The 51,695-nt window shown below is 40.9% G+C and overlaps 2 protein-coding genes across 2 annotated transcripts; one reads left to right on the top strand and one right to left on the bottom strand.

Moving 5' to 3' along the window:
- Positions 1-17,853: 17,853 nt before the first annotated feature.
- On the bottom strand, positions 17,854-26,654 carry stxbp3 (syntaxin binding protein 3). Its single transcript, XM_079157290.1, has 19 exons — positions 26,564-26,654; positions 25,745-25,794; positions 25,533-25,614; positions 25,370-25,446; positions 25,203-25,275; positions 24,956-25,056; positions 24,487-24,632; positions 23,906-23,999; positions 23,606-23,730; positions 23,357-23,455; positions 23,201-23,258; positions 23,046-23,111; positions 22,684-22,764; positions 22,410-22,545; positions 21,805-21,911; positions 21,495-21,593; positions 20,066-20,151; positions 18,654-18,802; positions 17,854-18,482 (listed from the first exon to the last, which is right to left on the bottom strand). Exons 1-19 carry the CDS (start codon positions 26,607-26,609, stop codon positions 18,379-18,381), a joined length of 1,779 nt encoding a protein of 592 aa, XP_079013416.1. The 5' UTR covers positions 26,610-26,654; the 3' UTR covers positions 17,854-18,378.
- Positions 26,655-27,910: 1,256 nt separating this feature from the next.
- Positions 27,911-37,157, top strand: LOC306694796 (fibronectin type III domain-containing protein 7-like; the record flags this gene model as incomplete). Its single annotated transcript, XM_079157810.1, has 13 exons — positions 27,911-27,964; positions 28,322-28,598; positions 29,167-29,427; positions 30,331-30,588; positions 31,596-31,859; positions 32,841-33,095; positions 33,215-33,472; positions 33,930-34,184; positions 34,977-35,231; positions 36,111-36,371; positions 36,645-36,674; positions 36,828-36,865; positions 37,056-37,157. The coding sequence occupies 12 exons, from the start codon at positions 27,911-27,913 to the stop codon at positions 36,857-36,859; spliced, it is 2,460 nt and encodes an 819-aa protein (XP_079013936.1). The 3' UTR covers positions 36,860-36,865; positions 37,056-37,157.
- Positions 37,158-51,695: the final 14,538 nt, after the last annotated feature.

Below are 51,695 nucleotides of genomic sequence, written 5' to 3' on the forward strand. Positions count from 1 at the left end.
AACGTCACATTGCAATGATTTCTGGGTAATTCCCTTAGGCAAAGTCTATGCTGACTTACGGAAAGGGTTCATAAAGGGCTCAAAATGTCTGCGAGAGAGGCCTCAAACACACGATGATTCGACAGTGGGGCAGAACTAAACCCTCACGGACTTCGTGGGACCTCGCCTCAAAATCTTTATTTTATTCATCTATTTAGTTTTATTGTATTGTATTTTATAAAAAAAAAAACATTGTTAAACCTGAATTGGATACCAATCAAACAGCAAACAAGTGAAAATACACATCAAGGGAGAGGAGACCACCATCCGTGGGGAAAGAGCTCTATCCATTCAGCTGAATTGTTATTAGTGTCTGTTAAATAAATATGTTTTTATATTTTAAGAGGTTTCTCATCTTGATTAGTTCTCACCGGGAGGTTGAAAAGATTATTTTCCACCACAGGGTCCATGTAGGCAGCATATTCAGGAAGGTTCTTCAGGCTAAAGCCCTCTTATACAGAGGTACAGAGCCTTAGCAGGCACCCCCCGAGCCACAGACCAACATCCTTACGCCCATCTGGATAACCAGCCACACCTGGACCAAACCTCTTGTCAGCATGGTACAAACAAACCCTGAGAGGAGGGGAGAGCTTGATTGCTTGATGATATTTAAAAAAAATGTTTTTAAAAACTATCCAAAGCTTAAAGTCATTCATCTATTTTACCTGAAAGGTGGCACACTTTACTTTTGCGGTAAATGTCTTCGCCCGAGTTAATATTAATATGCGTAAAGAATAAATAATAATCTGTATGTATAAATAAAAGGCCATATCAATAATTAACATTTACAGCAATCTAATAATAGCCTTATTCGTGGCTAATATTCAACAAGCATTTAAAACAAAGCTGACAGTTTTTACACAAACATTTATTAACAATCAAACAGAGGAATCTTAATATTTACAGATATGAAATAATAGCCTTAATTTTATGATACAGTTAAAACATTTGAATATAACGGAACACATAACTAATAAACAAACACATGAACTCATTAGAATTAATTAAATAACAACAGCTTGTAACATTTGAATAAACAACATTAGTAAAAAACAACAACAAGTTTACTCCTCTATGGCTTCTATTTTAACGATGTTTTCTCCAGCCACCATGATTTGTACCCTGATGGGTGGACAATTCATGACGGCCTCAATCGGCCCCCACTTGTCCTCCCGTATCTGCAGGGTGCTGTTGTCCTCTGGCAGCAGTTGTAGGACACCTGGAGTCCCCTCGACGTCCACGACCCCCATGGCCCCGACAACCCGAACGAGCGTTGAGGTTAGCACCCGACGGACAGGTGCCATATTGTCAAAAGCAGGATTCAATATAACTGCATATATATTTGCCCACGATATAATCTCTGGTGCAGCCACTTGCTTTGTAAATTTTTTGTATTGATTGTTAAATTGATCAATTATCGTCATCCTCATTATTTTCCCGTATATTTTGACAGAGCACTTCTAAAATCCGCATTGGCTTTGAAAACTGCCAATACACACACAGGGAGCAACGAAAGAAAATCACATAAAGCACATAAATCAGGCTCCTGAGAGGTCAAAAATGGTTCAAAATGATGCCAAACTGCTGTATTAGATAGATTGAACACTATTAGTGATACAACAAGTGAAATATATAGTTATATAGTATATAAAATTAGCATGGGAGAGCTGGAGCACAAGGGCGTAGGTTTGCATATGGTCCATAGGGACTAGTCACGACCAAAGTTTGGGAAAGAATTGTCCCCACCAATATTTTGTTAATTTGAATTGCCTGTTAGAAAAAAATATTTTGCACAATATATTTGCAAACTCATTCGTATTATTATTAGTGCTGGGCAAGTCAATCATTAATTAACGCCGACAATCATTTATAGCGCGTTTCTTTTTATTTTGAAAGTCCGTTGCTCGCTGGCAGCGGTGGAGGAATGGAGACTACTGGACATCGCTGCGGTAAAGCCAGCAGACACTCAGATTTCCGTGCTTAACTCAGCAGGCACATGTTAGTGCACCTATATGCTGAAATTCACGGTAAACGCATTCAAACGGCACAGATCGGGAGCGAGCGAAGGACAGACGGAGAAAACGTCTCAAAGTCTGTGAAGTTTTGCTTCTCGTCGTGTGGACAGCTCACTTTTGGCAGCTGCTCGTAGCAGCTAGCTGACAGATAACCACTTTACCACAGCGGCAGAAAGCTAACGAGGAGCTAACTCCTGCCTGCCGCTCTCCGGACCCAACCACTCGACAAGATGGCAAGAGCGAAGTGCATCCTGGGTATTGAGGTCAAACTAGTTTTCTGTAAATATATACAAATCAACAAAGCCACAGAAGAGTGTCTTATGGTCCGCCCATGACGTTGTAGCGGCTGTATTTAATTTTAAAATAACTTAGTTAGTATTACGTGAATACATTTTCTCTAAACTATCGCTGTCGTAACGTCACTTCCGGTTAACGTCCCACCCGGTAGAAGCAGGAAAGAGTTCGCCAGCAGTCGGCAGATGTTAGTTATTGGCTGATGTAGGTTTTATAATTTGGAGATTATACATTCAGATAACCTCATTAATTAAAAATACAGTTTAACAAGTATGCATTTGTATTTACTGTTGCTTATGATCCAGTCATAATCTGAAACAATTTATATTTAAATGGACCATAGAACGTCTGATCTCGCCTGACAGAAGCAACTTTGCGTTTTTTGGAAACATCTTTTTTTAACTGATCTATGTTGCCCGGGATTAAAGTCTGACAATTTTTTCAATCAACTAAGTCATAATCCTAATGCTTACTAGGCATACTTTTGCTTAACGAAGGTGACATTCATAAATGCACTATTTACAGGTGTGCGTGTGTGTGACTGTGAGATTAATAATAGTGTGTGTATGCTATCATTTTGGTCACTGTGCACATGTGTATATGTTACACAAAACAAACAACATACAGACACTCAAGAAGGTAGATAAGAATTAAAACGAAAAACATACATTATAATAAACTGAACTGAGAATGAAACTGAACCAAACTAAAACTAAAATAATGCACCAAATCATATGAAATAGAGGAAATCATCTCGTGTTGCCATTGCTGGAAGAAAGTCTGATGTATAAACTTGTCAAGGCATGAAAATGAATCATTTATTAGCCATAGCAAAGCAGTCTCAACTCACTCCTCTTGTGTGAAAGTCAATTTTCAACTGATTGTTAGACACCAGCACACCTCTCGCTCTTTCAATATAAAGATGATCTGAAAAGACTGAAACAACAAAAGAGTTGATCACATGTAAATTCAAGATTTTTAAAACATTGGTTCATTGGTACATTGCTATATCGAACCAGTTATTAATATAGACAGGAAGTATTTTTCTGTTTGCCGGTGTTCATATCCAGTCATGTCAAGCAGGAAATGCCACTATGGTGACCCCTAAGGGTAAAGCACAAAACAAAACACATTCAATCATCAAATGGAATACACTGTTTGATATTTTCAGCATTTATTAATCATTTGGACAGTCTTGTCCTCCAGTTTTAACAAAGATTATTGCATGTGTTATCTCATTAGACATAGACATAGATATTAAATATGTTCCTAAAATACAAATTTGTTCTTTAGAAACAGTTATGATCTACAGTTCCATACACCTCCATTTATCTGCTTTGACTCGGTCCGAAGACTGAAGCTAGTCTTACTTTGGAAGAATAAAAAACAAGATTTACCATCACACTATATTTATATTTTTCCAGATCCTGAAGGAACAATTATCAACATGTAAAACTAAGGCCCGAACTGCAGCACACACACTAAAGCAGGACAGAACTATTCACAATTTGGACAGAAATGACAGATGTTTGAAATAAGGAGGTTTGGGCCCGTAAAACACCTCTTATTAGGATATTGTAATGTGTCCTTAACTGACAGATACTCACAGAGGAACATAAGATCACCAAAGAAATCATATTTCCCTTTGGGAAACTACCAGTGAATACGCCTAGGTCATCTGGCAAGTAAGACAGATGAGAAGTTGTGATCGTGCTGTCAAGATGTGAATCATTTCTGATACAGCTGCTTGTGTAACATGCATTCCTTCTAAGTGCCTTCAAAGACAGGCTCATACATTTAACTTTATTACATTACATGTCGGCATCACAAGGGAAACTGGTAAGAAGGAAAAGGAGTGGAGCTGTTGAAAGTAGAAAAGTAAAGGCATTTAATGGCACAAAGAACATAGAAATGGCTTGTGCAGCTACTCTAAAGTTTGATGCTCTTCCTCAGAGAGAGAGTTTTAAGTTGCTACCGAGCTAAGTACACTGAAAGCTGAAATGGTCAACAATACAGGCCCAACGTCTTATCATAAGAGCAACAACAACATTGCTGTACAATTAGAATGTGTTTAAGTTCCCTAATCACCAAATATCACAAGCTACCAAAAAAACAAGGAGTACAAAGTTCAGGGACTTGGAGTCTTAAAAGCCTTACAACACAAGAAATAATGCCAATTACCCTGAAAACCGAGGTAAAATAAGCACAGAGAGAGTGAAATAACATTCCTGGTGGAACAGATTTTGAGCTGTTATCCCCAATTAAACAAGTTCTGATTCATTGTTAAAAACTGCAGACAAAAACAATAGAAATCTCCCCCAATTTAAGCACTTGGCCTAAAAGATTATCTCTCTTCAGACAGTTTGAGTGACATCAAGTGAGTGTTTGTTTGTGTGTGCGTGTGTGTGTGAGAGAGAAAGAGAGACCGTTTCTAAGCATAGAAACAATAATGTATGCTTACAAGCCCACATATAACAGAAAGTGTATATTTACACAACGTGTGCCAAAATATTTCCAAAGGAAATCTAAAATCCACTTGAACTGGTTACACTTTCAATTTCTGCCATTTGTTGTTGACGCAATGCAGGTGCCTGGACAGAGAGAGATTATAAAGAGGCATTTGGGAGGAAAAATATAAATGTTTTCAGTGGAAAATGGGCAGTGATTTACTCCCACTCTGCCTCCATGCTCATGGTTATATGGTTATCCTGATTATTCAGCAAAATCATATTTTACTTGACTTGTTTGGACAGAAAGATCTTGTTCCCAGGAAATAATTTTGCATCGCTGTCTATTTGTGTCTTTATTTTTATTGATAAGACTTACAATACATATATTTGTAAGTGTTGGTGTGTGTATATGTGTGTTTGCAATCACTTGCCACTGCCTGTTTGCACCCAGTATCCTGTTGTCATACTTCTCTGTCTCCAGGTAGGTTTAAGTGGCTCAAGTCCTCTCACTGTTATAGGGTCAAAAGGTTGAAACTTAACTACGCTGACAGTAGAAACCGTAACTAATCCTCTTTTTCCCCTGAGGCACAGATTTCTAAGAACTCGGCAATTGCACTGTATACGATGCACATGTAATTTAGGACCTTCTTTCAGAGTCAGATTTACAAATACATGAACCCAATATAGAGTAGCTTAAATCCTTCCAGCAGGTCCTTCCTTCCTGCTGCTGCCAGGCTGCACAACCAGCTGTGCTGACCACACAACACTAACAACACAACACCAAAAAACACTAATAATCTGTGCAATGCAAAATACTCTGTCTGTATATATAATATTCTTTATTTTTATTTTATTTTTTGAGTTTATTGTTTTACTTAGTTGGTATTCTTTACTGTTTAATATTTGTATTACTGCTGCTCTTGTTTGTTACTATGTATCTTGTGTGCACTGTCCACTTTGCTGCTGTGATCCTGTAAATTTCCCCACTGCGGGACTAATAAAGGATTATTTTATCTTATTTTATCTTATCTTAAATCACCATTCAATTGGCAGCTTGCACGTTGACTACTGGTTGTTTTTCATATTTGATATCAGCATTCTTTACACACACATAGGTAAGGTACATAGGCTATTTGATTGCACCATGAGCGTCTGCTCCGCGATCTGCGACCTGCCCCACCGGGAGCGTTTCAGAAGCGGAAAATCGCAAGATCCCGCGATAATCTGTAACAACTACGATTTATAAAGAGAACAAACACATATTTCCCTGTTTTTTGAGAATTGTTAAAACTTAGCTATTTAATCTTCAATGTTTGCGGTCAAAGCAAAATATAAGAAGAAGAAGAGGAAGAAGAGAAGTGTACAAGAAGAGTAACGGAACTACAAACATAAACCCGACCCGTGGGCTCTCGCACGCCCCCTTCATTGAGGCAGAGGTACTGTTTGCCTCCCCTCTGTGCTTCTTCACTGCGGTTTCTGTCAGATCAGCGACACTAAATATGTTCTACACAGTGGCGGCTGGCCAATAGAGGACCCGGCCCCACCTTGAGCCACACACTTCGCATTTACTGCTTCCCCTTCCCGCTAGTCTGCTGTCTGATTGTGGGGTCAGGTTGATCTGATATCAGCTCTGTCACCTGCAGTTTCTCCGCCAAAGTTCTCCTCTCAAACGGGTCTTGGAGGAGCAGTGCTCGCGCTGGCGCTCGCGCTCGCCTGTGGAGACTAGTCCGGACGGGAACGCGCAGTTTGGTTAGAATTAAGCTGAATCTATTTGAGGACGCTGATTGGCTAAATTGTATGTCACTCATTTATATCTATAATCAGCATTAAAGCATAATTGGCTAAACTGCTTCATAGACCCGCCTCTTTTGGGCAGTTTCTCCAGCGCCCCAGCCGGCTGAGACGTGCACACGCGGAGATGACGTGCAGACAGGCGGAGAGGACGTGCAGGAAAAGCATTTACCGCAGATATCATATTTTACACATTTTACTGGATGATTACATATTTCAAAAACACAAATATTGACAGTTTGTATAGTTTATTTTTTTTTAGAGGGACAGACAGAGAGAGAGAGAAAGAGAAAGAGAAAGACAGACAGACAGAGAGAAAGAGAAAGAGAAAGAGAAAGACAGACAGACAGACAGAGAGAAAGAGAAAGAGAGAGAGAGAGAGAGAGAGAGAGAGAGAGAGAGAGAGAGAGAGAGAGAGAGAGACAGACAGACATAAAATAGATAAATAAAAAAAATGTACATTTTTACATCACATGTTTTAAAATGGTGTTAGTTGTTGCAGATGGTGAGGGGGGCCTTGTCTTGTGATGTCTTCCACTGCTTGGTGGACATGGTGTGAGGCCGCTGTCTTTGAACGTGATAGCACTACCTCTGATGAGCATGGTCTGAGGCGGCTGTGGCCTGATCTGGATGGGCGGAAAGCGTACATGCTCTGATGTTTGCTTCGTCACTTGCTTGCCTGGCAAGTTGTTTGGTGGACATGGTGTGAGGCCGCTGTCTTTGAACGTGATAGCACTACCTCTGATGAGCATGGTCTGAGGCGGCTGTGGCCTGATCTGGGTGGGTGGAAAGCGTACATGCTCTGATGTTTGCTTCGTCACTTGCTTGCCTGGCAAGTTGTTTGGTGGACATGGTGTGAGGCCGCTGTCTTTGAACGTTTCTCCCTGCCGAAACTTGAGCACACGTCCATATTTGGACGTCATTTGATGTAATGTGTGGGGAGAACTTTGTTTAAGGTCAGTGCCACCACTGATGAGCGGGGTCTGAGGCGGTTGAGGCTTGATCTGGGTCTGATGATGTGTGACCTGAACCCTATCAAGGATGGGTGGAAAGCGTACATGCTCTGATGTTTGCTTCGTCTCCTGTTTGCCTGGCAAGGCGTTTGGTGGACATGGTGTGACGACGCTGTCTTTGAACGTGTCTCCCTGCAGAATCTTGCGCACACGTTCATATTTGGACGTCATTTGATGTAATGTGTGGGGAGAACTTTGTTTAAGGTCAGTGCCACCACTGATGAGCGGGGTCTGAGGCGGTTGAGGCTTGATCTGGGTCTGATGATGTGTGACCTGAACCCTATCAAGGATGGGTGGAAAGCGTACATGCTCTGATGTTTGCTTCGTCTCCTGTTTGCCTGACAAGGTGTTTGGTGGACATGGTGTGACGACGCTGTCTTTGAACGTGTCTCCCTGCAGAATCTTGAGCACACGTCCATATGTGGACGTCATTTCATTTAATGTCTGAGCACTTTGTTTAAGGTCAGTGCCACCTCTGATGAGAGGGGTCCGAGGCGGTTGAGGCTTGATCTGGGTGGGTGGAAAGCGTAGATGCTCTGATGTTTGCTCCGTCGCCTGCTTGACTGGGAAGATGTTTGGTGGAAATAGTTTGTCTTTGAGCTTTTTAAGCTGCTTGCGTTTCTTGTCAATTTTGTCACAGAGATAGTCATAGTTTGTGCTTGGTAATGGGGACTCGGGCAGTAATGACGTTTCGACGATTGGCTTTGTATCGTCTGTTGTCAATGTTGGGACTGATTCTACTACCTCCTCCTCCTTCGTCTTCCCATAGTTGAACTCTGAATCAGTCCATTTGTCTTTACCAAACATGCCTATGTGGGAGCATGTATTGTGCCATAGGTGGAGGTAGCGGTCCAGGCCCGCAGTAATGATCCTTTTACAACTGGGGTCACACTGAACACTCACCACATCTGTAAGGTGACATTGCCAGGAGCGCAATAGAGGAGGTTGAGCCAATGACACGCACCACCCATTTCTATCCTCAAATGGCCCATCCTTTGCCTTGATTCTGAACCCAAAATTTGCAATGTCCCACTGACAAAATTTGCCAGTACTATCCCCAGTCATTAACATCTCTTCTTCGAAGTCAGTCGTCATGGTGGTAATGACGGCACCTTCCTTATCTACTGCCCTGAACTTTCCTATCAAACCTCCGGCGATGTCCACAGCCCAGGCAGATATGTAGCCATCTGCAGAAGTCAGCAGTGTGGCTATGTCATCGCTGACCATCCTATTCTTCAGACACAAAACAAGATTGTCTTTCTTGTTTCCAGTCTGAGGTTTTTGGAAATTACATTCATTATGCCGACTCCATTTCTGTTTTTTGGGCATTGTGAATGTTCGAGGGCTGTTACTTTCATTCATCCAGCCGACAGCCTCGGCTTTGTCAGTATCCCACATAACAATATTTCCATTGCTGGAGGCAGCAATTAGTGTGTTTCCATGAACATCCATTGAGGAAATGTCCTTTAAATAATGGCTTCTAAGAGTCGTGTTGTTGACGCCGTCCACATCCAGGTCATGAATGACGTTGGAGTTCCTTTCCGACACATACACTCTATATTTCAAGCAGACAATACCTGTCACCTCCTTTGGCAAGATAACTGGAAGAACGGAAAGTAATTTTCCGTTGTTAAAGTTCCAGAATTTCAATTTCCTATCCTGAGAAACTGTGATTAGTTTGTGCTGCCTTTCATCAAATGCAATGGCAGTGTGCCCCACATACTTTTCTGAAGTAACCTTGAACTGTGTGGCGATCTGTCCTGTTTTTATGTTCCACACGGTCACCACACCATCTTGGCAAACAGAGACGACCTGTTTGTAATCGCTGTGATAGAGAGCACAGCACAGGGGCTTCTCATGGGATGTTAATGCATTTTGAAAAACATCTGTGCCTCTTCCAAGATAGGATCCTATTTTGTTGTTAGCCAGGACTAACTCATTGTTGTATGTGTTATAACACATACTGGCGATGGAGCCATTTTCCATGCCTTTAACCTGGAAGCTTTGCAAATCCAGTAAATCTTCGGACCACACACGAACATGCTTGTCCTTAGATAAAGTGACGAAAGCTTTATCTTTGTGATTTAGGATAATGTGGGTGATGGGTTTGACATGTCCTTCTATTGACCGTTTGCATGACATTGTGTTGTGGAGATACCACTCACGCAGTATGCCATCTGCACCACCCGTCACCAGATTCTCAGTGAAAGTGGAGTATTCAACACAGGAGAAAAACTCTTTATCTGGAGGGCTCTTAAAGACGGTCTTATGGAAGTTAGTTTTGTCTATCTCGGGTAGGCTAACAAGGACCATTGTCTTGGACGATCTACCACAGATGGCCAATGAGTCAATTGTTGGAAAGTATTTGATCTGATTGCAGATGTCTTCGAACATGTGGATTTTAACATATCGATAGTTTCTAGAGCGTACATCTAACAGTTTTGAAAGACAATAATCGCGAGGAGCCCGCATAAAGATTCTATCTTCTGATATCCTTTCGCCGAAGAGGCCATTTTCCTTTATGTTGTAGGAGATCAACACATACAAATAACCTTTTTCATCCCCAAAAGATAGCACTCCTCTAGTGTCCTTGGACCCATAGTTTATGACACTCACTATGTCGTAATCTACAAATAAACTGTATTGGGCTCCGAGGGAAGAGTCCTCGGTAGAGTAGAATAATATTTCATTTTCAGAAGTGGAGATAGCCACATGTTTGAGTTCTTTTATGCACGCCATGCTAGTTACTTTCGTTTTGTTATCATGCGAGTATGGAAGCCCGTTTATTTGTCTTGTGACTTGCATTTGAGATGTAGTGTGAAATCTGTCAGACATGTAGGTCAACATACCATTCGAGCTGATGGACATGTATTGACCTCTCTGGTAGGTCCTGATGGGTTTTGTTTGAACAGCAGATTCACATTCAGGTTTCTCTTCTTCGTCAGGACAGAATAGCACTTGAATAATTCTTCTCTCTTGATTCAAATGTGTCACTTTGATATCTTTGGGAAAGATTGTATCGAAGCCTTTTGAAATGTTCTTCTTATAAACCAGGAATTCCAGCAACTCACCAAAGTCCACAGTTCCATCACAGTTTGTGTCAATCTTATGGAACAAGCAATTGAGTTCTTCTCTATTTTCTGTACCGAAGATATGCTTCAGTCCGTGACAAAATTCCTCTATGTCCAGTCCTCCACCTCCATCAAGATCAGCCTGATTAAATAGCTCCCTGATCTCAGGAATCTGTGCAGTAGTAAACATTGGTTTAGGGTTAGATGCCATTTTTACGGCGTCCATCGCCACCTCGTATAAACTCTGTCTTCTCATTATTTCTTCGATAGAACCAATTAACCAGTTTTGTAGTGGAGAGAAGTCTGTTGAAATGAGGTCCTGAATGAAGTCCTCTGGGTTATAGTGTGTGAAATATCAAAGCCAGAAGAATATCAAAGGTTTACCGTGACGTGATTCTGATGACGAGCCAGTCAAGCTGACGTCACATAGTGCCAACACGCATGCGCAGTTCCATGCGGACTGCGCATGCGCAGTTCCGTGCTTACAACACCGTTGTTACGGTTTAACCAGGGTCCCTGTTAACTGGCGACCTTCACAGCTGCCGTAACAGCTACCGACAACAACAGACGCATTCGGCTAAAGGTCGCCAGCAACAGGGTCCCTGGTTAAACCGTAACACCGGCTATGCTTAAAGACGAGATAGAGGAAAGTCCGCACTGTGCCGATTACGAGAGAAACCCACAACAAGATGGACCTCGTCCCCATGTTACGAAGGGGAGCGATTTTTCAACTCAATTGAAAGACTTTCCTGCTATGGCGGTGGATATAACGTTAAGCAACTATTGTCCTCCAGACATCCTTCTACTCAAGAAAACAAATGAAAGCATTCAAAGTATTGAGGCATAAAACTGTTTTGTCAGCGGTTGTGAGCACAACCTCGGCTCCAAGGTGCTTTTACAATAGCGCTCGTTTGGTTATCGCCAGGATGAGTGGCTTTTCTTTTACTGTCCTGTGAATTAACGTTAGGTACACTTCAACAAACAATCCACGCTTACACGTTACGGTAGTTTACTTTACGTCGCAGCTAGAGGTGGCGCTGGGATGACATGAGACAGGTTACTAAGAAAGAGACAAAAATCAAAGCAAGTACTGTCTACAGATCATTATACTACATCTTTAAGCTGGAATTCATCCATTTTCCTCTTAAGTGAATGTGACCCCCAGAACAGTAATGAAGGTACAATTATTCATTCATAAGCTCATGAAAACAATCATCTTTTATGTTGTCTGAAGTAATCAAATTCAACACTGGAGGCTGTGTCATGTGACTTGAATCATCTGTCTACCACTAAAAATACTTGTATTGTCAATAAATCTACCAGTTACATTTGCATTGATTCAATTTATTAACATAAAAATAAAAAATAGGAAAGAATGTCCAATCAGAAGTTACAGGAGCCTTTCGTTATTTCTAAACTTAGTTCCTTAATCTGACTGACAGACAACAACAACAAAAAAACAGTATTCAATGGGTATGACACAAACATAAATGTTACATAAATGTAATCTTGAACTATTTGCCACGGTGAGGTCATGGCTCTAAAGATGGCAATGTCGGTCGCTCCAGCACTTTGGTCCAGACTGAAATACCTCAACAAAACAATTGGATGCACTTTTCATCTCGTACCACCATCAGGACAAATTTGGTTTATGACAAACTATCTGCTGACATTTCCCTCAATATCTGCTGTTGTACTGTTAGCATGGTAACAGCTCAAGAGAGATGGTGAACGTGGTACGCATTATATATGCTAAACATGTTAGCCTTGTCATTGTGAGCATGTTAGTGTGCAGACGTTAGCGTTTACCTCAAAGCACTGCTGCGTCTATAGTACAGCCTCAGAGCTGCTAGCATGCAAGCGTCTTACTTGCTAACTTAAAAGTATTCCTTATGAAATGAATATTCTTATATTGTAGAGTGTAGTGAATCAGAACATTTTCCTCCAAAAGCTCCTACACAGCTTTACAAAAAAACAGGAAAACGATTTATACTTACTCATATATTTGGAAAAGAAGATTGAAAAGAAAACATAAAGCTCCCAAAGTCCAATAAACAGTTTAATGAGACTACACACAATTAACTTTCTGGTCTGTTGACATTGGTTTCTCTAATACAAAAGTCATTTTGCTGCTACTATTCATCCTCATTTGTGCAGCGGCAGACTGTTGTGTCAGTTCTCTCAGAGTACAAATATTTAAAATTTGCTTCAATACTTTCGACTGACTTGAATTTGCAAGCAGCCATAGCAACAATGTTTGTGAAAACAGGACGGAAAGCAAAGTTTACATTCAAGCTCATGTTGATCAACTGCTCATAAAAGTGCCTATAGTTACAGATAAGTGGATCAGCACCACCCAGTGACTCAGAGTCGTGCCTTGAGCAAAATGCACACAATGTTTTTACAAGCTAGATTTAAAAGTGAGATATATGTAGACATATTTAACCATTGCCCTGCAGCAGTAGCATTACACAGCATTGAAGTAAAGAGCAGTATGGAGAGCCCAGAGCAAATACCTGAGCTTAAAAGCATAGCTGTGACCTTTGAATGACTACATTCAACTGGGCGACTGTGGCTGAGTGGAGAGCAGGGCTGTCTTTCAATCGTTGGTTGGTGGTTCAAACCCTGGCTCCGGCACCACTGGTTGCATGTCGATGTGTCCTTGAGCAAGACACTTAACCCCGAAAATTGCTCCCATAGCTGTGTCTACGGTATAATAGCATCTGAATTGTAAGTCGCTTTGGATAAAAGCGTCAGCTAAATGACTAATACATGGTGATTCAAAAAAAGTACACCCTTATAATTATTGATTACCACATTATAATGAAGCACAGACCTAAAACCGCAAAATGTAATGACATCTATGTCAAAATAACATCCTCGCACTGTTATCTAGTTGCCTTTCCCCTCCTCCTTTCGTTATAAGTTTAACTCCCGCCTATGACCTTTGACCTGACAGACATAATTTCCCCAACTGTTTATAGCAGGTGTGCTTCTATCTTTTAATCTTCTCATTGTATTCCAAATCCTGAGTATATCATTTTCTTAATTGGCAGGCTTGATTATTGTGTCTTGTTGGAGTATCGGAGGCCAGTGGGGCCATCAGGAGGCTTAATATGAGGTGGGTGTCAAAGTGTCCCAACGACACTGGACATGAACTATTGGGACAAGTGCTGTAGGTCCATGTGGTCAGTGTGCAGAGGGAGCAGACTGGGTTTGAGACTTTTTTATTGAAGTATGAAATGAACCGCTTATTCTGTTCAGGTCCATGGAGAGGCTGAAGCCGATCCCAGCTGACAATTGGGCGAGGGCAGGCTATGACAGGTCTGACACAGAGAGATAGACAACCATTCATGCTCACATTCACACCTACGGGCAATTTAGCGTCCTCAATCAACCTAAGTTGATGAGTCTTTGGACTGTGGGAGGAACCCGGAGAGAACCCACGCTGACACGGAAAGAACATGCAAACTCCACACAGAAGGGACGCCCAGCCCGGGAATTGAAGCCCTCTTGAAGCCACCACGCCACCGTGCAGCAAAACATCCTCAGTAACTGTTGAATTATTTCTTCTTCTTCTTCTTAGACAATGTTTCACATGTGATAATTCTTTCTTCCTGTCATGAAACTCAGCATTAATAATTTGACTGCAAGTCAATAGTTTTATGAATCTGTGAAACAATTCTAACAATAACTTTGGTCTAACTCCTGTTTATGATGTCTCAACTAAATTGTAATCACTATCATTTCATTTGTTGTCCAATACTGTTTTCACAGTTTCACAATTTCTTCCATTAAAAACTTCAAAGGCGATAGCTGTGCAACATCAATGATGGCAAACATTTTTTGCCGCTTGAGACTAAAAATCAGCAAATATTGTCCTGTGCTGCCTTGTTTTTGACAGTTGTCTCTTGTGAGCCCTTCAACTTTATTTGGAGCTTAGTCACTGAAGAGCCCCTATTAGGAGTAAGATGTAGCGTTTGAAGTCGTAGCCTTATTCATAAGTCTACATTTTAAATGACATTGTTTTGTTTTTTTAATCCATTCTTGCTTTCACATTAAGCCCCTAAAATGTTTAACATATAAATAGCATTCTCAAAATCATCTAAATGATATTGTGGAAGTAGCTGGAAACATCTGAGAAAAAAACTGTAGCGTGTTATTGTTTGCAGATAGGAAGCAAGTAGACGTGGTATTTTTGGCAAATGAATACACCTTTAAATATATGTGAATGCAAAATTTTAGAATATTGTCAGTTTATGAAGAATACGTCTTTTAACTTTCTTGAATAGACTTTGGATGCCAGTATTGAAACCTGAACAGTATTCTGATAATGCAGTCCCACATTTTGACTGCTACCAGTATAATTCCACTAGTTTGTTGCCCCGTAACACCGTATCAGTTTAAGTGCAGCTTACTGTTACTAAAGGTCTGAATAATGTTCCCAGTCGCCGCTTAAATAAGCTGTGTATGTGAATGAATTTGAACAGATGAATTCAACCGAATGTGGTGTGATACTGTGTCACGGTGCTGCAGGAGCAGGACAGGCATCCATCCCATCAGTTATCTTTAACCACTTATCCTGTTTAGGGCCGCGGGAGGACAGGCATGAAGGACCCAAATGCAGATGCAGGGACTGCCAGATTCACCGAAGTTATTTAATGACACAAAAGGTCTAATGATAGCAACAGGCAGGCCGATACAGCTGGCAGACACAGGCAAACGAAAACTCCTGACAGCAACGAAAGATTACACAAACAAAGTGACCAAAAGACAAGGGGAGCACAGAGACTAAATACATAAGGCAGGGGACAGGTGACCGCAGGGCTGACAATCAACCACGGACTGCATATAAGAAGCAACAGGTGAAACGGATAAGGGAAGGGCAGACGATCACACACATGGGGAAGCAGAAGTTATGTACTTATTTAGTAAAAAAATACAATTATTTGTATTGATTGTTAAATTGATCAATTATCGTCATCCTCATTATTTTCCCGTATATTTTGACAGAGCACTTCTAAAATCCGCATTGGCTTCGAAAACTGCCAATACACACACAGGGAGCAACGAAAGAAAATCACATAAAGCACATAAATCAGGCTCCTGAGAGGTCAAAAATGGTTCAAAATGATGCCAAACTGCTGTATTAGATAGATTGAACACTATTAGTGATACAACAAGTGAAATATATAGTTATATAGTATATAAAATTAGCATGGGAGAGCTGGAGCACAAGGGCGTAGGTTTGCATATGGTCCATAGGGACTAGTCACGACCAAAGATTGGGAAAGAATTTTCCCCACCAATATTTTGTTAATTTGAATTGCCTGTTAGAAAAAAATATTTTGCACAATATATTTGCAAACTCATTCGTATTATTATTAGTGCTGGGCAAGTCAACGCGTTATTATCGCGTCAACGCATTCATTAATTAACGCCGACAATTATTTATAGCGCGTTTCTTTTTATTTTGAAAGTCCGTTGCTCGCTGGCAGCGGTGGAGGAATGGAGACTACTGGACATCGCTGCGGTAAAGCCAGCAGACACTCAGATTTCCGTGCTCAACTCAGCAGACACTTACATGTTAGTGCACCTATATGCTGAAATTCACGGTAAACGCATTCAAACGGCACAGATCGGGAGCGAGCGAAGGACTTTGAAAGTTAGCGGAAAGATTAACGTGAGACAACATCCGGTTTCCTCAGACTAACATCCGGTTTTCAGAATAAGATGCCAACAAAGTATGAATTATATTCACATTAAGTATAAAACATGCTACCTGCATCTCGTGAGTTAAAGGGAAAATACACCTAAATTGTGCGTAAAGTGTCTTTATTCTTTGATCGCTGGGTAACCATCATCACCTCGGAGTTACAGAATTATATTGATCAACAGTAGAGCTGCATTCACATGCTCTGTCATTGAAACATTGTATTCCTGTTGCACAGCAGTGGAACACGTTTCACATGACGTCACACACTGAGCACAGACAGTGCAAGAAATATAACTGCTACTGTGTAAAGGGAATACTGCTGTTAAAAAGCACCTTATTTGTTTAAAGTGTGCAAAGCAAATCTTATTGTTCATATAGCAGTATTTTTCAAATAAAAGTGCGCAATACACTACTTTTGAATTAATTTTTGAACTTTGCCATAACAATGCGATTAATCGCAAAACATCCATGCGATTAATCGAGATTACAAATGTTAATCGTTGCCCAGCACTACTACTAATTGCATAAATAAAGGAAGAAAACACTTTATTTATAGCCTATTAAGTGCTGCAGGTTAGATTTATCTTTTTTGTCTTTTTTGGCTGCACAACTGGGAAAAGTTTTTTATATATATTTTGGATATAGAATATACTGTTACTGTATATTGGCATTTTAGCAGAAAGTTTTTTATTCATTTATTTAATTATTTATTATTATTATTATTTATTTGCTGCAGAATACTGTTTTGTATTTAAACTAAGGTTTTATTACTGTTATGTTTAAATCAGTTCCAAGTTACACAAATGTTAATATATTTTATTAATAAAGTTCTGTTCAACATAATATCAACACATTTTTTTTTATATGGCGGGGGGGGGCAGTGTCCCTACCAATGCTGAGACCAAACCTACACCCTTGCTGGAGCAGCTGCTTCAAAAATTTGAATTTGGCCCGACCTCGGACGACTTTTCCGTACAAAACCCTCTATATCTCTGTATGAAGTGAAAATGTTCTGTAGAGACTACTGACATGTTGTGCTATGATTATGGAGCGTTTTTAGGCTTACTGCTGCATTATTTCAAAGACCAGGTACAATGAAAGTGCTTTTTTTTCCAGGCGAACCTGAACACTTTCAATTATTTTTGTGTTCCATCTTCATCTTGTATTAACCAGTAACATATACACCGATATTTACAAATCTTAACAAATCTCACAAGTGTTAGTGTTATTAAACCATCAAAATTATTCAAATAGACCTTGTAGTTAGAGAGGGGGACTCTTGAGTATGGGTATATATTTCTCGAGCAGAGGCCTAAAAATAGGCTTAGGGATTAAAAGGGACTGAGGTAAATGCAAGTTGAATATCTAGAACCAGGTCTTAATTTAGGTACTTGTAAATTCCAATCCACAAAAAGGCAACATTAACTGTAATTGAAATTAGAACTTAGAACAGATTTGAACCACTTCATCCATTTATTAGTCAGTTGTTCAATTAACAAAAACGTAAATACTCTTATGTTAAAAACACTCTTCAAAATTACATAAAGTGAGACTGAAAAAGTCAGAATGACACAGCAGGGACTCAGTGATTACATACAGTATATACATTAGCTTTGTGCTACTTTCTATCACCATTCTGTGTCTGAAACATGTAAGTTGTATGGACAGCGCAACCCCAGATAGGCAGATTAGACATTTTTTACTGTGTTTACAGTAAGATGAGGTCAATTTACTTTTAATATGATCTATATAATCAAATGACAATTAGCAAACTAGATATGCCATAAGCAGGCCAAGATCATAGTTGTTGAGCTAGTTAAAAGATCATTTGCCCTCATCCCTACTGAAATGTGCACCAGGTTTGGAAAGAGTATTAAAACATGAAGACAAGTATAAGGTAAATTCTGGAAGTCGAGTTGAGTGCACTGTGTTGAGTGATATGAGATGTAGGGAGACAGGGGAATTTGGGCGGTTGTTGAGTTGGACCTCTCAGGCGTTGTTCTTTTCCTCTATTGTAAAAGTCTCCATGGGGCCTTTGCTCAGAGCCTTGATGTCATTCAGGAGACCAGTCGGGGTCAAAATGTGAGAAGACCCTGGAAACAAAGTATAATGAGCCGCTACGTCCCAAATTAAGAGTAGAAGCACTTTCACAACTCTGACTGGCTCCAGTAGGTGGCGTAACACAGCTTCAAACGGACAGTTTCCAGGTCAAGAGACCAATTCAACTGAAGTTCAAAATGCAAAAACCTTGCATTAATGCTCACCTATGATGACCTCGCAGGATTTAACGGCCTGGGTGACCTCGTAGGCACAGCGCATCTCAGAGTGGCAGATTCCTCCGAGAACAAAAACAATGAGGCGTGCGCCGCTCCGGCGTTCGTCCTGAGCACTGGCTTTGTGCTTCTGACGGGCACTGTGGAGCAGGACGACGACAAAAGACATTCACTGAGACAAAACTTCAAATAAAATAAAAAAATGTGGGAAGTGCATGTCCAAATTGTGGAAAGAGAGAGCAAAATCAACACCCTGGCAAAAAAGACAGAGGAAGCGAAGGATGGATAGTCAGAACTAACTAACTTCCAAAAAACAGACACTTCGAAATCCTTTAAAATAAAAATAAAAACAACACATTAACAGCTGGAAGTGACAGCACACATCATCACTAGAGGGTGCTAGTTCATCACACTCTTGCCGTATGCATCGGTCTGTAAAAGCACAAACGGGGACACGTCTGAGTGTAAAACATGTCTTTCTGAGGGACACATTACTTTTGAGTAAGTGACAGGGTAAAGAAATAAAGAGATATGTTTAAGCAGTGTTGTAATACATGGAAACTCAACCCCAGAAAAGGCCGGATTGGAGCATTTCTAATTTATTTCTAATTATTGCCAGAAACTACTGACTATGTGAATCACACTATCTAGTGCAGTGGTTCCCAAACTTTTTCTGTCAAGCCCCCCCCTTTGATGATAAAGGAACATTGTAATCCTACATATAATAATGACTGATCAAAGACAAGATGTGCAAGTTACTCAGTGCTTTCTCTAGATCATATTCCTATTCCTACATGTAAATTGCTTTCTGACATTCATTTGTAAATAAAATAAATGTATTTCTTTTAAGTGCAAATAACCTTATATTTCCCCACATTTAACAGAAGGTTCTCTCAAACAAGAAAATGACATATCCAGCAATGATTGATGTGGATTTACTTTGTTCCGATTGCTTTTCAATAAAAGCTTTTTGTGACATACAAAGAGTGCCACAATTTAGTTTCAAGGTGCTTGTTCACATGATACAGTTTCCAAGTGTCTTTTCAATGTAGTGGGCTTCATACTGTCTGCTGCCAGTATTTTAAGACACACAACACACTGGGGTCTCTCTTCTTGGCCGACCATAGTGCTTGTAAACCCCGGGGACAGATACGCCTCGTTATATTTTCTTGCTTTTACCTTTTTTCTCCCCCTCTCTTTATTTCTTAGGTGCAACCATATGATATAGTGCCCTAAACTTGCCCCCAGTGCCCCACCTTGTTTGCAATTGTATTTGTTATAATTCTATTTTATATTATATTGTTTTACCGGTGTGTGTGTGTGTGTGTGTGTTGGTTGGTGATGAAGCCGTGCCCCCCCCCTGTAGTTCCACTGATGGAGTGTGATAGAAACAACGACTGTACCTGACAGCTCCGGAGCCATTCCAGGCAGCAGGACACTCAGACTGGTGCGGCCACTCTTTGGTGTCCAGTTTGTTCTCCACAGCATCCTGAAAGGAACACATCTTTAATGTCTCGTCCCCAGAGAGAACAGAGGTTTTTGGGGCAAACCAGTGTCATAGATTTGAGGATTGACTCTTGCTTGTACTGATGCGAGATAACCTGCTTGCATTCACATGCACATAAATGTAGAACCCGATCAAAGTTCAGCAAATAGTTCCAACAAGCCAACACTTAATACCAGATTTCAAATACGGGTTGTGATTTCACATGGTGGTGCTATCCCTTCTCTTCACAATTGTAACACAAGTTTGACGTTTCACTTAAATGACGTGAAAATATTCAGTCTGTGCAACTACTTAAAAGTAGAAGACCCCTCCAAGTTCCAAACTGGGACTAATCTTTGGACTACGGAAAAACCACATCAAGATAGAGCTTAAGATAGAGAAACAAACAATCTATTGGCAATTAGAGCATGCCACTAAAAGATTGTATGCTGCCACACGGTCGGTTTCCTGATGTAAGAGGAAACTGTTCACCACAGTTTACAGTAAGCAGGCGCTCTGGTGATGAAGACTGCTCAGAAAAGACTTTTCAGGTAATAACAGGAAAGGGAAGTGAAAATGAGAAGACACAAAGGAACATATTATATTACAGATCAGCCTGATCAGAGCACCACCTTTTCAGATTACTTTTCAATCCAATTTAACCCGTTTAAATTAAAAAAATACAGTACATAGGAATTCCACCAGCAACAAATTGCTACGATGAGCCCTCCCAACGGGTGGAACACAGATTTAAGCTTTACAATCTAAACTCTCTTTGTGGCCAGTTTCCTCAACTGGCATCACTCGATACCAAAATATGGAATCTCAGTTCTGTGAAATTACAGAACTGAGATTCAGTAATCAGGTTAAATGCCCTCATTTTATGACCGAAGGGGACTGGAGTAACTCTGCCTCTCAGTTCCTTATGTATTTCAGAGAATTGTTGTTTTTAATGCCACAGCATCAGCGCTGATATATTACCCATGGCTGACGGCTCATATCATTTATATACCTCAAAACAAACAAAAGAAAACAATCTCAAGAAGAGTACAGAGTGTCCCTCTCTACATTACAAGCCCTTACAAGGTAGCAGGTGACCTTCTTATCCGCTCCCATCTATACACACTTTGAATCACCGCCATCCAGCCGCCCCCAAATTATTTTCTCTGAAGTTGTGCTACTGTATTCATTATGGTATCCACAGCTGCTAAACCTCCTGTTAAACAAAGCAAGTCCAAAAGACAGTTCTCGAAGAACCGTCTGTAAATTGGATAACGGTGTAAATGCTATGTGATCATTCAGTTAGTAATATAAAATGAACAATATGCTAATCTGCTCTCACTGACCTCCATCACATCTTTAATAACAGGAGTCCATCTGGAAAGGTTGTACGTCTGATCCTGGGAACGGTCGCGTCTGGTGGTTTTGCGAGGGAACAAACTGGGCTAGAAGCAGAAGCAGAAGAAACAATAAGCAGGATTCAGTTGAGACTGAATCACAGAACTGAATAGATGAACAAGACCAGAAGAAGAAGAAGAAACTCAGAGTGAACCACGGTGAAGGATCCACACACCAGCTACAACTTCTAACCCATGAGTTTAACATCTACAATCAATCGTAATCAAAAGCTTCAATCACTTCGTCTTCTGCACATACCGTAGTGATGATAGGGACCCCCAGCTCCTTCCAGTTCAGGATAAACTCTCGCTCCGCCTCAATCTTTACATGCTGGATGAGTTTGCTTAAGTTCTCGTCGGTTGTTCCTGTTGACAAACACCAAACAAACAAACAAACAAACAAACCAGCATGAAAATCTGGTAAGGTTTATAGAGGCTCCATGCTCTTAGTCAAGAAATGATCAATACGGTCTTGAACAAGAAAGAACATTTCAGGTTTTGGGTCCATTTCGTGGTCTTTTTGGAGGGAATAATCTGTAACTCTTAACTGGAAAATATCCCCGGCATCGCAACAGTATTCACAAATATGCTGTGGTATATTTCTGTAATGTAAAAATGAAATCAACCAATGCTTCATCTCTGTAATTTTAGGATTAGTAGTCACATGAGTATGTATGTCAGTTTATATCCTGACTTACGGATTCCCATTGCCTTACACTGATCTTTAAATGTCTCTTGGTCACTCTGAAAGGTCGCTGGGACCCAATGGCTCCAACGGAAAATACTACTTTACGGAATGCTAATGAACAGAGAGGAGACTAGGAGACAAGGAGACGAGTCTGCTGCAGGAGAGGTTTGCCGTACCGCTGAGGCTGAAGATGTAGAGCAGCACAGCTCGGATCTTGTCGTGGGTGCTGTACGGGTGGAGCAGCACCGGCAGCAGAGTCCTCATGGGGTCTTTCACCTTCATCCCCTCTACGTCCGACCCCACTGCAAGGTCCTACGCAGAGATAAACCATCTTTGTGAATGTTTGCACTTTTTTAAATATATATTCATAAAGCTCCATTTCACAACACAATTCCACAGAGTCTTCTCTCCTGAGGAGGTGGTCAGAGGTCAGACTCGGCACAGACAGACCTGTTCAGCTTTGCAGAGTTTCTCCACGTTGTTTGCGAAAAGTTGCATGCAGTCCTCGGCCAGCTGCAGATGAATAGTTTTCTAGAATTCAGAGAGAGAGAGAAAAATTAAAAACAATATGAACAGAACAATGGACAAGTATTGTTACTACTGGAGAGTCCCTTTAATGGAAGACAAAGATACTGTTAGAGGACAGAAATGACGTTCTGCTCCGTTTCTGTGCTAAAAACATGATGAAGCCAACCCCACATAACAGCAGGCTTCAGAGGCACCACACCCAACCACAGCATAATGATCACGCACAGCTCTATAATTAAAGATACCACTCAGAAGGCAATCGAGATAATACTGGTGCCACATACCTCGGTCACCTGTTTACGGAATGCGGGCATCTTCTTCATCATCTGGGCCAAAGTGCTAATTGTGATCTGAAATAAAAACGAAATGTTTGCTTAAGATACGCATTTTAAGTGTGAAGCGTCCCTGAAGCACACGAGAAGACACCACAGCACTGCACCTTCCCATCCGGCTGTTTCTTGTTAGCGGCCATTTCCTTTACCAACTTGCGGATTTGTCTGTTGTGGGGAAAGAAAATAAAAAAAATAGAGTTAGTGGAGGGTTGAGGTGTGGAAGACAGAAACGGGACATTTCCATCCTTCAGATCTTAACTTACTCTGAGACCTCGGCGATGTGCTTGTGCCTCAGCTTAACCCAGAGCATGTCATCCTCACTCAGCAAGGCCTGCTTCTCTGAGCCATCTTTAGCCTTGTAACTGGAAACCAAAACAAGCAGATAACCGGTATTGGCTATATTGTCTAGATAGAATAGCTCGTCTTGTATACGGGCATAGCAATACGGTGCCGTAAGCATAGTGTGCGTGCGTGAACACGGTGGGATTCAGCGGGGGAAAAGCTTGTATTACGTGTAGGTGTCGCTCTGGATGTCGATGAGGTCGTAACCCATGGCCTGGTAGGTCAGCTCGTGCAGGATGGGGCTGACGGGGTCAAAGCCTCGCTCCACTATCAGCAGCTGGGCCTGAGTCTTTCCCTTGTGATGAGAGGAGGGGGGGAATACACAGACAAAGTTAAAATATAACAACGCATTATTTAAAATGGAATCTTTTCTTCCCTTTTACAAGCTGTCAGTGTCCAGGTCCCCCTTCGCTCGCTGGGCTAAGACCTCGTTTATTCTGTCAACACTCTTTGTTCAGAAGGCGTCTCACCTTTTTCGTGCCGCTGTCATCCAGCGCGTAGTATTTGGCCAGTTTGTTGTCCACCAGCTCTGCAAGGGTCTTGGCGTTCTCCATGTTGCCGTCTCTAGTTATGATATAAAAAACATTTTCATGAGTTATCACAGTCAAGCTAATACACACCAAGGTGGAACTAATACCGCTGTTTGATAGAGGATATCGTACTGGTTTGGACCACTTGTAGAAAAAGTGTTTTGTTGCCCATTTTTTCTTTTTGTTCGATATGGTCCGACAGTTGCTTTTGTAGACTTGTGTGTGTGTGTGTGTGTGTGTGTGTGTGTGTGTGTGTGTGTACAGGTATATTATGTGAAAAATAACAATAAAAGCCACACAGTGCTTTTGTTTTTATTTACATTTAAATAAAGTTGATGTTGTTCTAAGCTACGTTAAAGTGAGGTGACGTTTGTAACTGTATCTGAGCTTCATTTCTGTTCTGCCACAGCAAAGCAACATATTATACGGTCTCGGTTCCATCTTTTCTTGTAAAAAGGTCCCACTCTGCTTGGGGGCTGAGGTGTGTCGAATGCCGAGACACCAAATCTTCTCTGGCTCACTTCTTGTATCGAACCCCCGGGTACTCGTCCAGCGTGGCACAGAGCGTGACGAGCTGGTCTGCGAGTGTCTCCAGTGTCTTCTTTTTGTCCTGGCTGTTGGGACTGTAGATGCTGTGGAAAGCCCCCGGATTGTTACACGTGAACACCTGAAAAGCATTCAACACACCGAGAGTAAAGTCTCCAATCAGTTCTCTGACTCCAGAACCAAAAAGGCACAGAATTAATTAATATTAATAATTAATAATAACTACAGAGAATATCCAGTTACAGCTCCAAAGCCACTGGGATAATACAACAGTTTGTAAAGTCATGACATCATGGCTTAAAGCAGCCAACACCCATTAGAGTCACTCAAAACACTGAAAATCAGTGGCAACATGAACTCAAACGTCATCTTCCCTACAGTCTGAAAAGAGGAAATGGAGCGCTACAAAAGAACCTAAAAAGAGCACAATCTGCAACCACTCACTTGAGCCTCTTGTGGCAGGAAGGACATGTTTATTTCCTTACAGACTCGGATGTACGCCGCACAGGACCGCTTCATGTTGTTAAAAAGCTCATCGGGACAGTCTGTGGGACCAAAAAAAGCGTTAGTTTCTATGTCGTCTGTTTGACAACAACAACAACAAAAAAGTCAGTGAAACAACATTTTGATCATGTTGGATGATGTTTTTTTTGTCGGTACTTTTGCTTTAATAGTGATTCAAGTTACTTACAGTCAGTGAAATAAACATACACTGCTTTGTATTTAGGTTTGGGCTTGAAGTCAGCAATAAAGGCATCCACACACTAGAAAAGGAAATGTAAGGTATCACAACATAGTTTAGCAGAAATGAAAACTTGAATCTGAATGTGACATCATTACAGGGATATGAGGGCACACCTTAGCCGTTGGTGACATGAAGTAGATGGCCTTCATTTCTGGAACAGGCTCTCTGCTTTTGAACAGGTCCTCCACGACTAAAGAAACACAATATATACATACTGCAGTTTGTTCCGCGTCTTTTACTAGTATTATATCTACACGATCTGTAAAATAAACTTACTTGTTATTTTTTCTGGTATCAGATCGGACATTTTGCAGCATGATGAGAGGAGCTTGGTGGTGAAGGGGTCCAGAATCAATATCTGTGAAGATAAACAGGTAGCGGGTACGTCAAGTTGTGTATCGCTCTGTAATAGGCTGCTAGAAATGACAACTGTGCACGAGTGTTATCAATCACATACAAGTTGCATCTGTAATGTGGAGTTGTCCTACCTTCCATACTTCCGACTTCCTGCAATCCGTAATAATTGTATCTTTTATTCCTGTAAGAGACACAGAAGATGACTCATTAACAGAAACCCTCATGAAGAACAAGAGTGGAACCAGAACATGTTCATGAGTCTGCTGCTGACACACGAGAGGTTATAATTTAAACAATCCATTAGATACATCAGTCATTGATCAAGTAAACAGCCTAGTGGGAAAAACAATGTGTACTGTTGTGTTTCATGTTATTTTAGGGTCTTTACATGTGTGATGAGCGTTTGTCATGTGAATGTATTTTACTATAAATAATGAATGGAAACCAACTGTATCGGTTGGTTGTTTATGACAGCCTGGGTCTGTTTGGTCAACATGTAGCGCTGACTAATAACCATGGAGTGTAACGTTGTGCTTTCACATTTTAGAAAACTTCACGACAAAACTTAATTTACTTGTTGTGTTAACGTCAACCGTCTGCTGTGAGGCGGGGCTCCAGACAGAGAGCGACCTCACTGCGACTAACTTAACGTTGCGCTCAACAGAAGCGAGACACAAAGAGTCCGTTTAAGTTAAGTAATGACAAACAACTGCGCACACAACGCACAAACCAAAACACGGTGTGCGGTTATCAGCCTCCCGTTATCGACTCCTCACCCAATTCAAGTGTGTACTTCCGTTGCGTTGAACAGCAGAATGTTTGACTGTCATTCCAAGATGCAAAGTCACAAACCAACGAAGAAGCTGTTCATAAAACACCACGCGCTCAGTAGCGCTTTGTTGCCCTGTTCCACGTGCACATTAAACACTCTCCCGTCGGGGCGAACTTACTTTTCCACACGATTCGTTTCAACCCGTGATCTGGACCCGTTGCCATCTTGTTTTCTTTTTATTATTTCTTTCACTCCGCGGCGCCTCTTCCTGTCCCGTGTCTTCATGCTCTGACGTCACCTGCGTCAACAAGTGTGCGACGCAGCGCTGCTGTAGTTTTTAACACATGGGGGAAAGGTTTGCCCTTCTATTTCAACCCAAAACCGTGACCGTTTGTTCCTAGACGTAGACTAGTAGGTTCGTTTCCTAAACCTAAAGACATTTAAAGCAAACTTGTCCTATGTGCCCGTTTTTATTATTATGCAGAATGACCCTTTCTGTATTAAAATGAGTGATGCATTTATGTGTACATCCCTTCAATGTTGTTAGGTGGAGCTAATTGTAATTACTTTATACACTGCAGGGTAGCTAAATCTATATATCATTATTAGTTGATTTGTTTTTTTTATTAATAATCAAAAATCTGCAATATAACTAATGTTGTCTCATTGTTCTGGCATTTTTGTTAAAAATTCAGATGAGCCAGAGAAATGAAAGAGTCACCAGTGAGAGAGAAAACTGATAAAAAATAAATACAAAATTAAAATAGTTGCGGAAAATCTATAGATAATGTGATAGACAATGAAAATCTTTACTTTTTAGGTCAAAATTAGGAGTTGAAGCTACATACGACATACTAAGTCGTAAATATGACATAAAAAGTCAAAGTCTCTGACATTAAAAGTCAGAATTATGAGATACTAAGTCATAATCTGTGAATGGTAAGGGGAAGTAGAAATTATAAGTGGACGTCATAATATTGATATATTAATTAAAACATGAGTTAATGAGTCAAACTTCTGACTTACTATACTTATTCAGTCAAAATCATGAGACTTTGAGTTTGACTTACTATCTCATAATGTTGAGTATCTTTCTTCCAGGCATTTCATTGTTGTTGTCGTTTCCTGGCAGAAACTTTTAGAAAATGTATTATTCATTTCAGACCTCAGTGTGAAAGGGAAGGATTTGCGGCCTTAAGCCAGGGGAATCCAATCCTTTTGTCAGACCCCACACCATGCTGCATTTTGTTGAATATAGAATATCTTGCCTTTTGCGACAAAGGTGTTTCCTTCTCAAGCTCTCTAACCTGCAGCTGTCCCAAGGTGCATCTCTCTGCTTCACAGTGACTGGATATTTGCCTCCAGTGGGAGGGACCAGGTGGAGGTATTTCAACCGGCACAGACACCAGATATGTTTAAGAAACGGTTAAACAGTTTGGAGTGAAGCATTTTTAGAAATCTAACAGAAGTTGTAAAGTGTGTTTTAAAAGAGTGAGAGAAGTGTTTTAGGAGACAGACTTGAAGAATGGGCGCTATGAAGTGGCTGGTGATTTTTGTCTTGCTGGGCATATGCTCAAAGGTACAGTAATGGAATAAAACCTGTTATAATAATATAAATCTAATGTCAAATTTAGGAACAAACATTTTGTTGTGAGAGCACAATGCAATGCAACATTACAAGTGGTTAACTTGTTGGTAGTAACTTGATTTCTATGTACATAAAAGTATTGTTAACAATATTTTCTCTTCTATATTTGCAGGCTGCAGCCCAAGGTACTCTATGTTCTCTTTTACCATAAGTCCACTGTAGATGTTTATATCATTGTCATATATGATAATAACAAGGCAAAACCTTGATTATGTCATACATCTTATGTGCAAAAAAAAAATCCATGTCTCCGGATGTAAACAAATGCTATATTGATCTGCACTTCTGTCATCTCTCTCATCAGATATCCAAGTATCCGTGTTCTCAGTAACAACCAAGTCCGCGATTCTCAGATGGACCAGGGTCACCGGAGCCGGCTCATACAAGCTCACCGCCACCCCCAAAAGCCCACCAAGCAACCACGTTGTTTTTGCCACGTTTGGTCCAAACACAGTGCTCGGCTCTGTCAACTCTCTGTCCCCAAACGTCGTGTATACATTCACAGTTGAAGCCCTGGATGAATCCCAACAAACACTGAGCTCTGCAGCTGTCGAGTCATCCACAGGTGAGGTACACTTGCGTCAATAACTGTCACGTTTAAGCACTAAATAACCCAATGTTTTATTCAGTGCTTCATTGTTGTGTATATTTCCATTTTAAAAAAATGTTTACGACATTTTCTGGTGTTGCATGTGTTTGACTTGGTCTAAAAATGCTTTTAAAACTGTGCCCAGTACAGTTTTTACTGCCATATTCAGGCACACTACTTACCTAAAAACAGTCTGAAAGACGAATGGTGGATCCAGTATAATTATTAACATTACAATGTAAATTTATGTAACACCTAAATGTTACTTTGATGATGGGCAGCTGACGACGTACACTGAGCGAAGGACCACAGACTATTAGTTCAGTGACCATATAAGAGGAAATCTTTTTATTGATACAGTCAGTGTGTGGATTTCTCAAACATACACAGAGAGATGAGACAAAATGAAATGTTCCCCGTTACTAATCCCTGAAATTTGTAGGTAGAAGGTAGATTCCACAGCCAATTATTGCTGAGAAGGTGCAGGACATCCCTCGCATCTCGCTATCAAAATGTTGATGTGAGCCGACTGTGACTATTTCAGCCCCTGGGATGATGGATCCCATCCAGACAGTGAAGACGATCGATAGCAAGACCTTGATGGCGTCGTTCAACTCGGAGACCGGGGCGACTCAATACACCATACGAATCGAGGATGCCAACGGCTTCTTCAGAGAAGACATAGTGTCCTCCACCACCGCTGAGATTAAGTCCCTCACACCGTACACTGAGTACATGCTCAGCATCATGGCTTCCAACAGTGGAGGCCGGAGCCAGCCGTCTCTTCCTCAGACTGCAAAGACAGGTATACTTTATATATATGTGTGCAGATTTACCACATCCAAATCTGGGAAACAAAACTTCATAAATACTGAATATACAGTGGCAAAATAACTAAGGGCTGGTTTATGTGTAGAGATGAGTCGTACGTTCATGGAGAAACAATGTGTACTGTTCTCATCGATCCCCATGCCCTTCAGAAGTCACTTGATCTGCCTCATTGTCCGATAGCAAAGCCACTATACAGTGGGCCCACTGTGAGTCAACTTCACTGTTTGTATTTCTTACCCAATAAATGCATCAGCGCCCCTCAGGGCCTCTCCTGTATTGGTAACTATACCTGACCCCTTTATGCCAAACACAATGGGTTGACCTCTTCCTGAGAGAGGGGGGGGGGGATCTGATTCACATCAGCCAAACTAACATGCTCCAAGCAGTTGCACCATTTTTTGTCCACTGTTTGTCATCATGCATCTCTGATTTCATTGTATTGTACTTCTGTAGGCTACTTAATATGTCAGACTCAAATTAGCTTTGACATACATGAATGTATTCATATATCCTTACATGTAAAAAAGATCTAAAAACAGGCTTTTTTTAGTGTTTGAAACAAAAAACATGAAGAAATGGCCTAAAAAGTTGATCACATCTAAATGTAAGTTCCCACATCTGAGGTGAATTGCTCGCCTTGCCATAAAATAACATGAGGACTGTGATTTTTTATACAGTCGGTGCCAAAAGAGCATTGATTGACTCATAGTTTTGTGACAACTAAGTAGGTCAACATCTGACATTACTGAAAAATTTAAAAAAGAAAAGGAAAAAGACTTAAAAGTCCATGACAACTTGGCTTCAAAAACAGAAATAATACAATACTAATGCCTAAATAAAACATCTCATGAATGTCAAACTTTTTTCTCCTCCACAGTTTTGCCTCCTCCTCAGCTCTCTGCCTCGTCTCCCAGCAATGACAGCATCATCGTATCCTGGGCTCCTGTTGCCCACGCTGTCCAGTACACCCTGTCTATATACGAGTTTGGCTCAAACACCAGCATGAAGCACAACACCTCCAGCACCAATCTGACCTTCCCGGGCCTGGATGCTGGCTCCCTCTACGTCATTGAGGGTTTCGCTTGGGACCTCGAGGGCCGAGAGGGAGAGGGTCTGTCCATCAACCAGACAACAAGTAAGGAGGCACTGAGACACTTCTCTGTGTGTTTTTGTACTCTGTGGACTGCTGTGTTCATCAGATCACATTCAACAGGAGAGAGACACACGCTAGCTCCTGTGGTCCATGTGCCTTTATAATAAATACTACGAGAGAAATATTATACATGAAAAAAATTAGGAATACAATTTTACACAAACTCATTTGTATGATATTTGGTTTTCAACAGTGTGAAGATGTGTGAGGTGGCCTGTTTAGCGCTAGTTGTGCCTGCACAGTTTGACAAACGTTCCCACCTTCAAATCCTAACTTATCCCATAGAACAGCAGAAACACTTTCTCAGAAACATTTAACCTCTGCACGGCCCCAAATCTAGAAGTCATGAATACAAAGAGACCAAAACTATTACCTCACTGAATATGATGAAGCATCATTGTGAAACCGTTTGCAAAGGAGCTTTCTTTTACTTCCCCTTTTTTCAGCCTCAGAATCGGATTTGGAAATGTCCGTCTTTGGCGCCCCCTAGTGGTAGAATCCAAACATACAAATGCGGACATAAAGCGTGAATTGGCTTAAAGCAACACTTAGGTTGCTCCAGTTTTTGCCGGATCTGTCTCATTTCTCTGCGAAGACTTTTGCATGCTCTAATAATATATATAGAGAGCTACATTCTAAACATAAGGTCTTAAAGCTAAAGAAAACAAATATTAGCAGTAAAACGCATGCACCACAAGAATAAAGAAGTGTAATAAGTAAGTAATTGAAAGAATTAAAATAGTTGCATGTTTTACATACAGCGGGTCTGTGTGTTGCATCATATTTTATCACCCTATTCTCTATAACATCTTCATTTTAAAAAGTCAAGCTATCTGATAAATATAGTATAATTAAGTATGAAGTAACAAACATTAAATTGAGAGTACTTCAGTAAATATTACTCTACTACGCTGTCCAGCTTGGCAGAGGTATCAAATATGTAAGTCTGTACCGGCTCGTGTTTTTGACATGGTCTAATGTTTTAACAGGACCTCCATCACCATATCGGGCCAATGTCTCTATGGTGATGAGTAACGGTGTGGCCGGACTCTCTGTGTCCTGGGAATTCGATCAGGAGGTCTATGGATCCATCCAATACCACGCGATGAGTGACCAGAACCTCACCTGTAACTCCACATCCAGCTCCTGCACCCTGCAGCCAGTGGGCTGTGGAGAGGTGCACACCGTCCAGGTCACCGCCTCCAACGACGCAGGGCCCAGCCAGCCATCCAGCCCCGTGGTGGTCATCACCTGTGAGTAGGAGAGATTTGTTTTGGATCAGATCCACACAGTTGTAATGGCTTATGTTGTTTGTTTTATTTTGATTATATAGATTTTGACTTTGATTGTAACGCTACACAGACATAAGTAGGATCGGAAGGGGTTGTAATAGGCCATTCTGGACAATCAATGAGCTTGCCTTATTTATGGCAATTTTATTCAAGGATTCACTGTATTCACGCATAATGATGATGTACTTTGATTTGTGAGGTATTTCATTTACTAGATTGGTCAGGAAAATCCCCATCAGTTTTTTTCCTGCATGAATTACCAGGTATTTTAATATGTATGAAATTGTATCGTCATCTACAATTTTAGCCATATCGCCCACGCCTAATACAAAAGGTCAGGGTTTGAGAGTTTTTAAGAGTACGCCACAGTTAGTCCACACCACAAGGGTTAAAATGACCCTGTGTGGTTTTTGACCACTAGTATTACGATGAATTCATGTTTTTGACCAGTCTGTTAACTGGTTTGGTTAAGTGCAACTCCAGATGTTTAGGTTTTGTTATAACTGGTAAATAAAAGGTAATAAATCGGACAAACTTAATTAAAACTGCACAAACACATAAAAGAAGAAGAAGAAAAAATGTCAGCAACTTTATGGGATGCAGCAAAACATAAAATAAATATAAAGTTGGTCTTATAAAGGCAAACCATGCTGCACTGTTTTTCCAGATGAATTAATCTGCTGGCTGTTGCTGGTTTGTTTTCTCATCAATTTAATAGATTAATACTAACAATAACTACAATGAAATGATACAGATACTTTGCACATACACTATGATAGGCTACAGTTATTATCACTCTTCATTAAAAAAATATTAGTTTGTGATTACTGGTGAGAAATGCACACTATGAGACCACCTCAGTGGTAGTTATGGACACAGCCATTATGCCACTCTGATACCACTGTCAGTATTTGGGTGTGACCTGCTGTCCTGTTCTGTCAGTCCCTTGCCCCCCAGAGTCTTTGGCTCTCGTGGAGTCAACTGAAGGAAACTGCACGCTGACTTGGGACACGGTGCCTCATGCCGACAGCTACCAGGCCTTCATCAAGAGAGGTGACGAACCCGAGGAGACCTGCAACACCACCAGCAACAACTGCACCTACCACTGCAAGTGTGGCAACACATACCTGATGTCTGTGTTCGCGTTCAACCAGGCTGGCAGCAGTCCCCAAGGACCGATTCTCAACTACACCACCTGTAAGGAACATGTCCCCTCAGGTTTCAATATTTTGAGTCCTTATGAGACTGATTTTCTTTCTGGTTGTGATCATGATACGTGTATGTCTCTTAGCTTGTGTATCACCTGTGTCTTTCAGTGCCCTGTTGTCCAGAGGGTGTGTTAGTCTCCTTGGTGAGCACTGACACTCTGGAGGTCACGTGGACGGCCTCGCAGGGGGCACAGCTCTACGAGACTCGAGCTGCAGACGGTTCAGAGGTTATCCTGTGTAACGACACGGCACCGGTGTGCGCCCTCTCTGACCTCAGCTGCGACAGTCCCTACAGCGTGCTGGTGACACCCTGCAATGAAATCAGTGGATGCAACCGTGCATGCAAAGCTCACACCAAAAACACAGGTATGAAACTTCTGTTCTCATACCGTATATGTATCCAGACCATATCCAGACTGAGCCTGACTAAACAATTAACAAATATTTTCTACCAGAATGAGGCAAAAAGCTGTGTTTTTTACATTTTATGTATAAAAAACCCCAGTGGATAGAGACATACACTCACTGCCCACTTTATTAGGTACACAAATCTACAATCTAATGCAATACAATACAACAGCTGTGCCATAAATTCTACTTTTACCGAGCTTAGAAATGTTCAGTCAGAAAGGTGATAATTCTTTTGGGAAATAGAACTCATGGCGTAGCTGAGGTGATGCATTACATTAGATCGTACAGGTCACTTGATAAAGCGACCAGTGAGTGTATGATGTGTACAGTTTGTTTCAATGGTTATGTGATTGATCAAAGGTCTGAACAAACTCAATAAAGTCAACTTCTTTCTTCCTTTCGTCCCTATCAGCTCCCTGCATGCCGATGAATCTGATGCTGAATCTGAAAAACTCCTCGTGCGTCAGCGTCAGCTGGACAGCAAACAACAGCGCTGCTACTTACACTGTGAGCGCGTCGGGAGATGACGGCGAACACACCTGCACCACCAGCGGAAACAGCTGCGACATCACGGACCTTCCCTGCGGCTCCATGTACGAGGTCAGCGTCACAGCAACCAGCCCCTTCGGCCAGAGTTTACCCAGCTACTCTGACTCTCTGGAAACAGGTGAGTGTGGTCAAAGGGTCGGATTGATCCATGTAATAGAAAAAGTACAGACAAGCATCAGGTTGAGCATAAAGACTGTGGCTAAGTGGAGAGCGGGGTCGTCCTTCAATCCAACGGCGGTTCGATCCCCGGCTCCGCTAGTCGCTCGTCAATGTGTCCTTAAGCAAGACACTTGCTTCCGTAGCTGTGATAGGCAGGTGTCACTTAGCCCCTGCCATCAGTGTGTGAATGGGTGAGTGATGACAAGTAGTGTGTACGTGCTTTGAGTGGTCGGAAAGATTAGAAAAGCGCGATACAAGTACAAACATGCTTCTTTACCATTTAAAGAAGCATGTTTGTGGCGTGTGTTACCACGAGCCTCCAGAACAGCTTCCGTGCTCCTTGGTAGAGGTTTTATAAGTCTGTGTTGCTCCACTACTGACAGCGGTGTCAGAGTTATACACTTATAAATGCATCTTTGGTCCAAAATCTAGGCAAAAGGATTATTCAGATCTTTTACTTAGGTAAAAGTAGCAACACAAAGATGTAAAAAAAACTCACAATTTTACACTTTTACACTTACAAACTTAAGTCCTGCATTAAAAACCTATATATGCTATAAATAGAGATATATTTAATTATTACACTGATTCAGGTAAAAGGGTTAAAATACTATTTTATCTATATATTCTAACAACTTCCAGCCTGGGCCCTGTATAAACCGAATACAGATATTTCTGTGACATAAACAGATAACAGATGGTAACTTTGTGCTCCACCCACAACATCCTCATATTTCATCTTCTTTCACAGGACCCTGTTGCCCGGTCAATCTAACAGTCGACCAGGTAACGCAGGCAGTGACCAACGTCTCGTGGTCTCACGCCAAAGGAGCACATTCGTTCATCACGTCTCTGACATCAACGCGTGGTCACGCCCGCTGCCACACCCAGGACTCCCACTGCCTCATGGGATGCATCACCTGCGGGACCAACTACACCGTCACCATGGAGGCGTTCAGCCACAGCGGGCGCAGTTCCAACTGCTCCTATCGGGGCTTCTCGTCCAGTGAGATGTTCTCTACCATTAGTTTTACAACATTTATGTCGTTTTTATTCATAACTATCCGTTATACTTTTTATAATATGGAAGGAATCATGAACATATAAGTGACATAAGAGCTTCTCATACAGGCGCCAACCTTCAGGTCTGAAAAATTAAGCCAAACTTGCTTTTTCTCTACTGGCCATCAGAGGGCGTCTGATTGTATAGAAGTCTATAAGAAAATTACTTTACTTCTCACTTGATTTATTACCTCTGTAAACATTGTAAACATGGTCTCAATCACTAATTTCACATCTTCTCCAATACAGCATGATGTTCATCAGGGTATGCTTTAGGGCGCGGCTAACTTGTGATTGACAGGTCACTATCACAGCTTTAGGTTGCTGCTTACAACTTTAACCCTTTCACATTGTGTTGTCAATTCGTGAAAGTTAATTGTAACACTTTGGTGGCCTACAAAAATGTCTTGTTCAGCGTTTGGTTGTACTTACAGCTCCACCCTCTCGTGTCTCTTTTGGTTGCAAAAAACCAAGATGGCGATGGCCAAACCGTCACACAAATGGATAATAGTTAGTGATCAACAGTATCTGCATGTGTAGAATACACAGACTATGTGTCACACATATCCACCAACATCCGGTAACCTTTGAGATAATATATCCACAACTCCCACATCACCTCATCTCTCTCTCTCTCTCTCTCTCTCTCTCTCTCTCTCTCTCTCTCTCTCTCTCTCTCTCTTTCTCAATTCAATTCAATTCAATTCAATTTGCTTTATTGGCATGAACATTTAGAAACGGTATTGCCAAAGCATCACAAAAATTAAACATACAATAATATTAATAAACAACATTTCTCTCTCTCTCTCTCTCTCTCTGGTAGGTGCCTGCTGTCCGTCAGGCGTCAGGCTCTACAAGATGGCTGGTAACTCTCTACGGGTTTACTGGCGCAGCGCTGGCAGCGGCCACAGCTACATCACAGATATGGTGGGCAGCAGCAACAACTACACCTGCACTGCCTCTTCTGGGGAGAGCAGCTGTGATGTTGGCACCGTCCAGTGTGGGGACGTCTATAATGTGGTGGTGGCTCCGCTCACACCAGAGGGCAGCAAAGTCCTGTTCTGCCCCCAGAGACTGTACTCAGGTATGACACCTCACAGTGATGTTTAAAGTGTATGATGTCAGATGTTTCTGTTGACACAGATTTCTACAATGTACATTATGCACACACACAGTTGGTAGTTTCACCACTATTTCGTTAATTTGATATACTTCTATAAAGGAATTGTATCAGCTTTATTTGGGATTGGAACATAGCCCAAACATACATTTAGATGATTAGCAACTACAGGAGGAAAAAGGTTGGATAATTACATTTTTACTGAATCTCACCTTTTATTTTTGTCTCTGTTCTTAGTCACTTGCTCAGGGAGCAGCGTTGGCACGGGTGAGATCTGCATTCATATTTAGCAGGCTATTATTTAAAGTCAAAATCACTGAAACCACCCAAACAAGTTTCAGCATTTACTGGTAAAACGTTTAGATAAAAATGTTTGAATGTATGATTTTTCTAATGCCACTTCAACCTGTTCTTCTGCAGTGATTTACAGAGGGAAGAGAAGTGTGGACTAGCATAGGGTAAGTAAATGTACCGTAATCATACAGTAATGTATTACGTCTGACCGTAGTGGACGCTGGATTTAGCTTCACAATGAAACATTACTTGCATTTTAAACTGATTGCATCAAAGTTTCTACACCAACTTCACGCTTTACTGTTCTAAGATGTCAAATATTAAACTGAATGTGACTGAATCTCTTCTCCACAGATGCACACTTCCATCTTTTTCATCCTCCTCTTCCTCCTGCATCATCCCTGCCCCGCTGGATTAAAGCCATGCTCATAGCTAAATAAAGAAATAAAGCGTGAACCAGAACTAAACATACTTGTCTGTTGGCCACGATACATCCTCATGTTATCACATACATGACGAATAAAGAGAAATAAAAGTTTGAGATATTGCACAGTGTTGTAAACCTGCCTTCACGTATCATGGCCAAACAAAACAATCACTGTATCCTCAACGATCACAATCAAGCAAATATGAACAATAATGATGTTTGTGTGTGCTGCTCAAAATATGGATCACGAGACAAAATCATAGCATGATTTGGCATGATTTGATTCACAAACAACTAAAACTAAATTGATATGTTGTAGGATGATAATTGTATATTTATTTTATTTTTACCCCGGAGCTATTGCCTTAAAAACTCCAAATAAATGATCCAATTGACACAAAAAAATCAATAAGCAAAACAGTAACAGTGCCGTAACTGACATTTGAAACAATTTGCCCCTTCATTTTTAAGAATTAAAATTAGATCCGGTCCCAAGTAGGAAGCCTCCTGATGATGAGCAGACACTGATCTGTGTCACCGTATCATGTGTCACCCTGTTGTATGATCTCTGCAGAGTGCTGTTGCTTGTTCTCAGGATGTATTTAACTGTTTGTGATATGTGTCACTGTGGTTGTGGAAACCTGATGCATATGTCAGTTAATAAATAATTCCTCAGCATCATTTCTGTGTTTTGCGGTTTGTTTTGCACATAGATTTGTGCGTACCAAGATAAAAGGTTAAATTGAGTCATAATTCAGTATTTCTGATTTTCCTACCTAACTGAAGCAAATAATCAAGGATGTGAGCAAACATTTGAACTTTGCCAATGACCAACGCTAACAGCTCGTGATATATACATCCCTGAAGAGATCGATAGATGTTCTGATGTCCACCATCAACTGTGAGTCATATAAACAAATAGGATAATAAATAAATTAAATGTTATGAAGAATCTTATCTTGAGGACTGCATTCTGGACTTGGTCCAGAACATGTTTTAAACTTTTAAAACATGGCAGACACGACAACTCTGGCTTCATTGATAACACAAATACTGTTTACTTATTGCCTATAGCCTTAACAACAGTTTCTTGTGTTGTTTTTTTCAGGCCCATTTATCAGGGTCACACGTCTGTCTTTTTTCAACTGCAGAGGGACATCACAGATTACATTTTTTAATAAAACAAATGAAAGCTGTGGGATCAAACGTATTCTTAGCATCCTCTCACAGTCCAAATACACACGCAGGTCAGGTTCATTCTTGACCTTAAAATGCCCGTATGTGTGAATGTTTGCTGTGGTTTGATGGATCGATGGATGGTTCACACATATTTGGTGACTATGAGTATATGTTAAAGCTCGTCAGCATACTGGCTGACATTTACAGTGCCTCCAAATGAATTGGCCCCATAGAGGGCATATACACATTCAGACTGTACAAGTAGAGATACGCATTTTATTTAGATGTTTAAATTAGGGCTGTCCTCAACCAAAGAAGTTGTTAGTTGATTAACACTCATATGATTTTGTTGACTGATCAATTAATCGACCGATCTATAAAACTGGAGAGAGAGACACCAGCAGGTGGAGGAGCTAATATGCCTTTCTACCCCTCAGTACAGAGGTCAACCACCAGAGCGACCTCAGAATATGAAATTAAACACAATATTTACAATGAGCAAATTGCTCTTTTGACAATGGAAAATATGGCTGAATGTTTCAGTGCATTCTGCCTTTATAACACACCCAGTCAGCAGCTTCACAGGCCCGCCCTACGCCCCTTTCACAGCACAGGTTTCAGTTGGCTTAATAAGTCCCTCGAAACACAAAAGGAGTGAGTCTGGTATTATCCCCGGTGCCCTTCACAGAGTGGAACATGACTCAGCCAAAGAGGTGGCATTTCTTTGAGACGCACAGATCTGGAGGTCTTTTAGCAGCTTACATAACACCCCACTGTAAAAAACAAACAAAATCACATGAGAGTGTTTAAAGTTTCTTGCCATAACAGCAAACGCCACAACCGCGTTACATGGTTGTTTACTATTGGCCGCTGTTATAGGTCCTTTTCACAGCAGCCATTTTTGTCATAGCAGGGTAAACCCACACAGGGTAATTGATAAAATGAATAATGGTCCCATCTGGTGTATCACAGCCATTCCAGCGGGCCGGCATGCTCAATGCCAGCCCATGTCATATCAGGTGAATCCAGCTGTGTAACTTCTTTCTCAGGTTCCCATTATGGGCTATATAGAGCTGAGGAACCAGCTCATTCTCATTCCCAGGTTGTCAAAAACATACTTATTTTATTCATTTTGTCCCTAAAACCTTTACCTAAACCTGACCAAGCAGCTTTGTTTTATTTTGTCTAAACCTAAGTGACCGGAGGGGTCCCGACCAAGCATCCCTTTGTGACGAGCATGGGAAACAAGATCCTGGGAAAATAGGAATGAGCCCTTCTACTCATAGCAACCAAAGGCATAAAGCTAAACAGTGATGTCAGTGCTGCCAATGGCTACTCCAATGTCTCCGGATAATTTCTGAGTCGATTCCAGCCGTCTGCATTGATTTGCATCGCATGGAGGAGAATTTGCAGTCTGCCTTCCTCCAGCATCGAACAGACTATCCTCAGCCTTCCATGTGAAAACAGCCTGTGACTCCATCTGCTGGATGAATTAAAGTACTACACTCATCCTAAAGGCTTTTGCATTTACAAAACATGAGGTGTCCAAATAACAATGGTCTAAATATAGTCATGAAAGTCAGGCAACAACAGACATTGTCAGATGTCACGTTATAGCAGGGCATCTTATTTCCTTACAAGACAATGAATGCCTTTTTATAGAAGTTTTATAAATGTCAAGGTAACATAACCGCTGTTTAAACAGCATTTAAAATACTGTACTTCAAAGTGTGTTTAGGCCTTGCTTCACACTGAATGTCAATGGTTATGTATTATTCAGTTGTTTTAACGAAGCCATCTTTTGACATGCACAACACCACATCAGTGCTCGCTCAACACTACTTGTTTTGAGTTAAGAGCCCTTTCATTTATCGTATGTGAAAGTGATTGAACAGCTGGCCTACTCTATCACGCTTCAGAGGAGGCGGCAGCGAAAAACAACCATAACCAGCTCTGTGACTGAAATGACTTGACAAAATGTGCAGGAAGTTGCATCACAGGATGCTCAATATCTGTGACCTATAACAGTGTCTACTTCAGAACAATATCGCCGCCACATAAAAATACAATGAAATATCAAGGTGTTCACATCACGTGTCTTTTTTCACCGCGCTTCAAAAATTGCTCTTTTGTTTATACGGGGCAGCTAAAGTTTCCTGGCATGTTTATGGCCCGTATCCTCTTTCATGTTGACTTCCTTTTTTCTAAAACGTGATGAGGAGCTAGGGGGTGATAGCCCTTTATTGTCGTATGATAAAAGATCCTTTTCAGCCCAGCATGTATAGCCTACTGGAAGCCAGCTTTGGGATTAGTCTATCTAGGAGCAAATTCATTTTTCATTGAAATATATCACTGAACACTGAACAGGTTAAGAAAGACACAACTTATTAACAGTTCCAAGCATTGCGTGTTTTGTAAGTACATCCCATTTAGACGGAGTCCCAATTCCCAAGTTTGCATTCTTGACTTCGGTTTCAGTGGCACTTGTCTCCTTTGCGCAGGCGGCCCCTCCCAAGCCTTTATCTCTGCGCTTCAGGTCATTCACTGTGTTCTCATGTATTGTTACAAGGATGAAAAAAAAACACACTTAAAACAGAAACATGGCATGTGAAGTCCCAGCATGCCTTCAGATTAATGATATTTACAATAAATCGGATGGATGGGGGAGGAGGATGGAAAGAGCCAGAAACTAAATGTGGACCTCTGACTAGAGAAAAATAAAGAAAAACAGAGAGAGAAAAATGGTAAATGATGACATATATAATTTTGAAAGTTTGTATACAACATTCTCTTGCTTGGGTCTACGCTATGAGTGATAGCTTGTTTATACAAAGGGGCTAGGATGTGTTAGTAGGTCAGGAAACAAACAAACGTTAGGACTTTGCTTCGATAGGATCATCAGTTTGAACTGAATCACTGCAGTTTAAAGTGGAACGCCACATTATTTGTTTCCTTTGGGTCCATTGTTGTCTGTCGTCGTCGTCAGTGCTGTTACATTTATTGAGCAATAAAGCTCAAGTTCAGTTCACAGTTTGGTGATAGAACTGGAGTCTGGATTGATATGTCACATGAGTTTTTCTATTTTCTCTGTGAGGAAATGATGTTAGAAGTGTTGTGGTCCGTAACCCGATCAGTAAAATACTGTAAAAGAGAGAGAGAGAGAGAGAGAGAGAGAGAGAGAGAGAGAGAGAGAGAGAGAGAGAGAGAGAGAGAGAGAGAGACATTCTTCTCCTCCTGTACTTCATGTAACTCACCAAACCCTCATCCATCCATCCAGCCCTCCATCCCTCCCTCCTGACTGCCTGGGGCTGTTGGTGGGACAGCCTGTCCCTGTTTGGGGACAACTGATTGGTTCCCACACACGCTGGGCTGAAGCTCAAAAGAATCCAGAACACATTTTGTATTTGACCACCTTCAATACTAAACTAATTGTAATCCAGCACTCAATGTCAAAAATGGGATTGTTGGGAGCTTTAAGCTTTTCTTTAGCATTGGTATCTCTAACTCAGGTAAATATATATTTATTTATGTTAAATCCTGTCAAACTCAACAATATGGATATTATTTAGTGTTCAAATATTTATAGCATGCTATTGATTAAATTATAATTTTTTTTTTTTTACAGATACCGTATAGTGCAGCAGGTAAGTAAACCAAGACGTTTCGTGTGAATACTATTTGAAATATTTGTGTTGGCATAACTTGGATTTAAAAAAAACCCTCAATATGTCACATACAACATTTATGATATTTTTGTATATTTGTGATATACCTTCAATTCCACACTTTATTTTCTGTAACCCAGCTCGTGTTTTCAGTGCCATGTCTTTCCATCTCTTACAGGCTGCATCTCCTTGTCAGCAAAGTCTTCAAGGCCCTCATCGATTCTGGTAACATGGGAAAAATATGCTGGGGCCACAAACTATTTTTTGGACCTTCGGGTGAAAAACAGTACACAACTTGCACCGATTGTGGTGAGCCTGCCAGCGACCTCGACAGAAAGGGATGTGTGGGGTCTGGAACCGGGAACCGAATATAGTGTGACTCTCAAAGTCTTTCAATTCTTCAAAGTGAACTGCACGGCTCAAACTGTGGCGACCACAGGTAAAGAAGAAGACAGTTGATACAACATTGACATAGAATAGTTGTAACTTCTCTAATTAGATTGATTTGGTTACTTTTGTTTGAGCAGCATCGTCATGCCATTCGCCCTCAGGGGTCAAATTGTGGCATACAGTTATAAATAGCGAACTGTACATATTTCAGTATACGAATACATACCAAACAAGCTCCAAAAGGAGTTACTTGAAAATAAATGTAGAATGTTCTGTATCAAATTAGTCAACTCAGACTGCGTAAAAAACGCACCATTACGCACAGATGCAAAATATGTAGCATCTCAACGATGCTGTCTCCCCTCCTCTTTCCTCTCAGTGCCCGCTACATCGCAGATAGTATACGGCAGAGCTCTGTCGAGTACTTCAGCCATGGTAAAGTGGACTGAGGTAACCTCGGCGGAGCACTACAACCTGCTGATGTACTCTCAGGCCACCGGACAGATGAGAAACCTGACCTCCACCAACCTCTCCGCTGTGTTGGTAAATCTGCAGCCCTCCAACCTCTACGACTTCTACATCGTCACAGCTAACCACGCCGGCTCGGGACCCAGAAGCAAAGTGCGGACCATCACGACCTGTAAGTGATCAGTTCCTTTTGGAGCCATGAGAAGTCTTTTTTTTTTTTAGGAAGGATGGGTGATATAATATCAGTTGATCTGAAGACATGTCTCTGCATGTAACGCAGAACCTCAAAACCTTGCTTTCGTTTACATAATGTATGTAATGACCAAGAGAAGACATTATCAAGTTTTTAATGACTGGAAAAGCCAGAGGTAGTCTACTGTCAAACTATATCAAGACATCATGCTTTACTGTGTTCAACTGAGTGACTGACAGCAGCTAAAGTAAACGTATGAATGTTGCATTAAACTCCCCCAGACATCCCCAGAGCAAGTAACAAGTAATACAAGTGACCAAACTCTCCATCAAGTGTTGGTAATTTACGTTACAACGTTCCTGAAAATGTGGGTCTAGATTTTAATGGTCAGCATAAATATGGGGTCAATTCATGTCAGCTATATTCATGTAGCCCAAAATCACAAATATGCGTTTATCATCTGTACAGCAAACACCCTCTATTCATAGACCCTCAGCTCGGAAATCTGGTAATACATTGGAGTCTCTGTTTGTTACTATAGGAAAGTTACATGATAATTAATCACCCAAATAATAAAAAAAAACATTTTATTTTCTTATATTGAGTTGTACACTGTATATCCATGACGATAGTTTTATTCATCATATGATGTCATTTTATATGGAGAGTTTATGTTTCTAAGATATCTGTCTCTGAGGTTTTTGCCCTCACCTCAATACAGTTGAGCTGAATGGAATTTTGTTTGTGGTGCCCACAGTTCTGAAAAATTACATTAAATATGTCAAACGTTTCCGACTTTTCCAAGAACTATTGTCCAATTGATAATTCAAACACACAAATTCTATTACAGAAGAGATAATTGGTGCAAAACCAGCGAGATGTGTGTGGTAATTTTGGGACAAGGTTTCTGGGAAGACATGGCGCTGTTGAGCTTTTCAAATGTAATCTTTCAATTCTTTGAGCTGCATAAACAATACAGTAATTCCTTTCAACTTGGCACAAAAAGACATTGCTTTGAGTAAAATGAGACGATATGTATCTTTTGTGTGAACTGACCCTTTAACGTGGCTGAACTTGTCTTGGCTGTAATTGCAGACTATGAATTCCTAAATTGAAAGGCAACAGTGAAGCTTTTTAGTTCTTGAAATCAAAGAGGCTGATATCTCCTCTAACTAAGTGCTTATGTTTCTAGTGGCTCAGCCTCCGGTGAACATCACAGCGACACAGATTGGCCGGGACACGGCGAGGGTGAAGTGGCAGCCGGTGGAGAGCGTCCTGCTATACAAAGTCTCCATCCAGGACACTGATGAACCCAACAACCCGCCGTCTGTGTACAACATCACAGACATTGAGCTGGATGTTCAAGGCATCTTCCCATGTTCCAACTATGTGATATCAGTGTCCTCATACAACACGTTTCTGGTGCCCAGCGAGCCCACAGACTACACCTACACCACCAACAGTGAGTCGGCACAGCCATACCGATATCAGTAACCGGGTGATTTTGATCTAGGTCAGCTATTCTCTCTGAGCCGTTCCTTTCAAACATGCATTATATGATCCTCAGGGGAAAAGGGATTCAGATGCCCTGACAACCTACTTGTTGTTGAGGTTGTCATGTAAACATGAACCTAAGAAAAAACAGGAACTGAAGCGATTGTTTACGTCTTTTTACAGTATATTAAATATGGAATATACAGCTTTAACACCATATGGTCCGTTTGCCCCTATCAGAGATAATGTGATAGTTTGAAACAGAAATAATGAAGAATTGTACTCATAAAACAACTCTTTTTAACGATGGCATACTTATAAAGCAATCACTATTTCTTACCAGAAAGTTTATGGTATAAAATGTATATAGAATGTCAATCCACTTAAAACATTCTTTTTTACCACGTACAATAAAAACAAAACACTAATCCTGTGTTTCTTGCAGAGCTCAGACCGGTTTCATCAGTTTCGGTGGACTACACCTGCACCACTCACTCAGCCATGGTTGCCTGGTCGCCCGTGTTTGGGGCCGACTCCTACAATGCCACGGCGGTGGGCAAGAATGGCACGCTGCTGACGTGCACCAGCCAGAGCACCAGCTGTCAGATCACCGGACTGAGCTGCGGCCAGAGCTACGTGGTGCATGTAACGCCAATGTCGGAGAACTGCAAGCACATGAGGAACACCACCTCAGCCACTTTTCAGACCGGTGAGACGCAATAATCACAAAGAAAAAAGGATCATTGCTGCAGCATTTTGATTTTAGATTCTCAGCCATTTCATCATAGTTGAAACAGAGCAACTATTGGTAGTGAGAGAAACTGTGGGTGTTTGAATGAGGTCTCCCGTGACTCAGTGTGAGCCTCGCTTTTGGTGAAACACCAAAGGAGAGACAGTAAATGATGGGTGAAGTGCAGGGGAAACACAAATTTCAACCGTTTTCACAGGCCGAGTCAAACTCCTCATTACAAGTTATCTCTACTCCATGTGTACAATCAGTGGAGTGGCCCTTTGAATATGAGGTTGGCACACTACAAGCCCGAACTCTGGTCAGAATAGTGAGGGAATGTGGTCAAACAGCGTGCTACATTTGACAAAAAGGCCAAGAAAACCAAACTGGAAACCCAGCTCTGGATTTGGTGATTATAACCCATCAATACCAGTTAACTGACTCAATGGCTCTGTGTCCATACAATGTTAGTCTGACAAACATTCTTACGGCCCCACCCTTCCATCTATTTTGTTGCAGGCACTTAATCCTTTCATCTCACATATCAGTCTATTCTGTTAGAGAGCCGGGTCGAGATATTCTGTCCAACCCCACCCCTGGTGCCGCATTGTGCACCGCTAAACTGTCGTGACTTGGATGATGCCGTACATGATTTTATGACAAGTAATTGTTTCGTCAATAATACTTTAATAACTCAATCTGGTGACATAATACCTTTTTTGGAAAAGCCTAAAGGCACAAGCAAAAGGAAACAGCATCGTCTTGGGATAATTTTGATTTTGTTTTATTAATAATACAGCTCCAATTGGGCTTTCATAGCCTTGGATGAAGACTTTTTTACACTATTTTGATTAATGAGATTTGATATAAAGATCCACATCTGAATCCTGACATTAAAATGACAACAAAATAATTACATATTTTGTTAGGTATAAGATACACAAATTATAAATTGTCCTTTGGTTTTAACATAATACACCTGGTTGTTTTTACTTCAGAATAAGGGTTACTTAGGTCATATCAGTCAGGGGTCATTTGGGAATAGCTGTTTACCCCCCCCCCCCCTCGTTTTGTTTGGTGTCTGTTTGGCATTTATTTGAGTGCATCACTGGGTGTCTCCTTTGAAAACTGGGTCTCCCATTGAGCTGCACTGTCTATATCATATTGTGTTGTGTTCAGGTTGCTAAGAATGAGCCAGTGTTTGTGTTAAACCTGAAACCTCATACAGTGAAAAGCAACACTGGAGTGTAATCTTCAGTATCAGGGCGTTTTGACCTGAAAAGGGATCATGTTTGATGTTGATACAAAACCATTTACTTACATTTTTGTTAGGTAATTTGTCCTTTATAATGATACCTATCCATCCATCCATCCATCTGATGGGAATGGGATTGATGAATAAGGTGAATTTCACAGTTTAAATAAAGATATAATACCCTTTTCCTTTCAGTTCCCTGTCCTCCCAAGAACCTGGAGTTGTTGCGAGTTTGTTCCAGCGAAGTCATTGTTTTCTCCTGGGAACGCACAAACAGCACAGACCACTACTTGGCCCAGGCAGTGGACTCTCAGGTACCGCATTCTGGACAAAAGATATTTGCAGCAGCAATTTTTTATGTCAAATGAATGTGAAGATTCTTTTGAATTAAAAGACAATGTTCAACATTTTAGGAAAGAAATACGATAATTTGCCTTCTTATGTTGCATATTACTCTACAGCCAGCAGCTAGCTAGCTTAGCTTAGCACCATAGCTAGCCTGGCTCTGTACAAAGGCAAGAAAATCCCCCCCCGGCTTTGGTCTTTGTGCTTAACTAAGCTAAGTTCATCTAACTGTTTTCAAGAAAGCAAATAAGCATATGTTCCAAGATGTTGAACTATACCTTTAAAGAGGTAATGCCCAGAGTCTGTAATTTAGTGTACACATCATGTAAATGCTTTGTGATTGCTCTGTAGGGAGTGGTGCAGAAGTGTTTGACTGAAGACAACTCCTGTTATTTCACACACACGGTGTGTGGACGACACTATGAGTTCTCAGTCCTGTCCATCGCAGGGCAGTGCAGAAGCCAGATTAGCTCTACTGTTGGCATTCGTACAGGTATGACTACATCATCTCTACAGCAGTAAATGCACACATACACATATCATTTTCTATAACAAAACATAACTTTGTGTAGCTTTTCTTTCAAATGTTGCTTAATCTAGAGAGATAGTAATTGTATCTCATTCAGTTAAAACAAGCAGAGAAAGAAAAATTATTCTTTTTTTAAATAGTGCAACCAGTGATGAAGATTTTCAATGTATATATCAATTGAATATCCATAATTTGAAGTTGCAGCAACTTTGGTACAACTCAATTTAAAACATTAGCTGAACTGTGATCCATTCTCATGTGATCGCCCTCCTGTGGATTCTCTTAAAACATGATCCAACTGCTGTCCTATTTCAAAATGACAATATTATTTTAGCTCTTTTTAGCTTGCAGTGTTCGGTTATAATCTTTTATAAATTGCAAGTATAAATTAAACTTTACCTGTCTCCAGCACCCTGTATGCCCCACAATCTGCAAACCTTAGCCGACTGCAACTCAGATGTTCTGCTCAGCAAGTGGGATCTCGCTGAGGGGGCTCTTCGTTACACAGTGGAGGCCTTCGGCAACAGGGAAAACAACCGCTACTACAACTGCAGCTCACAGTCCAACAGCTGCGCTATGCCGGGCGTCGAGTGTGGAGAGTTCTTCACCATCTACATCACAGCTTTTGATGAAGAATGTGCCAGCCCGAGGGTGCTGGGGCCTGTGGCTGAGACAGGTGAGGAGGAGCTGTTAGTGACTGTTTATTAGATGCAAAAAGTATTGAGATTATTTACTTGCTCCATAAAAAGAATATCCAAAACAAGTAAAAGTTTTGTATACAACATCTTACTTTTGCAATGGGAAGGAGGCATTGTATTGTCAGCTAAATGTACTCAGTACACATTGTAATGACTCCTGTCATATATTATTATACATTGAATTATTATTGCTGATACATTAATGTGTAAACAGCATTTTGATAAGGAGAAATTTAACTGTAATATATACTGTTAGATTGTTGCATAGCTACCTGTCCTTTAGAATAAACTGACCAGATGCTATTTTAAGTAAAATATTAGCCTGTACCTACAGACAATGTACAGTACTTATTAGTTACATTTCACCACAAAATATTCTCTCCATCACTTCCCAAACATCACAGAAACTGACTATTCACTCAACATTTGCATGGGATTTCTTTATAGCTGAATCAATTAGTCAATTCATCAAATTCAAGTCAATTAAACAGAAAATTAATCAGCAACTATTGTGATAATTGTTTATTATTTTTCAAGTTTAATTTACCGTTTATAGTTTCTCAAATGTGAAAGTTTGCTATTTTTCACAATTTACATTACTCGATTTAACATGAATATCATTATGAATGAACTATCTTTTGGTTTTGTTCTGTGTTGGATAAAACGAGCACTTTGAAGACCTCACTCTGGGGTCTGGAAAATGCGATGGCCATTTGTTATTATTCTCTGATGGCTTTACAGACCAAACCAGTAAGCCAATAATTGAGAATATAATAAATCAATAATGTAAATAATCTCTTGATTGGCAACCTCGATTGTGATCGCCTTGCAAAGGTAAAAGAAAAGTGGAATTCATTGTTATGTAAATGTGTCCCCTTTCCTCTAGTCCCATGCGTTCCTCAGAACGTGTCAGCAGAGAGGGACTGTGGATCCGACTCCATCACGATGACCTGGTTAATGGCCGGCAGCGCAATATTCTACGTCGCCATAGCGAAGGACAGTAATGGCGTCATTCACAGCTGCAACGCCATAGATTTGACGTGTAAGATCAAGGGCTTAAAGTGCAGCACCAACTACACAGCGTACGTCATCGCCACCAACTTCATGTGCAACAGCTCTGAGAGCGAGATGCTCACCATAGAGACAGGTACTGTGAGGCTGCTCGTTCTTCTTCTTCTTCTTCTGGGTTATTAAACTGTAAAGCTGCTTGAGTGTCCTTTGAAAGGAACAAAAGTGGGAAAGAAGGGACCTGCATTTTTCATCTGAAGTACAAGATTTAAAGGTCAATAATATTGTCTGGAAGGATTGAACAAACTTCTATCTATGACATATTTAATGGCTTGGTCCCATTTCTGGAAAGCGATTTTTCAAATCTGTAAATCTCAGAAGGATATATTGCAGTTCTTTACATACATCTTCTGAGTTATTTGCCAGTTATTTGCCAGACTACAAGCAGCACCAAGCTGTTTTAAATACCTTCCTTTTAAAAATCTGAATCTTAAGCTGCTGATTTTAATTCAATTCTGTATCAATGTTTCATTTCAAAATGATGTCTACTTAACTGTCCCTTTGCCTTATTTCAGGTGCTTGCCCACCGCATCACGTTACTGCCTCACTGGACTGTGTAGCCAATGAGGCTCTGATTTCGTGGCGTGACCAACCCAAAATAAACTCCTACACCGCCACCATCAAGGATGAAGATCAAGGACTTCTCAGCTGCAGCGCCACTAATACCAGCTGCAGGGTACCCAACCTGAAATGTGGCCATCTCTACACTGCCACTGTCAAAAACAACGATGGCATGTGCCTCAGCATGCCCTCTCAGGAAATCTACATGGAGTCTGGTAAAGGAACAACAATTCGTATATATTAAAACTTCATGTCACTATATCACCTAAAGAGCCAGATATTTCCCTCAACAGTTGGATCAGAACAAAAGGGTGGTAAAATTGGACTTAATTTATCAGATGGACAGAAATATGACTCCAGTTGAATGCCACGTTGCTCCGTGCTGCTGTGGATGTGTAAATAGGCAACACTTTCCCAATGTCAACTCCACTGTAAGGTGACAATATGTCAGATGTTGTGTTTACAGCGTGTAGTGCTGACCCCAAGTGGCCAACAAAAAAAAGAAATCAATGAATCCATGTTTAAGTACCGCAGAGGCTGACTTCTTATATTGCCTATATCAGCGATTCTCAAAGTGAGGTCCGAGGGAAGTTATCAGATATAACAGGTTTTTTTAAAACATGTTTTCAAAGTTCAACAAATATTTAAATTTTTTTAATCTCTCTAATAGTTCAATCTGTAGCTTTTAAAATCTGCAAATATGTTTAATATATGTCTAACATCTTTCCAATAGATTTCTCTTGTCTTGTTCTTCCACATAACTAAGATTATAGAAGAGTAAAAACATTCTAAGAAACATATGTTAGGAGGTCCCCAGTAGTCCATATTCTCTCATTTGTAAAGTGTTCTTGGCTGAATACAAATTGAGAACCTTCGGTCTCTGTAGTCTGAGGAGTCCTAAAATGGCCACTGTACTGAGGATAAACCCTTTAGAAACATGGCTCTGGTGCCACCATCAAGCCAAACTTTGAACTATTTGCCCCACTAGCAGCAAGGATCTATGGTAAGAATAGCAAAGCTGTCATTTTCATATATTGTTTTCTGGTGTGTTATGTGCATTACAGCCTGGAATGTACTCTTGGTCTTAATTTAACCACCTGCACATTAGCATCTAGACTTTTACATTTTTCCTAAACAGTGTCTCGATCAACCTGCATGTAGAAGCTCTGAGAGGGACATACTTTTCAACTTTCTTTCTTCTCTCCAGTTCCTTGTGGGCCCAACGTGAAAGCCAACTTAGACTGCCGGTCACAAGTACTGACCCTCAGCTGGAACGCGACGAGTAACGCAGAAGGTTACAAAACTGTGGTCTCAAACAGCAAAAACGCAATGTCTTACATCACCGCGAAGCCTGGGGTGACGATCACCACGCTGGAGTGTGGACTTAATTACACACTGACAGTGATGTCCTTCAACAGCACCTGTTTCAGCCAACCCTCAGTGTTATCTATCAGGGAAAGTAAGAGAACACGGTGACAAATGTGATACGTCGAAAAAACTTTAAAAAAAACTAGTAAATTATGCATGAGTAAGTTTTACCTGACATAAATGTGACTTAGTATCGAGAAAATATGTCTACTGACATGTAAGCAGCTTTCTAGTACTCTAATTTGAAGACAATTCCTTAAACTGCACGGCGCTGATCTGAGGTTTTTCTCCCTCAGCACCATGTGTGCCCACTAACGTGATGGTTGCAAGAAACTGTGGCCAGAGTTTTGCGCAAGTGACTTGGAATGCAAGCCGCGGCGCCCTACGCTACCAAGCAGCTGCAATAGACAAAGACGGCAGACGCCTGCTGTGCTCCTCCAATGAGACATGGTGCATGTTGAAGGGCCTCGTGTGCAGCCAGGTTTACAGTGTTGGGGTGTCTGCCATGGACGACACCTGCTCCAGCAATGAGAGCTCTGCAAAGACACTACGGCCAGGTAGAAACGAGCACGATTCAATCTCCGAAATGTGTAGATCCTTCTCACGGTCCCAACTACATGCCAT

Source organism: Pholis gunnellus (genome assembly GCF_910591455.1).
Source record: "Pholis gunnellus genome assembly, chromosome: 4".
Lineage (NCBI taxonomy): Eukaryota > Metazoa > Chordata > Actinopteri > Perciformes > Pholidae > Pholis > Pholis gunnellus.

Coding starts and splice junctions, on each gene's coding strand:
- stxbp3 (XM_079157290.1), bottom strand. CDS start 26,609: ATGGCAACGGGTCCAGATCACGGGTTGAAACGAATCGTGTGGAAAA. Junction 25,447..25,532: donor GATACCAGAAAAAATAACAA/GTAAGTTTATTT, acceptor GTGTTTCTTTAG/TCGTGGAGGACCTGTTCAAA. Junction 20,152..21,494: donor TTATTAAAGATGTGATGGAG/GTCAGTGAGAGC, acceptor TGTTCCTTTCAG/GATGCTGTGGAGAACAAACT.